The following is a 60,948-nucleotide window of genomic DNA, read 5'->3' as shown; positions in this document are numbered from 1 at the left end:
AAATCTACAGAATAAAAAAAAAGTACAGTAATATTTAGTGGATAACTGCATATGCAAAATGAGTGGTTTAAACTTTAAACTTTTATCATACTATTTCCATTCCAATCGATTGAAGACCTTAACAAATAATTAACATCTTCTTCCGATATCTCGATTAATAATATTCTTGCTCATTTCGACGATCCTCAATATAGAACAAAAAAATAAAAAATTCCTAAATATAAGACTATTGAAACCCCCTATTTTAAAAAAAGATTTAATTAAATATAAAAGAATCAAAGAATGTAAACTAAAATACCAAATCAAAGTAGATACTATCTTCCCCATCTTTAATCCCACGTCAACCTCGAATCGTTAAGAGGCCCACACAAGTTGATACATATTAATCAGGCTACTCCCCGAACATGCCTATGGAAGGTAGGGGAAAGTAAGGACCAGATGAGCAGCTTCTAATGAATTGGGTAATAATAAGTGGGCTTTTTGTAAAAAGATGATGCGAAATATACGAGATCACAAACTTAGATTGATAATGGTGACCTTTGTAACACGATCAAATTCACAAAAGTCAAAATACAAGCACCTACAATATATTACACAAACCCAATTAAACATGAAAAAACAACACTAGCAAAAGAATCGGTGTCTCGTCGTAAGGGCACCAAGTTAGCACAACTATCCAATTCAATTGCCGCCTAGCCTCTACACATTACATATGTACAGTTTAATTATTATTATACATTGTCTTTGGTATGATGAGTTTCATGCAAATGAGCATGAAACTGTGCCGGTGAAACGTTGTGATTGTGGAACAGGGCTGGAATCATACTGTGAAACTGCATGGGGATGGCAGTATGTGGAGGAGTCAAATCAGTTGGATCCTGTCGCAAGAATATGCAGACGTTAAAAATTTGAAACCTTAACACACTCATGCTTTCACTAATATATCATGAAAATTCATATAACAAAATCATCAAGAGTACCAATTTAAAACGTTTTCCGGAGCACAAGAATTGGCACATATAAAAGGCAAGGGCAGATAGTCAGATACATGATTGCATACATCAACCGGGTCCATTTATATAATATGCAAAATATGCAGATTTTATAACCCAGGAATAATCCAATATCTAATGGAACAAAAAAAAAAAGAAAGAAAAAACTAACTAAACTAAACCTGAGAAAAGAATCAGCCTCCTCTTCTAATTTTCCCTTCTCAAAACAAAGTCAAAATGGGTATTTCAGGTCTGCCAGTGACTTATCTTATGGTGAGGAGTGAGGAAGAAAGTTAGGTATTATGATTCGCCAATGAAAAATAACATACAAGCATTAAACAAGTACTCAATGGCTCAATGCCTCAATCCAACCATATTTTACTACTAAACAAATTTTCACCAACAAATGATGCAATGTGTAGTCAAGACCTCTAAAAGCCAGTGCAACAAATTTAGGCCTGCCACTACTATGTCCCCTAGGGAGCTCTTGTGTAAATCTAGCTTAAATACAGAACACTTTGGCTGGAATACACCTGCATGCATGATGCATCTTTAAGGAGTTACACATGCCCCTTAATTTGCTTTTGAATAACCAGGAGTATTTTGTTCTGTTGCTCAGCTCATGGACACTTCAAGGTGGCATTCTCTTGCCTTATGGGATTTGCTACCCTATCACATTAGTTGAATTCTCATTCACCTATTTTTATTTTGTGTGACTTTCATTTTTTTTTTTTTAAGTTATTGAGGATATCTAATCCTGGACAGTGCATTTAATTACATAGAAAAGTATACCTAGTGATTCAATCATAGAAAACAAGTTCTTTTATAGGAAATTTGATGAATTAGCAGTATTTATTCACAATAGTCAAATCTAGACTCTGATGGCAAAAGCAAAAGTTAGAACATAGCATACCACTTGTTGAAAACCATCTTTCACACATGCTGCTTCAAGCTGGGAAACCTACAACACAGAGAAAGAAAACTCAAAACCAATTACTTTAAAAAAAAAAAAATACAACAAGGTCAATCATCAATCAGCAAATTTGCTGACCTTCTCTTTATTTTGTTCACCATTTTCTGTGCTTCCAAGATTCCTACAAGCTACAAGAGTCCTCGCAACCTTATTACTTGTATTAATTTTTGGAACAGGGGTTATATTATTAGATGAAATAATAGATTGATACTCTTCATCATTACAAACAACATGGGTAGCTGAGGCATCAGCTCTTGTATCATTCTCAACAGGGTTGCTCAAATTTGCACATTGCTTTAAAGCTTCGCTTATTGCACCTAAAGCGAGATAGTAGCTTTCCTGTGATAAAGAACCTTCTTCACCCAATATTATGGCCCGTCGACATAAATCATTGAATCGCCGGACCTTGAATTGAACCTCTTCCAGCTTTTCACCAATAGGATGCCTGCTCAAAGCAGCATTGGTCCATCTCTGCAATATATACTTTGATGGGATGCTGAAAACCCCAGACATTTGTAGAACAACAATAGCATGTCTACAAAGATAGCCTTTATATTCAAATGAGCGACATGAACAACATATATCTGAGTTAGACGTGTTCCATTCTACCATATAGTTTTCATTGTTTTCAAAGTCTTTCACAGAATAAGTTTCAGTCACTCCAGTGTTCTCTCTCTTGAGATGGCAAGCAGCTGCACCCAAAACCTCAACCTGAAACCTTTTGTAAATTTCATGTGTGTAAACTAATAACATTTGTTTTTCAAAAGGGGAAGGAGACCTCAATTCAGGTGTTTCATGCCATGCATCAAAATTTGCCTTTGCTTCCTCTTCATGCCTGTCTCCAAGAATAACTCTGTACTGTTCTACAAATTCTCTCAATGAAGTATCAACTTGGACATAATTGTCAAAAAAAGCATTTAAACTCTCTGAGCGAGAACTAGTAGAAAAGCCACCAAAAGAAATATCTCTCATGAAAGTAGGCACCCAATATGCACGATCATCATACAGGGATTGGACCCACGTAACGTCTCTAAGGTTAAACCTGTCGACTAACTTCCACCATCTCGTTTCAAATTGATCTTCTGTCCATGATTTATATATACATTTGTTGAACTTCTCCATAAAGCTATCATGCCACGTGCCTAAACAATCAAGCTGCTTTGGTATCTTTTCCAAAATCTGCCACAAACAATAATAGTGCCGTGTTCCTGGAAGAACAGCAGCAACAGCTGCTTTAATAGCATCATTTTGGTCGGTAAGAATAACTTGTGGTGCTCGTTCCTCCATTGCTATAAACCATGTTTGCAGCAACCAAGCAAAAGTATATACAGTCTCATCGGCAATCAATGCACAGCCAAGCAATGTTGGCTGAATATGATGGTTTACTCCAATGAAAAGTACCAATGGTATTTTATACTTGCTTGTAAAATACGTTGTGTCAAAGGAAACAACATCAGAAAAGTAAGCATAATCTTCTAAGCCTTTAGCATCAACCCAGAACACATTTCTCAGTCGATGCTCTTCATTCAAATCAACTGCATAGAAGAACTTTGGATTCTCTTCCTGCATTTGCATGAAGAGTTCAAGAAGCAACTGTGCATGCCCTGGTTCTAAAATCAGACTCCGTCCACGATCATGTTGATTTTTCATGAAATTCTCTAAACAATCAACATTTTGATACGCGCTAAACAATTTAGAAACTGTAGTTGAGTTCTTCCTCCGTCGCATCCGAACATCATTACTCAGTGGATCAGAACTCCTATGACTCCGAAAAAAATGAGCTTGGGCAGGCAAAAGCTCATGATTATGATCCTTCTCAAATCTATAGACATACCACTTACCATCCTGTCTTCTCTTCACATGCATGCTTGCTTTACAACCAATTTTCGGAGAAGGCCGCGGATTAATGGCATCATCGGATTGCTGCTTATTACCATACCTTATACACGAAAATTTAGCATCAATGAATTCCTTGGATGCCCTAGACCTACGACTGCTCAACTTGGCAGTACCAAACCCAGCAGACTTAGCATATTCTTTGTAAAATGCATATGCAGCCTCATGAGATTCAAACTCCATATCATTCCGAGGCTCCAAAATTGCGGTACCCATGAAAACTGAAGTATCCGTCATTATTCGTGGTTAGCAATTTAGCATTCAGATCCACTTCAATTCACAATCAATTGTTTCACACTTTCCCCAAAACGCAACTCACATTGCATTCATGATTCATGAAAAAGTGGCCTTCTGCGTTCCAAATTAGTATGCTGAATTAACACGGATTCAGTTAAAAAGTACAATCGAGAGCTCTGAAACCTACCAATCAAGAAAAAAAGGAATAAAAAGTAAAAGTTAGAGGAAGCAGGGGTGAGCTTACTGGTGATTGAAACTGTGTTATTGGGCATGGCCGAACGCTCGCTCGCGATCAAAACTCGAATCAGCTACCACCACTTTATTCACCAACAAACAAGGCATACTTTTAATTTCGATTAGCAAAATCTATTAAGCTAACCATGGATGAGTTTTTTTCTTTCTTTTTTTTTTTTTGGTTCGGGAACGATGGATGAGTGTTTTTTTTTTTTTGGTCGTGAGAACGATGGATGAGTTTAAAAGAAGAAAAATCTGTACAATTATAATGGGCTTGGGCCTTGAGAGGATGAAGTCCATTTTTATTGAAATAAAAATCCTTTTGGTCCTGTTGCCCCATCATATACAAAACGAAAAGCCCTTTTCATTTAGGCGTTATCTTTCGTTTTGGGCCTTCAGGCCCCCTACTAGCACCAAACAAGTTGAAAAAAAAAAAACAAAAGAACTTCAAGACTTAGCTGAATAGTAAATACTAAATACATAAATCAAGCAACTTGGACTGGTTGAATAACTAACTCACTCGTTCACTTAAATAAGTATCGAAAATTTGAATCGTGTCTTGTGTATACAGCAACCCACTAGCTAGCGACAAACCCCTTAAATAGAGCTCAGATATGTGACAAATTAGTCTTTAGCCTGTTGTATTGGGAGATACCGTAGACAACCAAAAAAATATATAAATAAAAAAAAAGAAAATTTAATAACTATTAAATTTATAATTTTCATACTACTTTAATTTAAAAGTAATTACACTCATATTTTTTCAGTTTAAAAATGTGATCCCTGTGAAGCAGTCATACATGTACGTATATATGTATAGCTACCTTACATTCCCAGTTTAGAATAATGATTTAATAATTAAGAGAGAAAAGAAAAAAAGAGTTTTCTGTTTAAAGAGAAAATAATATTAAAATTATGGTGGGGGTGTGGTGGCTGAAGCATCTCGACTCTAGTACTCTACCACTGAGTTGAGTTTTGTCCATAAAGAAATTATTGAATTTAATTGAATATGAAAAGGTAACCCACCATTTGTCAATTGATATATATATCCGCGTCATCTCTCCAACAAAGTAGGAACCTTTTCTATATACATGTAACATGTGTTATGTGTAATGCATGCTTTCAAAGATTCCCATTCCAAGTACACACTAATATAAATACATGAGAAATGCTATTTGTACGTTAAAATTAGTCACTAAAATTAGTTACTAATGTATTTGTGTATAAATACATGTGTGGTTTAATTTATTTTCAATATATATTTATATTTTAATATGTATTTTATACTGATGGTTGACTTTAATGGCTGATTTTGATATACACGTAACATAACTCTAAATACATCCACACTTACACCACAATTTCTTTCTTTTTAGCTTTAATTCACTACTTTTTCTTTTTAATTCGCGGTAATAACACTTGTCCAGCTTAATTACTATTATGAAGCTAAGGTTGACTTTGATTAATATTGCCACAAAATGTACAGAGAAAGGGATGTGTATACTCTCTATCGCATTCACATTTCACACCAAGAAATATAAAATTATATAGTAAGCTTTGATTTGCGGGTAAGTGACATATAATATATGATATATAACAAAAGTGGATAAGATGTATTGAAATCAACTACTATATATACTGATGGAACCACCAAAATTGAAGCTAAATCAATTATCAAAGCAATCGTGCCGTAATTGGCAACACAGAAAGCACAACAAAACTACCTCTCATTCTCCTAATACGCCTCACAAAAGCTTCGAAACAAAGGTAAAACTTGGAATAAGAAAAGCTTTTTTTTTTTTGTTTAAATGAGTATTTATAAATACAATAAACAAATAAATAAATAAACCCTCTATATATGATCCAACATTAACTACTGATAACACCTCTAGTGATAACTAGGTTTGGGTTCGTAAATGCAAACGTTGACAGCATTTGCCATGGGGTCAAGAAATTAATGTCACAAGAGTTATATACTTATATTAGGGGAGAAAGTATTAAAAATAATAATAATGAAAAGAAACGGCCAAAAGCAAGTTAATTTAAGCCAAATAATTCAACTGCCCAGAAATTAGGTATTCTCTTTGCCGACCATATGACTTTTCTGCCCTCAAATTTTCATTTCTTACATTTTTAAATTAATATTACAATATATTTTTTTTTTAATTTAGTAAATATAAGTATCCAAAAACAAAAAAGAATGCTTATAGAAACATAAACAGAAAGTTCAAATAAAAAAAATCAAAACTATTATATATATACTAAAAATTAATTATTAAATTAATTATTATATATTTTTATATGTATGAATATATATTATTTTTGTGTGGATGAACTTCTGAAATATAGTTCGTCTCTTCTTGTGCTGTTGTAATACGTATTTTTTTTAATGGAACGAGAATAACTCGAACATCAAAAAACACAGTGGGTAGGTACCTGCAAAATACACTTTAACGCGTCAGTAAATATTTAAGAGATATAAGAATTTTATGATTATAAAAGGTTAAACATGAAATAGAACTTATCATGGTCTCCTTTAAGATATAGAAATATGTGCTTTTATAGGCATATAGTTGATTAATAGAGCTGATGCTATGACCGTTAGTCATCATTAAGTTAGAATAATGGTTATTAAGATAGTCTGTTACAAACTTAGAATGAAGGTAAATAAAGTTGAGTTATGACTCATAATGCACAATAAAGATCGAGCTATAAGGTGACAAATCGAAGCCCCCAAGTTTTGTCTGGCGATGATATGCTCCAAACTAGGCTTAAAAATAAAATGAGTTATAACTTGATTAAAAGATAAGTGAATAATGATATAGTGAGCCCCCAAGTTTAGTCGAGTTATTATATCGGCACTTATTCAAAAAATAATTGAGTGGTAAGAGTCATTCAAGCAAGATAGTTATGTGGGGGATATTTTTCTACTTGAGAACAATTTTTCATGACATGCATATACCATTTGATTATATGTGAATTAGAAAGTTCAGAAATATATATCAGTTGATGAAATCGATTGTATGATACGAAGATATAATGATTAATTGTTTAAAAAAAAAATTTGACCCCCAATAATTCATTGATAAATTTTTTGCTCAAAGCAATTAATGGTTGAATATGTGCTTTATAATAAGATTTGTATGTCATGAATAATATAAATTTATATACTAAATGTGTATGAAGTTGCAGCACATATATTGAATAATATATAATGTAAAACTAAAAGAATTTAAAATAGAAAAATATATTTTAAAATTGATAATTTAGAAAAGGAGTAATTGTAGAAAAATATATCTTAAAGTGAATAAATATATAATTTGGTGATAAGAGTTATTCGATTAAGATAAATACGTTAGTGATACTTTTTCGTTTGTGAACAATTTTTTATGGCATGCATATAGCATTTGATTGTATCTGCTGACGGAATCGATTGTATAATTTGAGAATATAATGATCAAATGTCTTGGAAATTTTTTCGATCCATAACAACTTATTGATGAATTTCTTGCACAAAATAATTAGTTATTGAATATTTACAATTTATAACGAAGGTCATATGGTATGAATAAGATAAATTGAGAAAATGAATATGTATAAAGTCACAACATATATTGAATAATATATATTATAAAAGTAAAAGAGTTTAAATTAAAAAATATATCTTAAAAGTTGATAATTGTAGAAAAAAAGTTGACATATGAATATCATACATGCCAAATATAAATTACTTAATTTTATTTGTTAATATTTGAACTTTGTTTCATAGAATTTGTATTAACTTGTTAATAAAGTAATAAAATAATTAGTCATTTAATGATATAATAAATTTTATTTAATTATGAGATATATTCTTTGTGTAAAAGTAACAAATTTATATGTTTGTAACTATGTTTTGCTTAATTTTTTGCATTAATCATATAGCTAGTAACATAAAATTTAATAGCATAAAGTGAATAATATAACAATTATATACAATTGATTTTTTATAAAATCCATTTTTAAGGTTTGAAATCATCATTATATTCATTTAATTGTATAAATAAAATTATTAAGCAATAAAAATATAATACATGATAAAATAAAAATTCAATTGACATGATTATTATATGTCATTATTGTAAATGGATGGCTTTGTATCTTAATATAAGAGATCTCTTTTTCATTTTTTTTAAATAAAAAAACACAAAAATTAATGATCTTTAGTAATAAAAATAGGAACCGATGAGTATTGTCACAAGAAAAAATAGAGAGAGAAAAAAATTATTTGTAAAAAATATTCAAAATATAAAATATATATTGAGATTTAAATATAACTACTAAATTAGTAAATATTAGTTACATAAAATATAAATACAAAAATATGTGTGAGTAAAATACATAATTTTACTAGTGAGTAAAAAATTTTGAAAAAGTAAGCAAAATTGATGATAGGCGAGGTTATGCTTGGATTGATTGAAAATCGAATTTTTTTCTCAAATTGATTGAATATCAAATTTATTTTTGGATTGGTTAAAAGCCGAGTTTGTTCTCAGATTGGTTAAAAGTAGAGTTTTTTCTCATATCGATTGAAAGCTGAATTTGTTTTCGGATTAGTTAAAAACTGAATTTGTTATCGGATTGGTTAAAAATCGAGTTTCTTCTCGAGTCGATTGAAAGTCGAATTTCTTCTAAGATCGATTATGACATGTGAAATGTTATGATACGTAAAGTGAAACAATTCAAATGTATAAAGTACATATTTTATAAAAAATTACGATAGATTAAAATTTGATAAAAGGTATTAAATAAAATTTTAAATATAATTGTTGAAGTTGGTTAAAAAATTTGGACGTAAATTAAGTTTTATGAACTTAAGGGGAGTATGAATTATTTTACTGGTCCTACAGACGGCGTCAATTATTCTTGTGTGGATGAACTTCTGAAGTATAATTCGTTTCTTGCACTGTTGTAATACGTTTTTTTTTTTTAATGGAGTGAGAATAACTCAAATGTCAAAAAACACGATGGGTAGATATTTGCAAAAGACATTATGACGCTCAAGTCGATAAATGTTTAATAGGTATAAAAATTTTATAATTATAGAATGTTAAATATGAAATAGAACTTATCATATAGTCTCTTTTAGATATAAAAATAGGTGTTTTATAGGCATAGAGTTGATGTTATGACTATTGGTCGTTAAATTAAAATAATAATTATTAAGATCGTTCGTTAAAAACTTAAAATAAAGACAAACAAAATTAAATTATGGCTCATAATATAAAATAAAAAGTTTAAATAATGGATTATATATATTATTTAATATATATTTTAATATTTTAATATATATTCTATTAAATAGTTATTATTTTTGTTGTGTATATCATAAGCTCACAACTCTTCTTATCTACACCCTACAACCGAATATCATAATTCAATACTTTTACTACATGTGTGAAGCAACAGTGACAACTAATACGTGTATCTTTTTGACTGTGTATGCACTAATGCATTGATAAAAGTAATTAGTTGTTCTTCTATTTATAAAATTAATTAATTAATTGTTTATTTAAAAGTAAAAACAATATATATGTGTTATTTGAGAATAAATCTACTAATGTTCTACTTTTCACTAGGGCTGAAAGTGAACCGAATTGAGTCGAGCTAGATCAAGCTCAAGCTCGGCTCACCAAAATTGAGCTTGGCTTACGGCTCGATTCATTAACAATCAAGCCTATTTCTTAAACTCAAGCTTGGCTAACGAGCTGGCTTAAATAATAGAAACATAAATACATAATCTATAATTTTATATCAATAAATTATAACTTATATATTTTAAAAAATATTTGAAAAGAATAATTATTATTTATCTATCAATAAATATAAATTTTTTATTTATGTCTTACATTAAAATTATATGTAATAAATAAATATAAAATTTTAAATAATTAAGATCATTAATATATATAATTATATATTACTATTTCATATGTATATATATAATATTAAGAGTATAGATTAGATGCATATAAGATATGTGTATTAATAATTATATATATAATCGAGTCAGCTCACGAGCTAATGAGTTAAACTTATCCAAGCTCAAGCTTGACTCATTTAATTTATGAGTTTAATTTCAAGCTCAAACTTAGTTCACCAGCTCACGAGCTTAACTTATCAAGTTATTCACGAGTCGAGTTCGAACTGGCTTATGAACTAACTTGACTCACTTCCAGCCCTACTCCTCACAGTCGCCAAATACCTTCTAGTCTTCTACTTAGGATTAGTTCGTTATTACTAGTTATAGTTTTGTTAGAAATAATAATAATAATAATAATAGTCGTAGTAGTAGTAGTAAAAACCATTTAAATAACATGATGACACAATAAAAGTAAAATAAAATAAAAACCATTTATCTCTCTTATCTTCATTATTATTCCAACTTATATCAGCAGAAAATTAACAATAACACATGATCTGAAGCTGATGACAATGGTACATTCGCTTAAGTAAACAACATTATCTCAACACTTCCAAACGGGCTTATGTCTCACTCTAAATCAAAGCAAATCTGGTATAACATATATAATCTAGTAATTAATGGTGTAAATCACAATCTTAGACTATAATAATAGAGTGCAAACAATATTATAATCCTTGCTTAGTTGGCCACAACTCGTGCGTGCGCTCAATTGCCTCCTTTTAATGAAGACTTATGAGTCAATTTTTTAACACTCACAGTAAATCTCAAAAATCCACTTTATCATTAAAAACAATTTGCGATGATACTTCGCAATCTTTGAATAATCATATATCATAACGTAGTGTTCGTTGATTAATTTATGTAACTCCAATTCAATTGAGTTGGAAGCACTTCGTAATTATTATTAGCGAAAGTCCAATTAATTATAAGCAGGTAAAAAATTTGTTGATGTTTATTGAAATTTATTGAGTCCAATCGAACTTGTGATGCACACAGTCTTATTATTAGTATAATATATAGTTTATTTATGCTCACGGTCTTATTTAATTTCTGCTACTAATTAACTAATAATACTTTGATGCTCGCAATCTTTCTGCTGGCTGGTAACTTATTTTGTATAGAAGACTAGAAAATTTTTTAACATATATAATTAGAAACGGTTTAATTATTAAATTAAGGTTTAAATAAGTAGCTGAATAGTAATCTTTATTCGTTATTAATATGCCAACTCATCACACCTGATTTAATATAAATAAAAAAACATGATGAGTTGCAATATGATTTTGTGCTGATGTTGGGATTAAATTTCAACTTTATATATACCTGCTATGTTAGAGACACACGAGCAACATAACATTAATTCGAGACACTTTCTCTACTTTAGAGATCATTTATTAATTGATATATATTTTATTATCAGACCAACAGAAACCGAAATATTCATTATTAAGTAAAAATATATGTTTTGTTTTCGGTGAAAACTCAGGTGAAGTCGACTTCACGTGAAGTTGATACCAGAACCGTTAGATGAAAATTTAGTCAAATCAGTCAAATCATCTAACGACTCTCAGATATCAACTTCACGTAAAGTCGATTACACCTGAGTTTCTACCTTTGTTTTCACATGTGCATGAGATGCGTTGTATTTTTCTTTTTTTATATAGGTAGCACAAATAATAAAAAACATGAAAGGTTATATTATTCATGGATAAAGAAAAGCTGAATAAAATATATTAAAAAAAAAAAAGAAAAATCAAGTCAAATAACATATCAGCCTTTTGCACTTTCTCATATAACTTTTCTCTTCTACATTACCAGAAATTATGACAATAAAGTGTGTGCCTATTTTATATGCCAAAACTACAAAATTAATGTATTTTAATATATATATACTCTTTATTGTTTCTTCTTCTATTTATTAAGTTTTATATTGTCTAAAATTAAAGGTCTGATAATTTTTATAAGTGTAAAATAAAGAATAGAGAAAAGGACAAATAGTTCCTTGACTTTTTGTTCCGCAGACATTTTTGTCTTTGACCATTGAAAAATACTTTTAAGTCTTTGACCTTCACAAAATTTAGACGGATCAGTCTCTCCGTTCAAATGCCTCTGTCAGAAACTGATCATTCAAATACCTTCGTTAGGGACTGATCTGTCCAAATTTTGTGAAGGTCAAGAACTTAAAAATATTTTTTAATGGTCATTGACGAAAATATCCCCAGAACAAAAAGTCAGAGACCTATTTGTCTTTTTTTCAAAAGAATAAAAATAAAGAATAGGTTAAAGCAGAGTTTATGTAATCAACAGAATAAAGAATAGCAGTTTTGCGTAATTAAGTATGAAAGCGATAACTAATGTAAAATGAATGGGTTGTCACATGCAAGAAAAAGGTTATATGATATGATAATTGAAGAAAATAATAAAGAAAAGGACAGCTGTGCACCCTGTATGCCCCAATATAGCGGGATAGCCTTTGTCTTTGTGTGGTTTTATTTGTATAAAGAAAACATAATGGGGTCTACATTAAACACTTAAAAATTTATGTGCCTTAATCAGTATATGGACAATTTTATTGTTAATTCAATACCGTTTTTCTTTTTCAATATATTATATAATCTCATGTGAATTCTGTCTTTCTAGTTACCGGTTAAAAAGTTACATATAATTAATTACTTCAAATCAAATTTTACATTAAAAGAAGGGACGTATAAAGTAATACAATGATAAGAAATTGAGCATGTATCGTCCAATATTATTGAATAAGAAGATAAACAGGTATGATAATGATAGTTTTAATTTTTAAGGGGAAAAAGTCACGTTTTAAGTCTTATTTGTTGAACCACCCAAGATTCTGATTCCTCAAATTATGGATAATTTATATCAATAATTTGATTAGAGATTAATTTTAAACAAATATTTTAAATAAAAATTAATTATTTATTTATTTTAAATAAATTTATATAAATAAAATAAAATAAATTTGATTTAATTACTTATACATAAAACCTGATTTAATTTATTGTATAATATTATTATATAATAAATCGAATCAGATTAATTAAATTTATTTGTAATATGTATATGTATAAAAATACTGTAGAATAAATATCGTACATTAAGATTATAATTAGTATAATTATATATATTATACACATTATATAAATATTCTATTAATTCTCTGTAATTTCTTTTTTTTTTTTTAATAAGATCATAATCAGTGTAATTGTACTACTATAGATAGGGTGGACAAATTAAATTTGAGCCCAAAGTGTAAAATTTAATTTCTGACAATATGTCTCTCTAAGTATGATGAAGCAATGTGCAGGCAAGCATTGAAGTCATTTCATTATTTCACCTGGTACCCTTCCCTAATATACCAACCTAACCTTTGCTAACATTCACGTTATGTATGTTCTTTCCTCTTTCCTCCAAGGGCATTCTGGTAAAATTGGCCCACGAAACACACAAAATCTGAGTCGGATTTATGGGTGGCTGTGTTTTACTTCCCATTGGCCACAACACACACACATAAAACAAAAATTATATAAATATTTATTAATTAATTAATTAATTAATGAACATATTTGGTTCCTTTCATTTCAATTGCTGAAATAAAAGCATCTCCACCTCCACCTTTGTTCTGTTCATATGCAGTCATGTGTATTAATCGTTATCATTAATTCATTATACACACTTAATTTAGTTTATTTATTTGTTTTGTTAATTGTTATTCACTTTACCTGCACCACCCTTTCAGTGTTGAAAGGGATATAATATATATCATATTCGTGTTATCTTTTATCACTTTTAGATCTGATAAGAAGAAGAGAAACTTTTTCTCAAGATGCTGAGTTTGATCTGATAAGATTAGATTATTAAGAAGGAGTGGAGTTGAGTTGAGTTGAGTTCACTCTCTGAGACTGAGACAGAGACTGTTTCTCTTTCTTTTTCTTTATTTTATTTATTTATTTATTGTTGTGTTAGTTGTGCTTCTGAAGAAGTGAAGAAATGGAGTCAGATCTTCAGGCACCGAGTTCGAACGGGTTGACACGGTACCGATCGGCACCGAGTTCATACTTCACGGACATAATTGACCGCGAATTCTACGAGCACATTTTCAACCGTCCGTCAAGTCCAGAAACAGAGCGAGTCTTCTCCAGGTTCATGAACAGTCTCCGTGACGATGCTGCACCTGAAGACGATTCACTCCATCTCGATTCTTCTTCTGTCAAAGAAGAACACGATATCACTCCCTCGCAACCTCTTCTCTTTCAACACCACCAGCAGCAGCAGCAGCAGAACAACGTCAATAGCTTCAACTATCAAAGCACGTCGAGACCGCCGTTGCCGAATCAGAATCAGAATCTTGCTTCCTCCGGTGGTGTAGAAGGAGTGTATTCTAATAATAATAATAACAATAATCGGTTGCCGCAGACGAAGAATCAATCTAATCTTGTTAGGCACAGTAGCTCACCTGCTGGACTATTTTCCCAAATTCACATTGAAAATGGTACCTATCTTCACTATTTTTCTTCATCATTACTAGAACATTCTATATGTATATATATATATAAAGTCTAATGAGCTGGTGAGTGGTTAGTTCACTCGTCGGCGCCGGTTCGAATCCCGCCTTATAACCAAAATTAAAGGCTAATAACTAGTAGTAACTCATACTAGTATTTAATTAAGATTTCAGATTTTGATTAAAATTAGGGTTAGTTGGTTGGTTGTTGAAATAAGTTATGCAAGCTTAATTTGGCAGGGTATGTTGTTGATATGCGAGGGATGGGAACTTTAGGAGCAGTAAATAAGAGTGTGGAAGAAGTGAAGTTCTCTTCTTCAAGGACAAGGAGGTTGAAGAATCCACAGAACTACTCCTCCTCCGCCTCCGGGAGAATGTCTTCAATAGCTGAGATTGGCAATAGGGACAGCAGAGAAGACAATCCAGATGCTGAAGCTTTTGGGGAAACCCAGGGCGAGGATTTCATCACGGAGTTGGCGCCCTGGGATGATTCTGTCGCCGTGAATGACATTGTTGCTGGTCTAAAAAGATTCAGAGATGATGATGTGAAGCCATTTTCTTCTGGTTTGAATGCAGCTGAGACTCAGGTTTGTTTGTAGATAGAAATAATTTTGATTCTTTTTCTTGTTAATGTAGGGTTATATACAAGTAACTCAGCAAGGTAGTGAATTAGTTTGTTTTCAAATTTAATGCCATTGACATGATTTTATTGCATTGATCTTGATCAGAACGAAAGTAGAGGACAGCAAGCTGCTCCTTTGGCTCATCAAATGAGTTTGCCAAATACTTCAGCTGAAATGGCAGCCATTGAGAAGTTCTTGCAATTTTCAGATTCTGTTCCGTGCAAAATTCGTGCCAAGAGAGGCTGTGCCACTCACCCAAGAAGCATTGCAGAGAGGGTACAATTATTTCTAGCCAATGTTTTCTTTTCCATCATACTTTTGTGATTCTTGATTCTAAAGTAGACAAAAGACAACCAACCAATTAAATTCCCTTGATCACTTTTTCTTCTTTTGGAAAGCATCAAACCATTTATAATGTTTGGGTATGTTTGTGGAACTTGCATTTAGGTTAGAAGAACTAAAATAAGTGAGCGTATGAGGAAACTACAAGATCTGGTGCCTAACATGGACAAGGTAATTAGATTCTGATTCAAGGCACAAACTATGTATGTGGATTGTGGAGGGTGGTGGAGGCATGCATGAACCTTGTTTAAATCTTTTTTCCCTTTTGCAGCAAACAAACACAGCAGACATGTTGGATTTGGCTGTCGATTACATCAAAGACCTTCAAAAGCAAGTTGAGGTATGCATGATAATCACCTAACAAGTACCAACCTAGCTATCTCAATTCTCAACATAGATTTAATTTGGTTGCACATCTTATTAGAATTAAAATGTATATAACTTCAAAATCTAACACAATTTTAGGACCAAATAGCACATGCTATGTTTTTTCTTTTTGGATCATGGAATGTAAGTATATCTATTTTTGTACATTTGTACAGACGCTTTCAGACTGTCAAGCTAAGTGTACGTGTTCTTCCAAGCCACAGCAATAACAGGAAAGAGGGGGTGACATTTATATCTACTTTTAGTCTTTATGTACAGATTTGTAATAATTTGGTTACGAAGCTAAGATATAGGGTAGGTTTTCTCTGTTTCTGCACTTTCAAAGATGACATTTATGATTATGTGAACCCTTAATGTACACAGAAGAAAAAAGAGATAGAGAGAGAGATAAATTTATGTGGCTGTGGCTGTAGTGTAGGAAGCCACACCAATGTGCCATCTTCTTCAACGGTTGAAGAAAATTCAACCATAAAAAGCGGACTTTTGAAGGCACATGACATTGGATCTGTACAAAATTTTATTTTGTAAGTTATTGCTTTGTAAGCCTTCAAGGGCCCCATTTGTAGAACTCTTGATCTGATCTTGCAGTATATTATGAAAAAACTCAAATTCATTAATAATATTAAGTTATGAATATTGTTAGAGGTATAACTCTAATTTTCTGTACTTTAATTTTTGGAGTGGATACTTCAATGAGGATATTTTACACGAAGATAATATTGTGAATTATTAGATCGTAGAGTCAAACATATTAATCTATCTAACCATTTATAATATAATCTTTGTGTGAAGACATTATCGTTGAAGTATCCACTAATTTTTGAAACAAGTATTTATTTTACACGCATGTTCGGTTCACAATGACTTGGCATGGAAGACACGGGGCTATAGGATTAGGGGGACCAGGCCGACATTTTTTTCTTTTCTGATACTGAGGTTTTACTGTTTGTTTACCTTGCAATTATGCTATTTACAAACTTTCTTTATTTCTTAGATTTGGGTGTGTTCGATAAAGCCATTACGGGGTTGCTTTCATTTCCGCTTTTGGGATTCATTATCTCTATTGCCTGTATGAATGGTACTACTCCTCCCTGCTATCACTATTGATTTTTGGATCTCCTTATATAAATATGGATTTCTCTATTCTTTTTCTGTTATTGTTATTAGCATTCATGTCTAAAATACTATCAATTATAATAACTAACTACATTGATGTGGAGGCCTGTTGCAAAGGATGCTACAAATTTGCTTAACTAATTCTAAAGAATAAATATGTAAAAAATGAAGTGTTACTTTTACTACAAAAGAACAGTGTGTTCATCATTTAGTTGGCATCATGAATTTCATGTCGATGATAGTGAGAATGAATACAAAAGAGTGCAGAAAATGGGTTCAGTGCTGGTGGAAGGGTTTGATATGGCTTTAAAGAGAGAAAGGTTGGTATGGATATGGGTACAGCTGGAGCCAATGGACAAGACGAGTCAGCATAACCACATTGGGCCATGTGGTGGGGTCCAATACCCCAAAATCATATATAAGTGAGGCCCATGTCACACATGACGTCAGCATGCAAGTCTTTAGTCACTTGCCCTAACCCCTAAGTAAATCTCTCAATTGTTTATTGAATTTTCGTGTAAAGAGATTTACGGCATTAAAATTAATTATTAAAATTAGTTACTAATATAATTGTGTATAAATATATATGTGATTTAATTTATTTTTAATATGTATTTATATTTTAATATATATTTTATATTAATTGTTAATTTTAATTGCTGATTTTGGTGTACAAGTAATATAAACAAATTTGAAATTTGTAGGTAGTGAGCCTCGTGGAGACACGCAGCTTCTATTTGCAATGCCTATAAGTGTGGGGGACCTTCTTTAATTTCCTTTACTGCATCAGTGTCATAGTCCTTGGCTGCTACCAATAATATTCACCGAATCAATGTCTTTTTCAATGGTTCCGATTCAGATGGATGGAGAAGGTAATCTAGCGCAACTTGAAATTTTTCTTCTTTTCAATTGGATATAAATATAACATATGGAATAAAAACGGCATAATAATGAAATGCTTCCTTATTATAAGCTCCCTTTCGGGGGATGAACCTAATAATTAAAATGATAAAACGACAACTGATTCAAATTATTTCTTTGAAGTTTTGTAAATCAATAGAACCGTGAAAGATATAATAAAGGATGTCCGAATATTGTCATGAAGTACAAATAAAATGCAAGCATTTTTAATGAATGTCCTTAATTAGAAAATATGTGTAATAAAAACTTGGAGTTAACATTTGATCCACCCGAAACAATGCAAACGTATGTTTAAACATGGCCTATTCAAAAACCGCGAGTTTGTTACCGGTTTTTCAAGAAGGTGATCAAAGGCCCAATGCAAAACCACCACTATAAAAATTGATGCCAAAGTTTTTGTATGTTAAATTTAAGTCATCTGTATTTTTTTAATAATGCCACGTTAGCACGTTTGCTTACTTAGCAAAATTTAAAAATCAACCAATCAAATTTTAAAAAATTAAAAATAAAAAAAATAAAACCATAACTCCCATAATTAATTAATTTATTACATCTTATTATTTAATAGAAATATAAAGTATTAATTAAATACAATAAACATCTATATTAAAAATATCATAAAATGTTATCATAACAAATTTTAAGTTACAAACTATTCAAATTTCATACTATTTGACATACTTATGTATTATACATAAGACTCTTATTGCTATTACTTTATTTTACCATTCATGGTTCGCCTACAAAAAATATTTACACCAACAAATAAAGAACATCCTATTTATTTAAAAATGATTCTATTAGATGATTAGGTACAAACTAAAAATATTTATTGTATTTTTAAAACAAGTTTATGAGTAAAAAATTAGATAATACAACAAAAATTTTATTTATTCAAAGTATTATTAATATTACTCATTTATATTCTTCATTGATTATAGGAACCAACTTTATTAATACTAATATCATCAGACCTAGATGACATACAAATAAAAAAATTAAGAAAAAAAAGTAAACGAATCTAAGATACATTTCCAGACGAATAATATATATACAAAGATAGAAAAAAGATAATAGATTAAAAAATATATACAAGTCAACAGTTTAAAAAAAATATGTCTTCACAAAAATATAATATAGGAAGAAGAAAGAAATAACTCCAACAATAACTAACTGAAAATAAAAAAGGACAAGTACCATATAAAAAGGCGAAGTCCGTTAATTGAAATAAAAAAAATAAAGATACAGCGATATACAACTTCAATATAAAAAAACTTTTGTATTATAAAATATTTTAAATAAAAAACATCAAATTTAATATTAATTTGTTTATACTTTAATTGATTTCTAATTAATATAATACTTTTTAAAATATATTATATACTATTATTAATTTACTGTCCTGCGCATCGCACGAGTCTCACTCTAGTATATATAGTTATATACAGAGATTAGTTAATGTGTGCTTTAAAAATATATGAAAAAACTCCTATTAATAAAAAATTTTAAATATTTTTATTTAATAAATAAAAAATAAATATATTAAAAACTTAACTTTATATTTTTAATAAAAATATTTTTAATTTATAACTTTTAATGTAACACCCTACCATACAGAATCTTATGCTTAAGTTATAAGATAGAGGTGGTGAGGTATTACGACCTCTAAAAGTAAAAATGTATAAATATATAATAATATTAATTGAAAGGAATTTATACCGAGGAGCCTGTGAAGAAAAGTTTAAAACAAAAGTCGTAACGCTCACGTAAACGGAAAACTTGCGTACGAAGAAAACTAGAGATCATAGGTATAATTAAACAGAAAGTGGGAATAGAGGGTCAAAAGTACAAAATAACAAACTCCTAACTCAGCCTGCGAAGTTAAGACTGGCCGGAGAATATTTACATACATATATATACATATCCCAAAACCTAAAATACAAAGATAAACCCTAATTCTCCATAAACCTTTAAGAGGTACATATATAAGCATAAACTATACATAAAAATAAAACCCAGAAAATCGCTCCGCTACAGAAGTCCAGACGCCTACCGAGGAGCCTCTCGACCTGCATCTAAAAAATAACAATATAATATGGGGTGAGAAGTGAGAACTGAAGATTCTCAGCATGGTAAAGGTGCCACGCATATAAAATATAAGGTCCTGAGAATGCCATAGGCAATCCTAGAACGCCGACACTCAGATATAAAGTTTAAGGAATTAAAAACAGAAGTCATAAATAGGTGGTCGTCTAAAGGTTCTCAACCTAACCAAACTTAACATACACACTTATCTTTTTCCACCTTTCCTCCGTTTCTCCATATCCTGAGTTGCACAGACAAACAAGTAAAACAAGGCAAACACAAGTAGTTCACAAGTAATACAGATAACAATTATAACAAATAGCATATTATAATCACGTATGCAATCCCATATAGTTCACAAGCAAGCAAATCAGACAATATGCACATAATGTATGCCTGTCCTATGACTGTTGATATCAACTGTCGGTTATGTAGCCAACCCAACATGTCATGATAGATAACCATGTGAAATTAACCATGGAAAGAATTCCAAGCTGATATGGGGGAGACAACACCCCAAGTTCAATGATAACCATGGGCAGGAACCCATGCTAACATGGGGAGACAATGCCCCAAGCTAACATAGGGACAACACCCCAAGCTCAATAATATTCACAGGAAAAATTTTCAGCTGACATGGGGAAGACAACACCCAAACTCAATATCATCCATGGGATGAATCCAAAGCTGACATGGGGGAGACAACACCCCAAGCTCAATAACAATTTAATCATATCTCAGAAATAACATTTACGTTCTCAATATTAACTCATAGCTCATTTCATCATTCTCCATTAATTAACATCATCAATTGTCTCACATATCATTTTCCAAGTTACTTTACTCGCTTATTTGCCTTATATGCCACTTTGATCATCCTTATCAATCAAGTACCATCTTCCCCAACCACCTATTACCTTTTAAAAGTATTTTTTTTATCTTCAAGTTACCACCATTTCCTAATTTTATCCTATTACTAGACTTACTAACAAGATTTAGAGCTAAAGGAATGAAAATAAAAGTTTAGAGGTTTGAAATTAAACTTTAAAATACAAAATTTATGTTTGCTGAAATTGGGATCATGCGTATGCGTCGGCCACGCGTACGCATGGGCGTGTGTTTTCTTGCTCGCGTATATGTTTGTTGAAATTGGGGTCATGCGTATGCGTCGGCCACGCTACGCGTTGGCGTATGTTTTCTTGCTCGCGTACGCAAGCACCCTACCCGTAGAGGTTGGTCGCGTCACGTGCATTGGTCGCATACGCAATACTTGCAGATTAGCGAAATTGCTGAGTGCTGCAGAACTTCAACCTTGCCCTCCGAACTTCCGACGCGCATAACTTTTTGTTTTAAATCATTTTTCTTCCGTTCTTCGAACGTTATAAACTTCACGGACTCAATTTTCATATGAAACAAATTTGAAATCATTTGAGGGTATGGACTTCGCCGAAGTTCGACCGAAAATCAGTTTTACACAAAAAGTTTCAAACCTCAATTTTCATCAAAAATCAAAACTCAATACCAATATTCTATACTTATACTTCTAAACATCACCTAAATCTATCAACTATTAACTCAGCCTTCTCATTTATTCCATTACACATTATTATACAACTTATCAAATTCACCCTCAAGAACTCATAACCAACATAATCTCATACTCAATCATTTTCAACACAAATCATATATAGCCTTCTCTTATGCAACATCACATTCATAATTCATTATCATCACATAATCTCATCATCATTATTACTCAACATTTACCATCATCAAACATTCAATATACATTTCAACCACCGAAACAATAATCATCAACACTAGTCATTAATCCTTAACCATACATGCCATACAACCTATCTTAAGGTCATCTAACCTAAGTTTTCACAAGACATTATATAATAAATACGAGAAACCTAAATCATACCTTGACCAATTTTTCGATAAAACCCGTAACACTACGATTAGCACCGTTCTGCAAGGACCCAAGCTTTCGAAGTCACACCAAATGGATCTCCAGCTTCCCAAAGTCTAACGTCAAGTCTCCAACATCACCAATGACCACCAACATGTCCCAAAACAACCCACAACTCACTCTAATACAAATATTTATCACTAAATCAATATAAATTTCACTTAATCACAGATTTTACAAGGGTTTGAGTTATCTCACCTTACCCACAGAGAATTAATACAAGACCCATCAAGGTCACGAAGCCAATTCAGTCCTAAACACCGAAATTACACAATTTCTCAACACTAAACCCAATTTATTTTCGAAATTATGGACTGAGCTGCATGGAGTGAAAATAAAGCTTACCTATGAAATTGTTGGATGAGTCTTGTAGAGCTCGTCGCGGTGAACGCGTAGCCACAAACAGTGTGGCGATTGGAGCTCCGAATTAAAAGTTACGTGAAATTGAAAATCAAACCAAAGGTTTTCTAATGGGGTTTCTTCCCCTTCCTCAAGTTTCCGGCGTGAAACATAACGAGGGAAGGAAGAAGGGCTGTTGCCCCTTTTTTTTTTCTTTAGTCAAGTAGATTGGACAATCCCTAATCATAGGCATTATTAGGCCCATGCTTCACACACTCACACAACACACTCACACACACTACATGGGTACTATGGGTTCTTAAACAACATCCAGTCTCAGCGGAGATTTAAACCCTAAAGTGAGGGTAAAATTGAATTGGGTCTTGGGCCTGTTTTAGGCCCGATTCGTCTGGTTCGATCTATTCGGTCTAATTTTAGACCAATTTTTTTAAAAATTAGTGTCAAAATTCTTATTTTATGTAGCTCTATTACATTAAACTATCAAATTTTATTTTCTAATTTCTATAATTAATAATTAATTTATTGATTAATTATTTACTAATTTACTAATTATTTAGATTTACATTTAACATGTGTTATTAGAATACAAGTTATATACTTGTTAATATTACATAGAAAGGCTCTCAATCAACATTAATTTGGAAATAATTGATTTCCTTTGACTTGTTAATTACCTGGATGAATATAATCTTCATTAGCCCTGCGAGCTTTAATAGCACAGGATTTTATACATAAACTTATTCAAACAAGTATTCAATGCCAAATGATATTTTTATTCCTTTTTAAATGGAGTGACCCTTTAAATTAAATATTTACACTAGCATACTCTACTTTTATTAATTTTCTAATGATAAAATAAGTAACTACTATTAATCACTAGTTGAATTTTGTATTAAAAGAAAAATTAAAAATAAAAAAAATGACAATAAATCAAATAAAACATCGGAATCAAATCGAAACGGTGTAGACCTTCAAATGGTAATAACCTAAATAAATTTGTAAATGAACATTTTCTAAAAAAAAGAAAACAATGGAAGAAGAGAGAGAGAGGAAGAGAGGGTGGATTGTGGAAGTGGAAGCATGTAACTAATTTGTACTATAGCGTAGAATTTTGGCAGCGTTTGCCTTAGGGTAATCGTGCAGCGGCTGTTATTTTTTCCCTCTCAAAACGCAAAAATTTGAATACTCAAATCTCAAACGTTCAAATTCAATGGACGATACTTCTGTAAATGAACACGCTCCTCACCACGCGCCTCCTGCGCCTCTCGTATCAGTAGCTCCCTTCTCCACCACCGGTCGCCGCCTCTCTGCCACCTTCCAACGGCGGTCCAGGATCCCTGTCCCTTCGGATAAGCCTCCGGTGGCGTGGATATCCCTGCAGGGACGGCTGGTTAACGCGGAGAATGCCAGCTCAGCTAGAACCGTTGGGCTAACCGGAGAGGAAGCGCTTGCGTGGGAGCTCTTCACACCTGTTCAGAGGTTTCTGTTAGTTGCGGTTATTGCCGTTGCGGTTTCTGAGTCCAAGAAGAATAAGCAGATATGGAACCTTAAGAAGTCCGTTGAGCTTAGGGTAGTAGATTGATTCCTTTTCCTTTCACTTTCACTCTTCTCAATTTGATTAGTTTAATGCATATCATGATCTGAATAAGATATTATTAGAATTTTGTGTTTCCTTTTCATGATTATGTCTCCTTTTTAAGATTCGATTCGAAATTTCACTTTCTATGGTAGTAGGGACGCTTGGTTTGCATTTGATTCGAAACTTAAATAAACTATTCGTATGCTTGTTTTCTTGTTTTGAAATCATGATTTTGTTTTGTTTTTGTGGCTTTTTACTTACCAGGACCAGGTGCTATCAAGCATGCAGCAGAAGCTTGACGATCTTTGTGAGCAGTTAAACGGCACTAAAGAGCTCTCAACTGCTGCCTTCAACAAATTATCAAACAAGGATGGAGAATTGCAATCGAGTGAGGCGTTTGGCGCTGAGAAAATCAAGTTTGTTGATTGTGGTTGTTGGCATTGTGAACAACATTATGACCTTTTCAATGAATTGGTGACTATGAAGCTCTTCTGTTTACTCAACATTTTATGACACTGTTTTAATCATTCACTAATTCACTTTGTTAGCAGGGTGCATCTGTTACAAGAGACTCCATTGGAAATGAGTTTATCCAATGCAAGAATTCTTTTTCTAATGAAGAACAAGAGGAACGAAGAATGTCTGATTTGTCAGATTGGGCTTCAAGTGTCACCTCTTCTGCAGAGATTCAGGTAATAATATTGTCTTCACTGTAATCATATAGATAGAGACTCATATGTCTTCGACTCTTCCTATAAAGTCGATAATTGAGAACTATTAAATGATTTGACATGTTTGATTAAATTGCCATTTAACGTTTTTTCAACTATCTTCACACAAAGATAACCGCACCTGGGTTTCAAACAATCATATAAACTTCATTACTTCATAGTTGTTCTTGTCGAGCAATATATGCAATGACTTTTGAAGAACCTTTATCTGACATTATTCCTGATTAGTGTTCTCGTGTGCTATTTATATATAGTTAAACAACTTGGTTGTAGAACAAGATATTTATAATCTTAAGAGGGATTGTGAAGAGAAAGATGCAACAATTAAGGATCTAACCACCCTGATGAAATCCTCTGAGGCTGCTAATTACAAGGTGATAATACTCATTCACATTGCATTCAAATTCTTCTTTTATCTGGTTTACTAATCACTTGTGATACTGTTTAAAACAGAGGGCTGCTGAACTAGAAGACATCATACGTAGGAAGAATTCGACGATCTCAAAATTAAAGAAGGATTTGGTGGTTCTAGAACAAAAGGTAAGAAGCTTATACAAGATATTGTCATTTTGAGATGATAATGAATAAGGACACACATAATTTTTCTAAGAAGTGGCAACACATAAGAATTAAGACATAACTGGTTTTTTCCACTATTGAGTGTAGGTTATGCAGCTTACCAGAGAACGTCGAGCCTCCTTCACTGCCGGTGAATCCAACGGTAGCAGTGTGCTGCCTCAAATGAGGGACAATCTCATCTATGATATGGATAGCACTAGCAGTCCTTCATCTTCCGATTCAGATAGTATTCCAATCAACAATGCAAGAGATACTCCACATTATTTGCCTTCAGCAAAGAATCAGAAATCTGCCCCTGCAAAAGTATCTAGATCTCGATCCGTGAGTCCTCTTAAAGAAGTTTCAAGTAACAGGAAATTCAATGCAGCTTCCTCTTCGAGCCAAAAGCAACTGTCAGTTCGTGGGGACTTGAAAAAGAGTAGAAGAAGGTCTCTTGGTGGGGCTAAGAATGCATCTGGACATAAGAGATGGATGTAAGATATTTGGTAAGTAATCATGTCCTTTTGTTCATTCCTGATACAACTTGGTGTTGATTCTCAAAGTTGATTTTTAAGGTAATGAGTAATGACCAAAGTGCAGGTGCCTTTTGTTTATTTCTTGTCGGTTGAATAATGTTCTGCAATTATCCAACCCAATGGAATGGTGTCTACAGAATGTAGTAAAGATATATATAGTAGGGTTATACTGATAATACTTGCATGTAAGTGTTGTACTTGCTTGCTGCACATCGGTAAATTACTCCCATAATTATATGGTTCCAAATAGTTTTAGATTCAACAATTCAGTCTCAAACAAATTTTTATTATTCTAAAAACTCTCAAGATGCATCGGCTTTTTGATAAGGAAAATTAATTTGTCTGATGATAATGATATTTTTTTAATTTAATTATCTTATAATAAAATTTGTTAAAAAATTTTATTTATTCAATATACATATTAAATTTTTTATTGAAAATAACAAATGACCAATTTATAATAATTATAAAGGATTTTAAAAATACGTTAAGGATGAATTTGAGTGTTTATTATTTACTGTTACTATATTATATACAACTAGGACAAGTTATACATTTATAAAAAATAAAAAATAAGATCTCTATGATGTGTATAAGTGTAAGATAATTCTCTTCTCTTAAGATAGCTTTTAGAGTTAAATGTTCAATTCTAATAGCATATCTAATTTAATATTTTTGGATTAGCTATGCACAAATATTCACACTCTGGGTCATCATTCCGGGAGTGTATTATAAGTTCAGAATCACGCACCTTTTTTTTTTTTTTCTTCTGGCTGGTTGTTTTGATAAAAATGAAATGATGTAGTGGAGGTCAAAGTTTATATGGTTATGGGGTGTTGGGGTAAGCTGCCATATTGGGCTACTGCCGTTATTCAGCGGGTAGAATTGGTTGGGTCATAACAGCAGTCAATGAGACTATGCTTTTCTCATTTTCTTAAAAGACTGCTGTTGTGGCAAGACTTTAGTCTTGCAATGAGTGTACTCGGATTTAAAATTTGATTGATACTAAGGTCCAGTTGAGTAAATAATTTAAATGATCTTTTTTAAAAAAAAGTTTAAAAGATAAGGACTTTTATTTAGAGTAACTTATAAATAAGTTATTTTATACTTGAATTTTTAGTTATAAAAGTACTTATTTTAAAATTGTAGCGTTTTGATAAATAACTAAAAAAATACAATTTTTTTTACATAATAAAATGGATATTAAAACAATGATGATAACAAATATTTTTTAATATTGAATATTAATTTTACATAACCTAATAAGATCGTTTAGGCAACTGATTTTTTATTTGCTTTCTTATTAGTTCCATTTTGTAGGCAATTGGTTCTTCCTATGTAATATCATTAGAAACTAGTTTTTCTACTTCACCTTCACCATAATGATATTTTTGTATGTAGTGAATAGTAATAAAATTTTAATTCACAAAAATTTTAATTTTAAAATCACACGTGAAATAAAATAAAATTAAAACTGAAGGAATATATATAAGAGGTGGTTCAAATGAAACATTGTTTTAAAATGGTGGTGGAGGGCCAATATTTTCCAACAGATGGAACATTGCTTAAAAATGATGGTGGAAGGCCAGTACTTATATCAGATGGAATCTTGCGTGAAAATGGTGATGGAGGGTCAGTATTAGCAAAAACAAGAAACATTTTTTCACAGAGCAAGAATAAAAGTAGATATTTTTTGTTTTGAAGTCAATTTTATTTTATGGAAGTGATAGAATGACTTGTCAAGAAGAAAAAATTATATATTTCTACTTCTTCAAAAAACTGTGAATTAACTTTTTGGAAAGTTAAAAGCTTTCTTTTAAAATGGTGCCAAACACGCATATAGAGACTTTTCATAATTTAAAAGTAAAAAAAAAAAAATTAGCTTCTGCTACTTCCCAGATGGGTTCTAAGTAGTGAATAAAACTCTTAATGTTATGTGTGTAGGTGTAGTATGGATGAATTTGTAATGATTGCTGAGGATAAGTTTTTCAGCGGCAATTAAACATTTGTAGCCTTTGTGTTGCACTCCATAATCATAATCAGGCTTGGAGTTGAACAATCTTTCATAAGGTGTAATGTTTAGCACTGGAGTTGGTAGAAAATTTATCAACCTGAGGACAGTCATGAAAGCATCCCAGAACCTTTTTGGCATAGACGCAGCTGCTAATAATGTCAACCCAGTCTCTACAATGTGTATGTGTTTGCGCTCAACAGCACTATTTTGTTGGTGTTCATATGGGCAAAAAAATCTCTACATAATACCTGTATCATATACAGACTTAGCCAAACTAACATATTCTTTAACGTTATCACTTTGCACACATTTAATCTTAGTTTCAAGTTGCAATTCAGCCATAGATCGAAAATTTTTAAATGCAGATCTGATCTGACACTTAGAGGACAGCAGATAAATTCAAGTAAAATGTGAGAAAGTATCAAAAAATGAACATAATATTTACAATTATTGATTGAAACAATACAATAAGAATCCAGATAATCAGATTAAGGAAAAGCAATATGACATGACTTAACTTGACTAACTACCGAAACTGATGGATGCCCAAGACGAGCATGCCATAACAAGTAGTTGTTATTTCTTGATACAAGTACTAAAGATAGTAAGGCAGCAGCAACATCATCTCTTGATTTTGGACAGAATTCAGAGAATTTGTACAATCCTTTATCAACTGTTCCTTGGAGTATGACCTCCTTAAAAACCTTGCATTTGACAACACAATGATCATTATGAAATTCAAAAAATACTCTATTATCTTTTGCAAACTGATAGACACTTAACAATTCTTTGAAATTTTTGGAACTAGCAGTAAATTGCTAAGCAAGAATTGTTTTCTATTTAGATCTGAAATGAAAATTGAAATTTCAATATGATTAATTGGCAAACTTGAACCATTGCCGATGGTTACTCTTTCTGAACTAGCGTATTCAGTCTTTTTTCCAAAGTTGTGAGCATCGGCTGTCATGTGGTGCGTGGCTCCTGAATCTGGAAACCAATCTGGATCTTGCAGCGTTGTTGGAGTAGCGAATTCAGCATCATTCTGAACCAAGGCATTTGTGTATGACAAATTTACGCTAGGGTTGTGCGAATGTGACGGAGCTTCAGCTCTTCCATTACCATAGCCATTATACCTGTACCAACAATTGAGAGCCGTGTGCCCAAGTTTGTTGCAAACTTGGCATTGCGATGATCTAGGACCACCTCTTCCGTAATTTTGAAATTGAGACTGCGCCATTCTTGCTCCCCTCATAAATTTTGTACCACCTCTGCCACGAAGGACACCTTTGCTTCCACGGAAACCACCTCTTGAGTGATAGAAGTTTGATTGTGAGCCAGGTGTGCTTGCACAAGATTATCTGATTTCTTGTACTTTTCTAACAACTCCTCATGTGCCATCAGCAAAACTTCTAATTTTTCTATGGACACAGGCTTGGATCTTGCCGTGATTGTTGTGATAAAAGAGGTATACTCCTTGAGCAAACTATTCAACGCAGCTTCAACATGATTAGCATCACTAATTGCAGCTCCAACACATACTAATGAACCAACTATTTTCTTGATTTCAAGCAAATAATCTGAAACAGATCCTTCCTTCTTCGTATTGACTAACTTGTTCTTTAATTGCTTAATTTTTGCTGTAATTTGAGATGCGAAGAATGTTTCTAACTTGCACAAGATTTTATGCGAAAAGACACAACTGATCATTCTCGCCGTTAACCGCTTGCTCATCGACGCTAATAACTAAGTCTTCAATAACGCATCCTGCTTCTTCCACTTCGAATACGCTGGATTGATCACATCGGCAGCTTTATCTCCGAAGAGATACTTCACTGGAATCGATTGTTCTGTGATATGGTCAAGCATCTCATATTCTTCGATCATGGATTTTACTTGATCCTTCCATGGTAGATAGTTATTCTCATCCAATTTCATAGCTATTGGATTAGAGAAGACTCGCGCTACTTGCGCCAAAGACATTGTTGCGGAAGCTATGGGAGAGAGAAAGCTCTGATACCATATAGGTATAAGACTAGAGAGAGAGAATAGAAAAAGAATAAAATTCTAGAAATGTGTTAAGAATGAATGTATTAACAAACTCAATTAGAATAACAAATTCATTAACAAACTATTAGTAATCCTAACAATAAGCTAACTTTCTTTATCTCTTTTAGGGACAGTTCAATTCATATTAAAAAAACTTGTGTTGTGTATGAAGGTGAAGGTGAAGAGCCTCCTCTAGCCTCCAAAGTCCTATCTATCACCATCCCTGTCATGTTTTTCAATGGTCAACAAATTAATTAGTCATCCTCTTCCTTGACCTTCCTATTTCCAATAAAACGGTACAAAAACCATAAAAATGTTTTGTTTTGAGCAGTTTTTACTACGGTAAATATTTATTTCTCCTGTATTTTTCAACCACAATTGAAACCATACCATCCATAACATGATTAGTTTCACACTCTAGTGATTTTACTTTACAAGTCAAAACGTAATGCAATGTATAAATTTAGAAGAAGCACAAATGTGGAATATAGGAAATGAGGGCTGCGCATTAATTGCGATCAGCAGACAGCAAACTATTCTCGTACCTACCTTGATCTAAAATATTAAAATATTCGAGTCAAGTCAGGTATGTACACGTTTTTGTCCTTCTAGCTGGCTGAGAGTCTGAGACCAAGGCTGAAGCTTTGGCCGGAAAACACAAACACTCATGCAATTTTCTAAAGAAAACTGAAATAAAATTTGGAGCCAAAGACAAAGTGACAAACATCCCCCAAAGATAGGTAAACTAAGCTCAACGACCACAAGCAGCTATACAATTATTTTCCTTTCCCATTTAAAAATAAAATGTAGTTAACAACAAGCAGAGGAATGAATTTTCAAAAGCTAATGTTTATAGGGGCCCACCCAATTTTCAGAATTGCTTTTTAAATTTTAAGGTCTTCGTCAAGTTCGTACATTTGGTTCTAGAATTGCAGCTCCAACTTTGAAGTTAATTAATTTTATTGCCTTTAATTTCTTCATTATTGTCCACGCTTTTTCTTTGAAAAGCTATCAGTGGAAGACTAAAAATGCAACATGATCATCATCAAAATATCTTACATTCTTACCATACCCCACCCAAAACATGACAATATAGCATCGCATAATTCTATTTATTCAGTTCATTCTAAAAAACCTATATTTCACAATTTGTCTCATCTAAATTGTTGCATGCCTTTTTCCCGTTTTACTTGACCTGTTATTATCCCAAAGCTATTTGATATATAAAATAAAGGTCTAGGATCACCAATGAACTCACAACCGATTTTTCCAGATAATGGTAGTTAAACTTAAATCTATACAACTTTATTAATATCAATTTAACCACGTGCAAAGTCCTCATTATGATAAATCATCTGTCTATTAGGTTGCATTTGTTTACATAGACAAAACATCGAAACAAAAATATAAAGACACAAAATCGTATTTGACAAAAGAGACATGAACAGAGACAATGTGTTTAGAGATATTGAATTAGTGTATTTTGTGTCCATCATAACAGGAATGACACAAAGACACTAATAAGAGACACAACTTATTTTTTATTTTTTTTTATTATTCTTGTTAATTTTTTATAATTATATTTTTGTCTCAAATTTTTTGAATGAAAATAAATGAAAATAAATTAGATTTTTATAATTTATTCTAGTTTATCACCAAACATAATATAAGAACACAAAATTTTGTATGTCTGTCCTTTATGTCTTATTCTCAATGTCTTATTTGATGCTGTTCTCAGAAACAAACACATCCTTAACAAATTAGTAAATGTTAACGTGTTACATTAACTTTTTCATATAGTAATATCTATTAGAAAAATACTCTGATTTACATTGAGCGATACGAGCAAACCCACCCATAATGGGCCGAATACAGCAATTGCAGAACCGACAACTCATGATGGGCCAAATGTACCAATTGCAGATCCAACAAGAAAAAGAATAAGAAAACCACCTATGTGTTATGAAGGGTGATATGAGGGTGCGTCACAGGGAATTCTTATAGTATGCTGAGGTGGAGAGTTAGTTACAACAATAGAGAGAATGCATGTGTATGAGGAGAGAGGAGTGTAATGGGAGAGGATATGCATATTTCATATGGAAGGTTGTTATAGGAGTCTTCCCTGAGTCAGGGTTGCTACTGTTGTTGATTAACTACAATTACATTCTCACTGTTTCATTGATTACTTGATATTTTTTCTGTATTGTTATATATCTTCACTTGCTGAATTTGTTCTGGTGTATATTGTCTTTTGGTTACCTATTAATTGGTGCTCTCGTTGAGAGAATCGGAGCCATAACGGAAGGAACACGTCTGAACCGATTAGAGGAGCTCACTTTGTCGAACAAGCAAGAGGTCACCACCCTTAGCCGCGGTCTCGTGGAAGCTAACGAGAGGATCGCCGATACGCAAGCTCAGCTCACGAACATGGACTCTTCCTTACGATCCATTGAAAAACTGCTTCGTGAGAATTTGAAATTGAAGCTTAAGGTGAATGATTATGGCTTCAATGGTGACGACACCATGGAAGGTGGTTCAGGGGCAGGGTCTGTGAGTGTGGGGGCTGAGCAACCGTGGCCCCGACTCAGAGTGAAAGTCGCCGATCTACCAATGTTCGACGGTGAGGGGTGGAGGATTGGGTGTTTCGGGTCCGCCAATACTCAGAGACTTTTGAGATACCCATGGAACAACGAATCAGGGTATTGTCATTTCACTTGGTAGGGAATGCTTATGCTTGGTACTGGTGGGGGATCAACAACAACATGGCGTATACATGCGAAGCGTTTCTGGAGGCGATGGTCCTCAGATTTGGAAAGAACCTCTATTATGATCCCCGAACCGCAATTAAAGAGTTGAAGCAGAGTGAATCGGTGGAAGAATATCAATGCCAATTTGAAGAATTGACCAACCGAGTCAATGGATTGAGTGAAGAATGGATAATCTCACTCTTCGTAGCCGGACTCAAAAAGCCATTGAAGTGTGAATTGCTCTTGGCCCAACCTACCTCTTATGTACAAGCTGTCTCCATCGTCAAACTGCATGAACAAAAAAATGCGGTAACTGCGGGCCTAGCTAGAAGCACTAGTAGTAAGCCCATTACTCAACAAGCCCCAACCCGATTTGCACCCAACCGCACTCTCAATCCCATTTACACTAATAAGAAAATTCAAACTAACCCCACCTCTACCAACCCCGCAAACCCTACGATTCTCCATTCCACCAACACTCCCACCAAGGCACCCCAGCCACCATTCAAGAAATTAACAAGTGCTGAGATTCGGGCTAGACGAGAAAAAGGATTGTGTTACTATTGTGATGACAACTATGCACCGGGACATCGTTGCAAGGCCTCATATCAATTGCTCATTGGGGAAGAGGAACTTCGGGAGTTGTTGCAAGGAACGACAGAGGGTAATGGAGAGGTACACGAGTCAGACACCGAAGAAGAGGAGGAAGAGGGTGAACAACAGAATCTGCAGATTAGCCTCAAAAGCTTTTGAGGGCGAATTTCACCCTGAGACCCTGCGTGTGAAGGGTACCTACGCCAACAAGCAGCTGCTGATTTTAATCGATGGAGGTAGCACCCATAATTTTATCAAGGGGTCCATAGCTAAGAAGCTCAATTTCTCTCACTCCTACACCTGCATTAAAGGTAATGGTTGGTAATGGTGAATCCATAAACTGTGCTGCAAAATGTCGAAACCTATCACTATTGGTGCAGGGATATAGATTCTCCGCGAACATATACGTCTTGAACCTTAAAGGAGCAGATGTTGTGTTGGGTGTACATTAGATGATGAGATTAGGCACCATCCGAATTAACCACATGGAGCTGTTTATGAAATTTAAGGAAATGGGGACATGGATCACATTCAGGGGTGAACGATTGCTGCGAGAGATCGAGCTTAATTTCAGGGAGCTACGGAAACTCAGCGGAAGTAGTAACATTGCTTCATTGTTTCAATTGGCAGTGATTCCATCGGTGGAAGAGCCCGTTCCGGAGGTAGAGGAAGTGGCTATCCAAACAGTTATTGAGAAATTCACTGATGTTTTTGAAGAACCAAAACAACTTCTCCCTCATAGAGCTATTGACCACCCCATCTACCTTACACTGGGTGCATCGCCAGTAAGCATTCGACCATATAAATATCCCCATTTTTCAGAAGGAGGAGATGGAGCGGTTAGTGTCAGAAATGTTACAAGCGGGGCTGATTAAGGATAGCCAGAGTGCATTCTCAAGTCCAGTATTGCTAGTAAAAAAAAAGCATGGTGGTTGGCGATTCTGTGTCGATTATAGAGCTCTGAACATGATAACAATTAAAAATAAATTCCCAATCCCTACTATTGATGAGATTCTCGATGAGTTGCATGGAGCTAGGTTTTTCTCCAAATTTGACCTCAAGAGTGGGTACCATCAAATCAGAATGCGTGAAGAAGACATAAGCAAAACAGAATTTCGTACTCATATGGGTCACTATGAGTTTGTAGTGATGCCTTTTGGGCTTACTAATGCACCTTCCACCTTCCAAGCAACAATGAACAGGATTTTCCAACCATACTTGAGGCGATTTATTGTTGTATTTTTTGAGGACATCCTGGTTTACAGCCCGTCCCGAGAGGAGCATCTGGATCATTTAGTTCAAGCTTTACAAATCTTGAAAGAGAACCAATTCTTCGCCAAGCATTCTAAGTGCACCTTTCTGCAACAACAAATTGAGTATTTGGGGGCATGTGATTTCGGGCGAAGGGGTTAAGGTGGATCCAGCCAAAATCGAAGCAATTGTAGTGTGGCCTGTTCCTAAGTCTCTAAAACAATTAAGAGGATTCTTAGTGCTGAAGGGGTATTACAGGAAATTCGTGGCACAGTATGCGTAGCGAGTGTTTCCATTGACAGAACTTCTCAAGAAGAATGCATTCCAATGGAATATCGCTGCTGATCAGGCTTTCCATCAATTGAAGCAGCTGATGGTTCATACCCCAGTGTTGGCTCTCCCTGATTTCACACAGCCCTTTATAGTGGAGACTGATACTTCGAGTACTAGCGTCGGGACAGTTTTATCCCAAGGGGGACACCCCATAGCCTACTTCAGCAAGAAATTGGGAGCTTGGTTATCTCAAGCATCTGCATATGTCCGAGAGCTATATGCAGTAACTCAAGCTGTGGTGAAATGGCAGCATTACTTATTAGGGCGGAAATTCTTAATCAGAACTGATCACCAAGGTTTGCGGGAGCTAATGACGCAGGTGATCCTTACCCCGGAACAACAACACTACCTCTCTAAATTGCTTGGATATGAATTTGAGATTGAGTACCGCCTTGGGAAGTTTAACAAGGTTGCGGATGCGCTATCCAGGCTAGGGGATGATGAGCATCACACACAGCTCCAAGCATTCACAGCAATGCAGTCCAATCTTTTGCCAACCCTGCTCCAGGCTAATAACGAGAGTGAGGAGATGCTTCAGTTGCAAGAGAAGCTACAGAGGGGTACATTACCTTCTGAATATGTATTCAAGGATGGGTTGATGACATACCGAGGTAAAATTTGGGATTCGAATGTTGCTAATATACGTGAGACGTTGTTGCACCAGTTCCATTCAGCCTTGACTGCAGGGCATGGGGGTATTTTGAAAACGTATAAAGGGTTGGGTGAGCTATTTTTTTTGGCCAGAGATGCGCCAAGATGTGGTTCGATTTGTCAATCATTGTGTGGAGTGTCAGTGTACAAAGTATGTCACTGCCAAGCCACAGGGACTCTTGCAACCGCTTCCGGTTCCGGCAAAGCCTTGGGAAGACATTAGTTTAGACTTCATCACCGAACTACCAAATTCCAATGGTTTTACTGCAGTGTTAGTAGTGGTGGATCGGTTCAGTAAAACAGCTCGGGTTGCGCCATTAAAGACGGGGTTCACTGCCAAATTGGTCGCTCAGAAATTCATCAATTTCGTGGTGAGGTATCATGGCTTCCCAGCCACTATTGTCTCAGACAGGGACCCTCTTTTTCTTAGTCGTTTTTGGAAAGAATTGTTTCAGCATTGTGGTACTAAGTTGCTCTATAGCACGGCTTATCATCCTCAGATGGATGGGCAAACCGAGGTTGTTAATAGGACCCTGGAGCAATATCTGCGTGTGTTTACACATGCTCATCCAACCAAGTGGTCTGCCTACCTCAATTGGGCAGAGTTCTGTTATAATAATTTTTTTCACTCCACCATTGAAATGTCACCACATGAGGCCTTGTATGGGTTTGCTCTCAGAACTATACCCGACTATACTAGTCGCTCTTCTTTGGTCCAAGACGTGGATGATCTATTGCGAGTTAGGGAGATTCTTGACATGGAACTCCGATTTCGCCTCCAACAAGCCCAAGAACACATGAAACGCCAAGCTGATTCTTATAGACGTGAAAAATCATTCAATGTTAGTGATTTAGTTCTCTTAAAGCTTCAACCATATCGGCAGGGGTCCGTAGTGACGCGAAGACATTTGAAACTTGGTAAGAAATATTTTGGACCATTTAAGGTGCTCCAAAGAGTGGGAACTGTCGCTTACAAACTGGAGTTACCAGTTGGAAGTGCCATTCATCCCGTTTTTCATGTTTCACTACTGAAGGAGTTTAAGGGTGAGTCCGTTATGGCAGGGGGCATCAACGAGCTTCCTCTTTCTCTGCCTTTTGAACCAGTGCCGGTAGCCATTATTGATAGTAGAACATTGCAGCTTGATTATGGGTCTCAGGATGTTCAAGTGTTGGTGGAATAGCAAGGAGCACTAAGAGAGGAAGCAACATGGGTGAGTTGGGCTGAGTTGGTGAGAATGTATCCTGGGGAAGACCTTGAGGACAAGGTCATTGTAATGGGGAGAGTGATTGATACGAGCAAACTCACTCATAATGGGCCGACTACAGCAATTGCAGAACCGACAACTCATGATGGACAAATGTACCAATTGCAGATCCAACAAGCAAAAGAATAAAAAACCACCTGTGTGGATGAAGGATTATAAAGGGTGATATGAGGGTGCGTCACAGGGGATTCTTATAGTATACTGAGGCGGAAAGTTAGTTACAACAATAGAGAGAATGCATGTGTATAAGGAGAGAGGAGTGTAATGGGGGAGGATAGGCATATTTCATATGAAAGGTTGCTATAGGAGTCTTCTCTGAGTCAGGGTTGCTGCTGTTATTGATTAACTACAATTACATTCTCACTGTTTCATTAATTACTTGATATTTTTTCTGTATTGTTATATATCTTCACTTACTGAATTTGTTCTGGTGTGTATTGTCTTTTGGTTACCTATTATTGAGTTTCTATTAATATCACTATATCAGTATACATGTTAAATTGATAATTTGATATATTATTATCTCGTTTATTATGAAATTAACGGAGAAAATTAGGTTACTATATTTGTTGAATCCCTAGTTCACTCTCAATCTCGACGGTTACTGCTCCATTGTCGTTGATTTTGGCATAAAACACAGAGCAGAAGTAAAATTTTTCTTACGACATAATATGTCTACAAAAGGAACACACAAATTAATGTTAATTTTTGCCAATGAATTATAACTCAAATGACACAGTCTCTCCATACTCAATTAAAAAATTATGGGTTCGAGTCTCCTATCTTTAGTAAAAAATTAATGTTAATTTTTCCAATATTCTAATATCTAGTATCTAATCTGTACAAATTTATTTAAATAATATCACATCAATAATTGTAATTTTAAATAAATTCCTCAACTATCATATGAGATGTTACTTCTAACAAACGTTTCATCTAAAGCGTATAAAAAGATCTGAATGTCAAACTTCTTATAAGTTGAATACAATTTAATTATAAATATACAAATGAGAACTTATTAAATCATTTTATTTTTATGAAGGCACTTTGTAATAGTTAATCTAAAAATATTATTCGTATATTAAAATTAGTCGTTACGTGTGTAGTTTAATTTATTTTTAATGTATATTTATATACTAATGTATATTATACTAATAATTAATTTTAATAGCTAATTTTAATATATACGTAGCATAATAGTAGCTAATCTCATGTCTAGGTGTACAAACGTGTAAAAGAAAGAAGATTTAGCATTTCACATACATTTACTAGTAAAGAATGCCAATAAGACTAACTACTACTTCATTAAAAAAATTCCGTCTTATATATATACACGCTATTATTAACTAAAACTAACACTTTATGCCTACAGTGTAAATAATAAACCAAAATTGGTTTGTTGAATTAGTAAAGCATGGAGCACATTACACACTTTAATTAAGAAGTTAAAAACAAATAACTAAAACTCATTTGACTAAGAAAACAAACGCAGAAAAGATTACAACGCGTTTAGGTAAAAAAAAAACACACTCGTATAGTTTCGTTGCGGTTTTTAAACCTTCAACCTTTCTCAGTGTTCGAGATACTCTCATAATAAGAACCTATATTACTAATAACTAATGTAAAAGACAATTAATTAATTAAAATACAAATAAAGCCTAGGAATTTCTCACTCAGGTGGGGTGATATTAGAATCGAACTGGTCAAATTATTAGGTTACTAATTCATTAGTTTAATGTGATTACAGATTAAATCGATTAATTTGATCATAATTAAATAATTATATAAAATTTAATTTAATTTTTTTATTTTTATAATAAAAAATTTTTAGTTTTATTTTGTATTATATTAATTATTATTTTTAAATTTTAATAACTCATCAATTAGTTTATATTTATTATATTTTTTAAATATTTATAAAAAATAAAATAATAATCATAAAAATAAAAAATATATTATAATTAATAAAATATTTTTTAATTTATAAATATAATTTAATTTTATTTATGCAATATATTTAATAAAAAAATATTATGTATAGAAAATAATATTTTTTAGTTTAACGGAATTTTATCGAACCGAGTTAATTTTAACCGATTTTAGTCGAATTTAATTTATTTTTATCAGATTTGATTAAAATTTAATTGGATTAATTACTTTATCAGTTTAAACAATGATCCAACACGAATTGATAATTAAACAATGATCCAACACGAATTGATAATTAGATGACTGAATTTTTTATCTGACGGACCAGGTTAGGCCAAATTGATAACTATGTACAAAATCGTCGCTAATAACATAGCAATGTTTGCCAATGAGTAATAGCTCAAATGACATAAATTTTCCATACTCATCTAAGAGGTTGCGGGTTCGAGTCTTCATATCTTTGGTAAAAAAAAAAAAAAAACATAGCAATGCTTCACTTAACATAAGTCTGTAATCGTCACAAATGATTGTAGGAATCTTATATTTAAAATGAAGTGTGAAGCAAAAAACAACTACTTTAACAACTTGCATTGATATTAATATTATACATGCACGAAAATACAAGGAATCTTTTCTCTTGCATTATTTCATTATTACACAAAATCTAAAACATATATAAAAATAACAATGCATAGAATATACGAACTTAAGAAGAAGCTGGTCTAAGTCTACATATAAAATTTTCATCATGGTCTCTTAGACTTGGATCTTATACTTTTCCACAAATTAGAAGGTTTATTTATATGTATTGCTTGTGGATAGTGGATACGTGTTGGACTAATTTATTTTTCTTCTTTTTATTTTTTCCAATCATTTTAATTAATATAAAACGAAAATAATCCAGAAACTAGTTTCCCATTTAACTCGATAGATTCTTTGACTTTCGCATTAAATGCTCCTCCTTCATGAATCTCCTTTTATAGTTGAACCGAAGCGGTTCCATACCTAAGCTTCTACTACTTATCTTTCTCCATTCCTCTGATCTTCACCAAAACTTGGTTATTACTTATTAGTGAAGTGATTAACCAACGAAATTAACAGTTTAATTAACACAAACGCAATTCAATTTCTGTTTGAGTGGTTAGTTAAAACTAACATGACCATGGACAAGGCATCAACAGCACAGAGCAGCTCCGATTCACCGACACGAGACCCGAAAGTATTGTCCATAGAGTGCATCAAGGGAAGCTCCAAAGCCGACGAGTGGACCGGCGACATGCTTCAAACCGGCGATATCGTCGAGGAGATCCGAATCGGAGGATCCGTGAATTCCTTGGTCCGGTTCAAGTCACCGTTCAAGAACGGAAAGAGTGGCGTCAATAAGATCCTTCAGGACTCGTACAAGAAGAAGGACACCTCCATAGTGGTTCGGGTCAGGCGAGGACCCGACGAATTCTCCGAGCTTCAGGCTTGCATCGTTCCAAGTGACTCTGCTTCTAAGAAGAACTTCGTCCTTCGCTCCATCGCCGATCCAAATTACGTCGTCGGGTTCGTGGATCGAACCGAAGCTGAATGCTTCGACCTTCAAGGTACCTTCTCTTTTCTTTTGACTTTTAGGTTAAGTTACGTAATTATGTTTTAATTTTGGTTCACTTTATTCAAGCAAGTAAATTACGCACTACCTTCCCCGCCATCGCCAATGTACTTCTACTTCTATATTTAATTAGGTCATTATTTAGTCAAGTTATTTTCATTGGAAAATAATATATTAGATTATAATTTAATCAAATTTTACCTAAAAAGTGATGCACCAAATTTTGTTGAATTCATCATTCATGCATTGCACGTGTTGCGCAGACCCCGTGACTTTGCTTTTGTTAAGTCAAAAGATGATTCAACATGTTTAACTATTTTGTATTGTTTTCAATTTGAACATTTAAAGCTTCAAGATCGACTAGGATGGTAAATGCACTTACGAGAACAAAGCTACAGGATGGGTTTGTTTCATTTCCATGGGAAAGGAGGATGCAAGAAATGCTATCAGTCCCAAATTCCAGCAACTTTCTTTCCATGTTACTCCTTCCAAAAGCTTCAGATAGAGTATCTTCTCGTTACAATGATGTCGATGACACCCTGGCCAGAGCAAATGCCTGGCTTAATGCAGCTCAAGCTTCTGGAGTCCCCATTGTCTTCATGAACATTCAAACTGAGTCCCTTCTTACTAAGGTAGCGGTTAATCGGTTACCATTCCCTCCAAAATTATGTTATACAATAATGTTACTTAGAATTCACTTTTTTTTTTCCTTTCTTGTGTGACAGATATCTGGAGAGACAGCTTCTTCCACTGTGAATGCAGGATCATTATCTGACTTATCTAACTTAGCAAATGCAAGCCTCTATGGCTTTGAGGATTACCACGGAATAGACATCGGCGTCGTTCGTGCCGTTCGCCTCTGGTATGCTCCAATCGGAGGAGAGTTCTCTATTGAGATAAAACTAAAAGAGGATGATTCAAAGCTTGGTTTTGCAATTAGTCGTACAGAAGAGGTTTCTATCTTAGCTTATTCTATAAATAATCTATAAGTATGGTTAAGGATTTAGCTAATAGTTTTTGTTTATAATGTTACAGGGATTTATATTTGTTTCATCGGTTACTAATCAAGAAAACGTGCCTGCAACAAGGTCAGTGCTAAGCAATCTCTATAAACTAGCAACAGATACTTGTAGATTGTTGATTATCTCAAGAGTTTCAAATCAAAAAGTGCTTCCGTGGATGGTCTCTTCAACCGGTGCCATTCGATGTTTCGACACAGTTTCGCTAAGCCAGAAGCTGTCCTTACACCGACACACCAGAGTTCCAATCCTCCTTCATGTCTTCCTTTGGGACCGAGCGTTGGCTTCTTCAAGCGGAGGGAGCAATCGATTCAGGGTCTTGTCTCCTCCAACACACCATCCTCTTCCATTGCCTCCAAATGAATCTGATTCAAGTGATATCACCCCTGTTGGTTCGCCCCGCCTCGCCAGAGACACAGCCGGGGAACTTTCTTTTAGATTTCATGACTTCTCCTTATCCAGTAACTGGGTATGAATATGATTAATGATGTACTACACACACACCCTTGAATTTTTGTTTGCTTTTGTATCCCTTTTAACCTTGCAAGACGAGTTTCTAACAAGGGCTTTAATTGTTGTTTGTTATTGCATAATGTACATACACATAAGATACATTGCTTTAGAATTCAGAGATTCAAGGACGTACTGGTTTCTTTTGTTTCATTTGCTTGTGTTATGTTGTTCACAAAATTTCAAGAAACGGTCAAACAAAATAATAACAACAAAGTCTTGTTCCATTAGGTATTAGGTAGGTGTTTTGTCGGTCTTTTTTTCATATGTCCAAATGACCTGAGACGTAATTCTACTATCTATTTTATAATAGGTACTATTTCAACTTCTTTTCTTATATATTCGTTCCTTATTTTATCCAATCCTGTATGACCACTTATCTATCTTGATATCTTCATCTATGCCACACTAATGATCGTGCTCTCTTTTGGATGACCAACATTCTGCACTATAAAACATAATCGATATGATAACAATGTGATATAATTTAGGGCAATTTACGTTTTTAAATTGTTTGACCTTCAATATTACGTAAATGCATTGTTTTCAATTTCAATACGCAAATGTATTGTTTCACTATTTTATGTAAACCGCTACTGGCAGTAGCGGTTTACAGGTGTGCATAAACCGCTACAACCAGCCGCGGTTTACGTGTATGCGTGTGTGAGTGTAAACCGCTATAGGCAGCAGCGGTTTACGTGTAGTGTGCTGCCTATATAGTCAAATTATACAAAATTAAATAAAAATTAACTAAGTTCTATACAAAAGAACATGTATTAATAGAAATAATTAAAAATTTTATATGAATAATGAGTACTAAAAATTCCGTTACAAAAATATAACAATATGCATTAGAGAATATAAAAAAAATTCTAAAAAAACATATTACTATGAATAAACAAAATAAATGAAAAATTGATTAAAAAATCAAAACTTATAAAAACTGATAATTATTCTTGATTTTTTTATTACAAATAAAATTGAATGGCAAAATTAGCAAAAAAATAATATTTTTTTAAATTATTTTTCAATTTAATAATTGAACAGAACGTAAAAACTACACTTAGTTATTTCCAGTGAACAAGAGTTAAAACATAGAAGTCATGTTTGTCTTTAAAGAAAAAAAAAAACAGACAAACAAAAAATTCTGATATTTAACAAGAAAAGTCTAATTAAAAAGATGTTGCAGCGAGTACATAAAATCGACCATGATACATAAGCCTATATTAAAATCCACGATTATAAAACATAAGTTAAAATATAAATATAAAATATATATTAAAAATAAATTAAATAATATATATTTATATATAAATATATAATAATTAATTTTAGTAATTTATTTTAGTATATAAATAATATTTTTAATCAAACATATACAAAATAAAAAGATACGTGAGTACATAAAAATAGGGAGATATATAGGTGTATTATACACATAATATATTAAAACAATATTTTTTGTTCTTGTTTTTTGTGTAATTTACTCTCTAACTGAACTATATATGACCTCCATTAATTCTTAGAAGATAGTACAATTTACATTATTTTTTAAAAAATATATACATGTGACTTTTGTTTATTTAATTTTCAATGAAATTATTTGGTATAACATTTATATTTTAATTACAATATAAGGAGACGAAACTATATATATGTATTGAAAATTAATTTTAACTTTTTCAGTTAACATTTTTTGTTAAATTTTTTTTGTTTTATTTTGATTTCTTTTTCATCTATTTGGAAGTAGAATCTCAGACTGAGAAAGGGGACAATAATTCCTTTAAATTTTAATTTTTTTCATATAAATTATATATAAATTTTAATTTTATTTTTTAAATTTTTATTTTTATTTTATTTTATTATAAAATTAATTTTTGGTTATTCTTTAATATTTTGCCTAGTTTCGTCATTGTATCTATATATTATTTTATCATTTAATTGTTGACTGAAAAACTTTGGATTTTATCATCTAATTGTCTATTTTTTGTTTGAAATAGACACACTACATGTAAACCGCTATAGCCTATAGCGGTTTACACTCACACACGCACACACGTAAACCGTTGCTACCTGCAGCAGTTTATACTCACACACGCACACACGTAAACCGCTGCTGCCAGCAGTGGTTTACACTCACACACGCATACACGTAAACCACGGTTGGTTGTAGCGGTTTATGCACACTTGTAAACTGCTGCTGCCAGTAGCGGTTTACATAAAATAGTGAAACAATGCATTTGCGTATTGGAATTGGAAACAATGCATTTGCGTAATATTAGGGGTCAAACAATTTAAAAACGTAAATTGTCCTATAATTTATCTTTAAGTTTAAAAAATATTTTTTTGTCACGTACAAAATTTCAAAAAATGGTCACAATAGCTAATTTGCTTTATGCAAAGTATATTATACATACTTATTACATCCAAAGAATAATGACATTTCAGAACTTGATATGGAAAATCCATTCACTATTAAGATGAAACGGGTAAAGTTCTAAAAAGTATATAAGTGTTTTCTATATTTTAATCATATTAAGATGAAACGGGTAAAGTTCTTAAAAGTATATAAGTGTTTTCTATATTTTAATTATTTTATTTGTTTGCTTTAAGTTCTTCATAAATCAATGTTTTAATATTATTTTTTATTTAAAAAAAGGAGTAAATCTCAAAGTGGTTCCTGAACTTGCAATTGAGTTTTGAATTCGTCTCTAAACTTAAAATTATCCAAAATATGTCCCTGAACTTAACACTGATCGTCCCTGAAACACTTTCAGTCGATCGTTTACCACGCTTGCATTGAAACGACGTCATTTTGTATTTGTTAAAAAAAAAAAACTAATGGATCAAGTCAACAATGACACGACCTTAGAAATTCACCCAACCAGATGGGATCTTAGTTGCAATTCGGTATCACATCCCTCCGCTTCAGATGAACTTAGGCGCTGTTCCTTAGTTGATGGTGAGATGTTGTGATGACGTTTAAAGCTTGTCGGCCGCCGTTGCTGTCTCCTCTTTCTCTCTGACCTCACAATTTTACCGTTGTCCTGGGTCTCGTCATGTTTCTTTTGCATTGCCTTCCTCCCCTCTACTACATCAATCTCCGCCTGAAAGTTCTGCTGTGTTCTGTTTCTGTGACCTCCACAGCTCCTACCAAAGAGAGACGATGTTGTTCCGAGGAGCTTTTTTGCTGAATTTCGTCCATGGTGTCACTCGATCTGTTCGCCGTCTACGCTTTTCTCTTGTCTTCTCTGTGTCTCTTTCAGCCTCACTCTCTTTTGTGATTATTGCTGTTTGAGTTGATAATGTTTGCTATTTAGGAGGAAAAAAAAAAGCATAATGGTGAAAACGAGAGATGGTGATGACAGAAAAAAGTTCAAAAGTTGCAAAGACAGAGAAAGAGAGAGAAAGAGAGAAATGTAAGAGAAAAAAGAGGAGAGTCGATAGTAGAGTGAAGTGTGATTTCTTAATGTGGTGGTGATGACGATGTTGGGAGTGTTGCCTGTTGGAAAGAGGTGAAGGTGGTATGTGGTGGTGCTGTTGGTGAATGATGGTGTGAGTGATAAAGAAAGAAAGGAAACGACGACAGCGTAGTCCCCATTTAATCACGTCATCAATCTGTTGTCAGAAGTTATTTTAGGCTGCGTTTGTTTATTGTCTTTCAAATACATGGACACAGACACAAATACACAAAGAGACATATACATAAAGATATACAAATTTTTTATTGTGTTTGGTAATATTGGACAAGACACACCGTATAAACTAAATATCAATTTTACCCCTATATTATCACCAATGGAATAAGGACAAGAGTAAATTACTAAGTATAAAAGAGTAAATATTTGTGTCTCATCAATGTGTCTCTGTGTCTCATCTTTTTTGAAGGATACCAAATATATGTATTTTATGTATGTTTATGTGTCACCGTATCCTTCAAAAATCCGTATCTTAATAAACAATCGATAGACGTGTACCACTGTGTTTATGTATTAGTGTCTGTGTCCATCAAACAAACGCAGCATCAAGGACGACCACGTTAAATTCAGGAACAAAATTAAAGCAATTTTAATGAAGAGTGAAATTGAAACTCGATTAAAAATTCAGGACCATTTTGATATTTAAACTAAAAAAAAGTTAATAACTTTTCCGCCTAAAACATGGATTTAGTTGAGTCGCTCCGCCAAAAAAAAAGCTTGAGTACGAATCCTAATTTGGCTATTTTTTTTGGCTCCACGCCGATTAGAAAAAAAAACCCCTTAAAAGCACAAGGATTGTAATCCGAGGCTTTTGATTTAAAATGCACCGAGACCGTTGATTAAGATTTAATCTACGATCCAAAACGCTCCATTTGCAATCTTCGCTCCCCTTGGGGAAAAGTTCCCGCTAATTCACTGCTATATATTCTTTCAAGTTCTAAGGGATCGCTCGCATCAATTCAAATACCATCTAGTGTTGCTAGTTGCTACCTCTTCTTGTAAATCACTCTTCGCAAATTTCAACTTTCTTTGAGATCTCATTTGGAGGGGAAATGGCTCGTACGAAGCAGACAGCGCGCAAATCCACCGGTGGAAAGGCTCCGAGGAAGCAGCTGGCCACGAAAGCCGCCAGGAAGTCAGCTCCGGCCACTGGCGGAGTGAAGAAACCTCACCGTTTCAGGCCCGGGACGGTGGCTCTGAGGGAGATCAGGAAGTACCAGAAGAGCACGGAGCTCCTCATAAGGAAGCTCCCATTCCAGAGACTTGTACGGGAGATCGCACAGGATTTCAAGACCGACCTTCGTTTCCAGAGCAGCGCCGTCTCTGCTCTCCAAGAAGCGGCTGAGGCATATCTTGTTGGTCTCTTTGAAGACACTAACCTCTGCGCCATTCATGCCAAGAGAGTCACCATTATGCCCAAAGATATTCAACTTGCACGTAGAATCAGAGGCGAGAGGGCATAAACAACTTTACATTCTTAATTAACGTCTAATTAGTAAGTAATTTAGTATTTGCGTTTTATCCTTACCTATGCTGTGCTTGTCATTATGACTCCGGAAAAACTAATGTACTTGATATTTTAAAAAATATGCTCCCACTGTTCTCAGTTAGGATCTAAATTTAATATGATATCATGATTTGTTATTAAAAAAATCTAATTACAGTATTAATTTCTTAAGAAATCAAGTCTTTGAATCTGTCCTTCGGTACTCTTATCAAAATTCGAGGACTGAAATCCAAAATAATAAAAGCAACAACTTATTAAAAAATTCAAGTGAGATTATTGACTTGATGTTTGGGATCTAGCGGAGGTAAAAGTGCAACAGCTCCTCTCTCTGGACTTGAGAATTTTTGGATCACGGTATCCAATTTAGAATCCGCAGCACTTGACTGAAATCTGATTAACATCTTTGAACATTCCCTGTTAAAAGAGATGTCAAGTGTTTAATCATTCTTTCATTTAGATTAAGTTAAAGAGGTGTCTTTGAATTAACAAAACAGAGATTTACATGATCTGTTCTGCAACATAGCCAGTCCTGAGCTTTAGAATTTCAGTCCAGAATGGATTCCGATTGAGTGTGTAACGTGCAGCAAAGACTGTTGCTGCAGCTATCAATGAGGGGCAGTGCAGAACAATTTGATAGTGCATAAGACCAAGTTCAGCCAGGAAGAAAACCATGTTCTTCAGCTGCATTTTGTGTTTAAATATATCAAATTAAAGAAACCATGGAACTAAATTTGCATTGCAATAGTGCAATCTCAACATATGTTACCTCAACATCTGGCTGCTCAGGAACTCTGATGAATCGATCTAAAAACATGTAGGGTGTGGGAACTGTTAGATACCATTCTAACTTTTCAAGGATTGCATTTTCCATGTCCAATATCTGTTGGTTGGTGTAAGCATCATCTGTTAGTTTAGCAAAGACCTTAACCTGCAGCCGAAACAAACAAATTGAAACTTAAAAGTAATAGTAGAAAGGTTCAAAGTGTGTTGCTTGGTGGAAGCAATGTGACCTTAGGAGTTACTATCTCTTCATATTTGCAAGCTAGGAGCAATGAGCAAATGCCCACCAACTGTAATTCTGCTTTTGGTATAACTGTCAACGAGAGGTATCGATCGATTATGTTTATGGTAAGATAGATTGTCTCAGGCATTAGGTTAAATCTCCAGTGCACATCAATGAGCCAGTCCACGGTAATGGACCTCATCTTCTCATTGATTTCATTCTGTGAGTTCATGTAATCTGAAATTCGGCTCTCATCCTACATCATAAATTCTAGTAAGAAAAGGATATAGATACAGCAGTGCAAGGCTTAAGAGTTGAGAATGCTACATACTTCTGTTAGCTTATAGAATATGTATAAATCATCAAGGTACTCAGCCACTGCCAAGTCAATATTACCATTGTCTGCATCGATGTCAACATGCTGTCCATCAGGCTTAGACAAGACTTCTCTAGCAGCCTGGGAAAAATATAATTGAAATCTATGAAAAGCAGTAAGATTAAATGATCCTTGTGTACCGAAGATTTTATACAAATGATTAAATTGGTCTTTATAAGTTATGCAACATGTTAAATTGTTCTTTTATTACATAAATTGAATCTTTCATAGTATAAAATAAACAACAATTTAGTTTCCAAGTGTATATTTTGGACTAGGGGTGTTAATGCATTGGGTTTGGCTTAGCCTTGAGCTGACTTGATAATTTCAACTGGTCTTGTTTTTGGACCCTTACGTGATACTAAATCTGCAAATTCGTAAGATTTTTAGTCCAAGCTAAACTCTGGTCCAAATTGGATTCAGAGCAGGTCTAAAATACATAATAGATCATTAGTCCAGACTTAATAGAAAGGTCAGTATAGGAAAATGAAAAAAAAATGATCAGGCAGAGATGAGAGGCGAGATTTGCTAGTTAAGAGAAGCAGAGGCAAGATCTGCCACGTTGGACCAGTGGTGGTGAGAGAGTACTGCACGGTGTGGTAGCATGGTGAGAGGCGAGCAAGGGGTGGGTAGCCAGCAGTTAAGCAAGCAAGATTGGCAATGGTGGCGTGGGTGAGCAGCAAGATTTTTTTTAGAAAGTTGTTACAAGTCGACCCAAACGGGGAGAGTCTAGATTTGTGGAACATCCTCTTCAACAATGTCATCATGGATGTCTCCAAATCCAAAGAGTACAAACCACAAAACAACCAACTCCCAACTCCTTAGATATCATGCATATCCTTAGAGGACTAGTATTTCCTATTACATGCAGGGTGTAAACAACAGTGAAGTACCTTGCTCTGTGCAGTAATTTCTGCAGTTAGAGTCATGACTTTCCTACAAGATCTTTTCTTAAACTTTCTTTCATTATCATGCTCACCCCTTTCCTCTAAACCATGCTTCTTGTGAACACTTGCTGTACTGTCTAATTCAAGTTGAACAAAGTTCTGAAAATAAACATAATTAGGTTGAAGTTGCATTAATTATTAGGTATCATAAGAATGTGTCTTCAGAATGCTACTGCACCTTATTCCCTTGTGCAGCTCCTCCTTCGTTAGATTGGGCTTTTGGATCCAGCAGCAAGTTCTACAGAACATAATGAAAACCAAATGCATAGGTAGACGTTCAATTCAAGATCATTAACAAAGTTAGCAAAGAGCAATTTGTTCTTACTGCAGTAGATTGTGAATTTGCCAAAAGTTTTGCATAAAGTTTCCTACAAGAAACAAGCAAGTTAGCTTAGGAAATAAATTGTATGTTTTGGTAGATCAATCAAACTGAATTATGAAAAATAAAAATAAAAAAGAGAACCTTGTGATAGGCCGTGAAATGTGGTTGCCATCAGTAGTTTTAAGCACTTCAAGGTTACTAATATCTCCAAGAACTTGACGATTTCCTAGTCCTCTCTCCTCTGTTTTTGCTTTGCCTTTCCCTTTTCCTTAAAGAAATACGAAAAGAAAAAGCTATAAATGTTTCTTGCGAGGTAAAAAATTAAAAAAATATATTAGAAAGAAATTGTTACAGACAATTTCTGCTACGCCGTAATTGTGTATGTGTTACTTTGATGGTAATCACCATTACTAAATCATATAAAAAATGAAAAACGACAGATAAATGCAGGAATGTCAATCATCCAATATCCTAAAAACCATTGAAAAGGAGAACGAGTAACATTAGCAACAAAATCGTGCGATCGGACTTAGGAACTTTGCTTTGTTATAAACACGAGAGGGTTTAGTTAGACCATCAAAAATCTTAAATCCACATGCAAACAAGTAAAACATTTATATCGGAAAAAAACACTGAGAATAACAAGATATCTGATTAACATTTGTTTTGAGTTATCAAAAGCAATCAAAAGAAAACCTGTTGTCCGGTTGTTCTCCATTGTCCACCTGTATTTTATGATTCGAGATTCTAAGCACGAGTGTTCTCATTATTTATATTGGCCTACAATAATAAACATAATCATTTTTTAAAATTTTGAATTAATTCTATTTTATTTTTATTTCTTTCCACATAAAATAAGGTAGTTTGTTTGAGAATATACCAATCCGGTTCGGGGCAAGGCCCATCGTGGCTTTTGGAAATTCAACTAAAATGCGATACTATGAAGCTTCAATTTTCTATACAAACAGAATCGGGAATGGGAGTGCTTAACTATAAACGAAAAGGAAACTCCAGTCTCATCGTAATCATAATTTGCTTTTAAAATGGATGCGAATTTAAGTAGAGAATCCATTTCTTTCTCATATAGGCTGAATCGGAATCATTCCTTAGAATTAAGGAGGCTTCTTAGGTGAGGAAAGAATATTTGGATCTTTAGTGGTCCAAAATTTTTTATAAATCTTATCGGTTGAAAATTTAAATCTATTAAAATATTTTTATTATATAAAAGATAATTCTATAAAATATATTTATATTAAAATATTTAAAAAAAATTACTTGAAAATATCTATTTTATCTTTTTTTTTTGTTATCACCTCATTTTTTTTAACATTTATATGTGACTAATTTTTTTTATAGAAGTAAAAATAGTGATAAAATAGAGGAAGTGGAAGATAATTATTTGTCAATTGTTAGGAGATATTAATAGAAATAAATAAAATAGATGAAGAGTAAGAGATAACTGTTTGCTAATTGTTAGGAGAGATTGATAGAGATAAATAAAACAGATGAAGAGTAGGAGATAACTATTTGCCAATTGTTAGGAGAGGTTGATAAAAATAAATAAAACAGATGAATAATAAGAGATAACTATTTGCCAATTGTTAGGAGAAGTTTGCCAATTATTAGGAGAGAAAGAAAGAGTGGGAGATAACTATTTTAATTCTCTCGTCATTTTTTTTTATTTTTATTTACTGTGCATCAACTTCATGCCATCTTTTAATTTGTATGAGTTAGCATCTTATAAATAATTAAATATAGTTTTTAAAAATTATAAAAAATATTAATAATTTAAATTCGACCAAACTCTTGAAAATGGAACGTTTCAAATAATAGGGAAGATAGACAATTTTAAATAATAAAAAAGATAAATAATCTATTTTAAATAATAAGAAAGATGTACTGTTCATTTAAAATAAATACATTAACATGTTTAAATTATTTAAAATGTTTTAAAATGGACAATCCATCTTAAACACGTGCTTATTTTAAAACATTTTAAATAATTTAAACATGTTAATGTATTTATTTTAAATGGACAATCGATCTTCCTTATCATTTAAAATGGACTGTTTATCTTTTTTATTATTTAAAATAGTCAACCTTTTCTATTATTTGAAATATTCTATTTTTAAGAGTTTTGGTCCAATTTAAATTATTAATATTTTTTTATTATTTTCAAAAATTATATTTAATTATTTATAAATACATGTATCTCGTTTATATTGTAAACGAGATATATACAAAATTATCTCGTTTACAGTGTAAACGAAATAAGAGAATGATATTTATTTTGGTAAATATTTTTAAATTATTTATTTCAATAATTATTATAATTATTTTATTTATCAAAATAAAAAATCCACCAAAAAAGATAAAAATAAATAGAAAAAAGTAAGTATAAAATAATCATTTTACATTATATTTTATATTTTATTTTTAAGACCATCAAAATCCTTATTTTAAGTTCCCCACCTAAGTCAATTCCTAAAATTAAAGTTTGAATCACATATCAATAGAATCAATTGTTAAGATTACATGATGATCAGAATATATATATTCTCAATGAATACAACACTCAAAATCGTAACATAAGAACTATTATTATTTAGAAAGAGAGAAAATTATTTATTACATGACGTGCAATGTCACTACGGAATGGTTTGGAGAAAGATATTTTTCTTCCATATAATAAAATGATAATAATAAGTATGGAAAAAAAATTGACATCAAATTTCACATTGTATTTCTTCTTATTAATTTCCATCACTAAATAACCTTATTCCTTTTCTATTTTGCATTAGGCATAAAATCTGTTACTTTTAACAAAAGCTAAGTCCGTTTATGAAGGAGCAGAAGCTACTTTATTTAATTTTTGAATTATAAAAAATTATAATATACATATTATGATATAATTTTAAAAAAAAATTTTAATTTTTTAAAAAGCTAATTAGCAGTTTTTTAAAAAAATAAAAATATATGACCTTTCCTTTTCGATAAATCATTCTATCATTTTCATAAAAAAAAAATTGACTTCAACAAAAAAAATCTACTTTTATTAAAAAAATATTTTCTATTTATAATGGAATTATTGATCCTCCACCATCATTTTCACATAAGGTTCCATCTATTAGAAGCACCAGCATTCCACTATTATTTTTATGCAATATTCCATTTACGGGAAGTATTGGCCCTCCACCATTATTTTAAAACAATGTTCTATCTGAATCACCTATTACATGTATTCCTTCTAGTTATTGTTTTAATCATTTTACCACTCTATTTTTATTATTAAATTTGTATTTAACATTGTGTGGTATGAAATCTTAGTTTTAATTTTATTTTTATATAGCTTGCTAAATATTTTTATAGTTATAGGATATAGCAAGTTCTTGACTACTAAAAGAAAAGGGGGGGTTCTAATAGGAGTAAAAAAAAAAAAAAAGCAACAAAATATACATTGACACACATTTCACATTTATTTTTTATTTTTACCTACCATATCATACACAATAAAATAACAAACACTAACTATACAATAATTTTTTGGCATTTTCATCAAGATTATTGTGAATTAAAATTTTATTACTATTCACCACATACAAGAACCAATTGCCTATAAAATGGAACTAATTGTATTTTTTAAGTTATTTATCTAAACGCTACAACTTACTTCTATAACTAAAAATTCAAACACAAAACAACTTATTTATAAACTACTCTTAATAATAGTTTTTATCCTTTAAGCTCTTTTTCTAAAAAAAAAAAATATTTAAATTGTTTATCCAAATTGGGCCTTAGTATTGTCTAAACGATATGAAAAGGAGAAAAAAACAAATACATCATTGATATTTTAATTCGCGAACATTTAAGTATTTGAGGATTTAAAAATATATTTAATCTTCTAATTTTTTTAAAAATTTAGACATATCAATATCTTATATCGATACAGATACATACGTGAAAGAATTTTTTAAATGATATAAATTAAACTCAAAAGATCGATCTGTTGGTAGCACCGTTAGCAACTTAGCATGAACAGCACAAGCACCATGAACTGAAGTAAAGTTGAGGCAACCACTCATGATGAGTGAGTGTCTACCTGAGCAAGTGTGGAGTGAAGGGGAAGTGTCACACGCAGCTTGAGCTGCAGAAGGTGTCAGTGCATTGGCTTAAGTTGAGAGTACTAAGTCACTCTTCATCATTCCCACTTCCAAAGCTCTAAAGAAGAAGAAGAATATTTTGTTTGTGTAATAATTTAGTCTTGTACTATTTAGTGAGTGCCTTTGCTGTCTTTTTCTTTGAGATGTTTGACAATACAAAATCAGCTATTGCTAAGTATAAGTTGGCAATAATATTATTGTCCATCTCCTTTTTCTCCATAGTTTCAAGTTCATTGAAAACCAAATGCATAGATAGACGTTCAATTCAAGATCATTAACAAAGTTAGCAAAGAGCAATTTGTTCTTACTGCAGTAGATCGTGAATTTGCCAAAAGTTTTGCATAAAGGTTCCTACAAGAAACAAGCAAGTTAGCTTAGGAAATAAATTATATGTTTTGGTAGAACAATCAAACTGAATTATGAAAAAAAAAAAAAAAAAAAAAAACTTGTGATAGGCCGTGAAATGTGCATGCCATTAGTAGTTTTAAGCACTTTAAGGTTACCAATATCTCCAAGAACTTGAGAATTTCCTAGTCCTCTCTCCTCTGTTTTTGCTTTGCCTTTTCTTTTTCTTTAAAGAAATACGAAAAGAAAAAGCTATAAATGTTTCTTGCAAGGTAAAAGATTAAAAAATTATATTAGAAAAAAATAATGATCCAATTGACATTCAAAACATTGACACAGTAGATTTTTGGATAATGGCAGAGGAGGATGATCTTGAATTTACTAATGGAGATATTGAAGGCATTAAAAGTTTAATATATACTGATAATACTATGCCTTCGTATCCTAATGGTGAGTGACATAGCAAACTTTGTTTCCTTACATAAAGATACATGTCATTAATATTGATTTTTTATTGAGTTTTCTTTCTATTTTATTAGATGGTGGAGACATGGAAGTTGAAGTGGATATGCTGAAGTTGTAATTGAATCCTCAAATACTTCTTTTGATGGTATTTGTGAAGATGATGGCTTTGAATTACCTGTTTATGATAGAGACATCGAAACACTTAATGATGATTATGACTTCTGATGAGTAGTGTCTTTGTTTAGTTGAAGTATTGTTTGTTGAATATTGTTTCTTTTGGTTGCAAAACATTGTGTTTGTCATTTATCTGCGTTTTGATTTCTTTAGTTATAAACTTTGATATTTGAAGTTGTTTATAACCTTTTAATGATAAATTATATATTGTTCATTTTGTGAAATTGTTAAATTTTGAATCTTATTAGTTTAAAAATTATTGAATTTAACTTTTTAAAATTATGTATTGAATTTTTTATAATTTTACTCTATATTTAATTAAATCGGTTCAACCACAGTTCAATCCAGATTGAACCATTGAACTATTAAATCAGTCACTTGACTGGTTCGATAATCGATTCGGTTCTCATAACCTTGGTTAATATGTTGGGCTGATGAAGATTGGTTTAATAACTTCTAAGTCAATCTTCATCATTCCCTCCTCCTAAGCTCTAAAAAAGAAGAAGCTCGTCATGTTCATCTTTTCCAATCTGATGTTTCATGGTTGTCACCTGCGAAAATAATATATTCAGATTATTGATATGCTCCATAATTGACGTAAATTCACTTATGCAAAGAGTATAGAGTCTCTTTTTGAGAAATATTCTGTTTGTGTAATGATTTAATCTCGTATAATTTAATGAGCATGTCTCAAATCATTTTTGCTGTCTTTTTCTTTAAAGTGCTTCACAATACAAAATTAGTCATTGCTAAGTATAAGTTGGCAACAATATTATTATCCATCTCTTTTCCTTTTCTATAGTCATTGGCAATACTTTGCATGTCTATCTTTAATTGTATCCAAGTAATTTTTCTTCTTTAAAATTGTCTTGATCTTCAATATTAAAAAAGGAGAAATTTTTCTTGTTGAATTTTTTTATCTTAGATTTTATTGTTATGGTATTGACACTAATATGCTCTTTCAGAGCAAAAACATTACAAACTTAAAATTCTAACCACACTAACAAAAAAAAAAGAATACATAAAAAAAGATTGTTAACTCAATAAGAAGAGTATAGAAAATTTTTTTGATTCAAAAACCTCACAAGGTGGTATTGCAAGTGTAGGATTACCATGTTCATAACACATAACACGTATCGAAAGTAATAAAGTAATTCTAAAGATATATTTTGTGCTTAAACTTTATTTCAATAATAAACAATATATAGATCAGATTTAAATATCTGTGTGTACGCTAGTAAAAATCACTTTCTCCTTCGATGGTACGAATGTCCTATGCGTATCCACACCGAGACAAACATTTGCTGTCAACTCCTTGACTAATGGACATCTGATCTAAATTGAGAAATCTCTTGCAACTCTTTGCATGCTATAAAATTCTTCTCCAAGAATTAAGGCTTACATACGTTTATGTGTGTAGAGGTAAAGGAATAAAATCCTTGTGTTTTATTCTCGTCTTCGTCACATTCCTCTACTCTTGGCATACATATATATAGTATGAGATTTGTTATTAATTTATCATATATTGAAATTCCAAATCTGAATCCTTCAAATTTATGAATCATATCATAACTCAATTTGAAAACAGAATCAGTTAGGATCTCATCCAAATTTAGAAATAGAATAAGTAATTATTCTCAAATCTCATTTAATATTCTCAATTATCATACTATTATTATATTCTTAGTGCTAGCAAAGAATATAATAATATTCCATTTGAATTAATATAATTATTTATTTGATCAAATCAAAATAATAATTAAATAATTCTATAACAAAGATTAGAACACTCGTTAGTGTGTGACCCCATAGGTTCAATACTAAGTGCGGGTAGTAAATTAGTCATACTAAATTTACTAATCAAGGTTGGCGTCTAGCAACACTCCTCAAGAAATATATTTTTACTAAGAACCTTAGAAGAACAAAGTATAATTCCTTCCATCTTTCCAACTATTGGTTAACCCTTAGAGTATGATTTAATTGTCAAGCTCTAACTTGTTACAAACTCATTTCTTCATTCATTCAATCCCCTTGGCCAATATTTTATTCATCTCAGTCATTATAATCATAGAACTCAAACTCTTTACCGAGAGTTGACGGATTCCTTATTGACTAATCATTAATTCTACAAGTATTTAAATTATACCCAATATCCATTCAACTAGCACCCTAGGGTATTAGGTGCCCGAAATCAAAGTATAATAAATACATTATTAATTACTATGACAGTCGCAGGTCAAAAGAAACTCTATTACTATGTTCATCTTGAGAATATCCTATTGACAAATATGCGGTAATTATAACCATTAGGAATTCTCAAAGTGAGTCAGTTCAATGGTCATATCTCTATACACATCATCTATATATATAATTTAATAAATGAGATCTATTAATCTTCATCCAATAAAGACCATTATATATATATTGATCTTTTCGGATTATTAATGTCCTTTTTAATAATCGATCAAGAACAATTTAGATTAAATTATAAAAGACTTATCTCTCAATATTATGATCACTATTACAATGATAAATCTCTAAATTTAATCAAGAACCTTATTATATTAACATTTTAATATAATAATAATAATAAATTATTTAACACGTGATTGATTGAATTGTGATCATATTACTTATTCCCAACAGCAAGTAACTTCTAACAATGGAGATATCTTATGCCTTGGAGCAGCAATAGATTATGAAGGTGGTGGACGACTAGTTGATATTTGGTTGATGGATTGTGCTGCAATTTATAGCATGACTTCGCATCGAAATTAGTTTAATACCTATGAATTGGTTTCATCAGGATCTGTGTTCATGGAAGATGATTATGCTTTGAAAATTGTGGATATTGATTTATCAAATCAAAACGTTTGATAATTCTATACGCACAATTCAAAGTATGAGACATGTAAAGACTAAGAAAGAATTTATTGTCTGTTAGATTCTTGAATACTCAAAGATACAAGATTAATATTAAAGGTGGAATCTTAAAAATATGAAGTGGTGCTCATGTCATCATAAAAGCCCAAAAGACTAATAATCAATATTTAATTTACTTACTCTTTTTGCCAATCTAAGAATATAATTAACATAATTGGAATCTCAATAATTAGTTTAATGTAAATAGCCAAATTTAGAAATCACTTTAAATTTAATTTAAAAAACATATTTGTCAAAATTATTCAAAATTTGATCAAATGGATAAAGAGTTTGTACATGTATGGTGACTTTGGTTGTAAATGTAAAAAAATTAAAATTTGTGTTAATTGTTAACATACATGTATGGTTAGTAGTTTAGTTGCATTATTCAAACTATAAGTTTATTGTGAATACAACTTCTGTATTTATATACATGTATGTTTGGTGACTTAATTGTATTCAAACTAAAAAATTTGCTGTGAATGCAAAACTTATTTTTCTAAAGGTTATTTCCTTTAATTTCCAATCCCAAGATTTTGAGTATATAAAAGTAAAACCAAGCAATTCAATGTTAAAGCACTATTTAAGCTAAGGAAATCAAGTCAAATTACATTCCATCTAAATCTTATTAAAAAAAAAAAGATAAAAATTCATGAAACTTTACATAAAGGTGAAGATTACATTATTTGCAATAAATGATCCAATATTGCAATGTTTAAAGACATGATGTAAAGGAAGCAGCACAATGATATCTGATTTTAGGCAGGGTATTGTAATAATGTTAAATTAAACAATTAAAAACAAATAGTATAATACTCGAGTACAGTGGAATGAGTGGTAAAGCAGCATGGGGAATCTGGTTTTGATGGAATGTAACAACCAAAACAAGACAAAATACCAAAACATTATACGAGGAGGGCCACACCACTAAGCCATAAAATAGCTTCTATTAAACCTAACTTGGTAATACCAGCTTCATCTTGCATCATTTTATGTCATGGTAATTATAGGGATATACGATATATAAAGGGATATGTGCACGTTATTAATGTTGTCATTTTAGAGAAACTTTTGGAGACAGTAAATTTTAGTTTTTTTTGCTATTTATCTAAGTATGGATATTTCATTGAGTTGTCGTGTTTGCATGTCGGATACATTTTGGATATGACACTTATCGACACTTGTATAATATACGTGTCTGTTGAGTCCAACCGTATCTTAATAAAAAATAAAAAATTCTTTTTCGAACATGCCTGGACACACCTAAATACCATCATATGTCAGTGTGTCCAATTTATTCTTAACATATATTTTTAAAATAATTTTAGATATAGTATATATTATTATTTATTAAAACAAAAAATATTTTAAATACTTGATATAATTAAAATAAGATATTAAAAATAATTAAAAAATTTAATTTATACTTTAATATCCATAAAATATCAAAATATCATTACGATTTATCTAAAAAATACTTTGTTTTATATGTATGCGTGTCTTCGTGTCATGTAAGATTTTAAAATTCGCGTGTCGGCGTGTCCCGTGTCGTGTCGTGTCCGTGCATGTGCATCATAGGCTATTATTTGATCAGTATAAATATTAAATTATTTTTATTGAATAATTTTTTTTAATTTATATATACAAATTCTAAAAAATATAAATATAAATTATATATTATTTGTGTACAATATGTCTGTAAATATAACTATATATGTGCAAATTATTACTGACTAAATGTTAACAAAAAAATAATATTTATTAGTCACGTAGTAGTTTTATGCTGGACAAAAAGAACTGCGCTTCTATTTTTAAATTCTAAACACTATATATATATTACTTGATTGTACTTTGATTTTGGTTATTTTGATATTTTGTTCTTCACAATTGCCTCGTTTTTTTTTTTTTTTACACTATGCTTCGTACGTAGCCAGAAAGAGTCAAGAAATTTGCATCAATAGTTTCTTTCAAGCTAGGCTGTGAGTGTGAAAATATGAATGAAAACGAAAGAGAAGTATTCTCCACGCACCCCCATAGCTGGAATCGAGGTACATTCATTCCATTCCCATGTTCCTCTTTCCAAGTAAATGCTAAGAAACAAAAACTAGTTCTATATAGTTTTACAATGTGGCTCTTTTTTTATTCATAGCGTGGGATGCTGAATTACTGGAACAATTATTTAGTTAATTATGCACATTTTCATGCAATTGTAATTTGTAAGTAACCGTTTTGAGTGCAATAATATAATATAATGCGACAAAAGGTGTTATTGGTCTGTGACTTTGTGACAAAAACAATACGACCCTTCATGCGGCCCCATTTCATTTGTTCATGCATATATGTTTTTATTTTATTTATGGATTATGGGGGCTTTCCTTTTGCATAATTAACTCACAAGCTTCTAAGAGCTATGTTGAAATTTGCAAACGTAATGTTAAATGCATAGATTAAATTATGGAAAAGTATATGAACTAATTCCAAATCAATCAAAAATGGAACAACTTAATTAATTATAAATATAGTAATTAATTTTATTTATTTATGATTTAAAATATTGGTTATTAAATATTTCACCACATTCAAATTAGGAGGAGATACGTTCAGTATCATTACAACGTGAATCACGGAAACTAATTCAATTAGCTTTCGTCTCTTCACCTTCCTTCCCTCTCCAAATGTTTAAAAACATGATAAATCAGAAAACAAATTCAAAACCGTCCAATTTACAAAGAAAAGAAACATTTAATACATAGTATAAGCACCATCTACATAGAGGTTTTGGATTTACCCAAAGATATTTGGCTAGTTTTTGTCTGGAACCATCTTGGTTCTCTAGCATTATTGTTAAATTATTAAGAGAAGGAAGCTAGCTAGGGAGTGAAGTAGTTTGGATTTTTGTTGAATTACTAAGGACTAATAACTGTTAAAAAAATGCTATTAGTACACTAAAACTAGCCACTAAAATCAGTCATCAATGTATTTATGTATAAATATATGTGTGGTTTAATTTATTTTCAATGTGTATTTATATTCCAACATGTATTTTATACTAGTGGCTGACTTTGATGATGAATTTTAGTGTACACATAGTATAATCCTAAGTGTTAATATTGCAAATATGGAGGAGTGTATGTAATTAGTCTTATATTAAAAAAATAAAAAATTTATAAGATAAGAAATTCTAATTTAAAATTTTAAGATTTTGAGTTGAATATAATATTTTTTTATTTTGTGTTCTTTTATTTAGTCCTTTTTCAAAATCT

The 60,948-nt window shown here is 32.3% G+C and overlaps 6 protein-coding genes across 10 annotated transcripts; 4 read left to right on the top strand and 2 right to left on the bottom strand.

Moving 5' to 3' along the window:
* Positions 1 to 506: 506 nt before the first annotated feature.
* LOC112771289 (protein FAR1-RELATED SEQUENCE 4) lies at positions 507 to 4,480 on the bottom strand. 2 transcript variants are annotated; one of them, XM_025815982.3, is made up of 4 exons: positions 4,343 to 4,480; positions 2,044 to 4,232; positions 1,906 to 1,953; positions 507 to 878 (listed from the first exon to the last, which is right to left on the bottom strand). In XM_025815982.3, exons 2-4 carry the CDS (start codon positions 4,096 to 4,098, stop codon positions 732 to 734), a joined length of 2,250 nt encoding a protein of 749 aa, XP_025671767.1. In that variant the 5' UTR covers positions 4,099 to 4,232; positions 4,343 to 4,480; the 3' UTR covers positions 507 to 731. The 2 variants fall into 2 exon arrangements, with proteins under 2 accessions (XP_025671767.1, XP_025671768.1); XM_025815983.3 differs by having other exon boundaries at positions 2,044 to 4,212; positions 4,343 to 4,473.
* Positions 4,481 to 13,537: 9,057 nt separating this feature from the next.
* LOC112771762 (transcription factor bHLH122) lies at positions 13,538 to 16,805 on the top strand. 2 transcript variants are annotated; one of them, XM_025816578.3, is made up of 7 exons: positions 13,538 to 13,655; positions 14,282 to 14,807; positions 15,060 to 15,406; positions 15,548 to 15,718; positions 15,890 to 15,955; positions 16,056 to 16,124; positions 16,327 to 16,805. In XM_025816578.3, exons 2-7 carry the CDS (start codon positions 14,306 to 14,308, stop codon positions 16,378 to 16,380), a joined length of 1,209 nt encoding a protein of 402 aa, XP_025672363.1. In that variant the 5' UTR covers positions 13,538 to 13,655; positions 14,282 to 14,305; the 3' UTR covers positions 16,381 to 16,805. The 2 variants fall into 2 exon arrangements, with proteins under 2 accessions (XP_025672363.1, XP_072081834.1); XM_072225733.1 differs by lacking the exon at positions 13,538 to 13,655 and having other exon boundaries at positions 13,794 to 14,807.
* A 5,996-nt stretch (positions 16,806 to 22,801) lies between these two features.
* Positions 22,802 to 26,297, top strand: LOC112772874 (uncharacterized). Of its 2 annotated transcripts, none has more exons than XM_025817885.3 (6): positions 22,802 to 24,198; positions 24,472 to 24,681; positions 24,759 to 24,899; positions 25,193 to 25,312; positions 25,392 to 25,478; positions 25,605 to 26,297. In XM_025817885.3, exons 1-6 carry the CDS (start codon positions 23,839 to 23,841, stop codon positions 25,992 to 25,994), a joined length of 1,308 nt encoding a protein of 435 aa, XP_025673670.1. In that variant the 5' UTR covers positions 22,802 to 23,838; the 3' UTR covers positions 25,995 to 26,297. The 2 variants fall into 2 exon arrangements, with proteins under 2 accessions (XP_025673670.1, XP_025673667.1); XM_025817882.3 differs by having other exon boundaries at positions 24,756 to 24,899.
* A 13,329-nt stretch (positions 26,298 to 39,626) lies between these two features.
* LOC112772213 (uncharacterized) lies at positions 39,627 to 42,138 on the top strand. The gene is made up of 4 exons (XM_025817113.3): positions 39,627 to 40,451; positions 40,805 to 41,088; positions 41,182 to 41,409; positions 41,492 to 42,138. Exons 1-4 carry the CDS (start codon positions 40,019 to 40,021, stop codon positions 41,948 to 41,950), a joined length of 1,404 nt encoding a protein of 467 aa, XP_025672898.1. The 5' UTR covers positions 39,627 to 40,018; the 3' UTR covers positions 41,951 to 42,138.
* Positions 42,139 to 46,399: 4,261 nt separating this feature from the next.
* Positions 46,400 to 47,107, top strand: LOC112771354 (histone H3.2). The gene has a single exon (XM_025816072.3). The coding sequence runs from the start codon at positions 46,517 to 46,519 to the stop codon at positions 46,925 to 46,927; it is 411 nt and encodes a 136-aa protein (XP_025671857.1). The 5' UTR covers positions 46,400 to 46,516; the 3' UTR covers positions 46,928 to 47,107.
* Positions 47,063 to 50,634, bottom strand: LOC112771353 (G2/mitotic-specific cyclin S13-7). Of its 2 annotated transcripts, XM_025816070.3 has the most exons (11): positions 50,500 to 50,634; positions 50,316 to 50,399; positions 49,761 to 49,887; positions 49,623 to 49,665; positions 49,476 to 49,535; positions 49,244 to 49,396; positions 48,306 to 48,431; positions 47,982 to 48,230; positions 47,738 to 47,899; positions 47,474 to 47,652; positions 47,063 to 47,385 (listed from the first exon to the last, which is right to left on the bottom strand). In XM_025816070.3, the coding sequence occupies exons 2-11, from the start codon at positions 50,335 to 50,337 to the stop codon at positions 47,235 to 47,237; spliced, it is 1,272 nt and encodes a 423-aa protein (XP_025671855.1). In that variant the 5' UTR covers positions 50,338 to 50,399; positions 50,500 to 50,634; the 3' UTR covers positions 47,063 to 47,234. The 2 variants fall into 2 exon arrangements, with proteins under 2 accessions (XP_025671855.1, XP_025671856.1); XM_025816071.3 differs by lacking the exon at positions 49,244 to 49,396.
* Positions 50,635 to 60,948: the final 10,314 nt, after the last annotated feature.

The sequence above is a fragment of the Arachis hypogaea genome, chromosome 18 (assembly GCF_003086295.3).
Source record: "Arachis hypogaea cultivar Tifrunner chromosome 18, arahy.Tifrunner.gnm2.J5K5, whole genome shotgun sequence".
NCBI lineage: Eukaryota > Viridiplantae > Streptophyta > Magnoliopsida > Fabales > Fabaceae > Arachis > Arachis hypogaea.
Note: the sequence above shows the minus strand (reverse complement) of the source record. Positions and strands in the feature narration are given on the sequence as shown.

Excerpts from the sequence above, each read along its gene's own strand:
- LOC112771289 (XM_025815982.3), bottom strand. The coding sequence starts at position 4,098 with ATGACGGATACTTCAGTTTTCATGGGTACCGCAATTTTGGAGCCTCGG. Across the intron at positions 1,954-2,043 it reads GTGAACAAAATAAAGAGAAG|GTTTCCCAGCTTGAAGCAGC; the intron begins GTCAGCAAATTT and ends TCTGTGTTGTAG. Across the intron at positions 879-1,905 it reads AAGATGGTTTTCAACAAGTG|GATCCAACTGATTTGACTCC; the intron begins GTATGCTATGTT and ends TTCTTGCGACAG.
- LOC112771762 (XM_025816578.3), top strand. The coding sequence starts at position 14,306 with ATGGAGTCAGATCTTCAGGCACCGAGTTCGAACGGGTTGACACGGTAC. Across the intron at positions 15,719-15,889 it reads CAAGAAGCATTGCAGAGAGG|GTTAGAAGAACTAAAATAAG; the intron begins GTACAATTATTT and ends ACTTGCATTTAG. Across the intron at positions 15,956-16,055 it reads TGGTGCCTAACATGGACAAG|CAAACAAACACAGCAGACAT; the intron begins GTAATTAGATTC and ends TCCCTTTTGCAG.
- LOC112772874 (XM_025817882.3), top strand. The coding sequence starts at position 23,839 with ATGGACGATACTTCTGTAAATGAACACGCTCCTCACCACGCGCCTCCT. Across the intron at positions 24,199-24,471 it reads AGAAGTCCGTTGAGCTTAGG|GACCAGGTGCTATCAAGCAT; the intron begins GTAGTAGATTGA and ends TTTACTTACCAG. Across the intron at positions 24,682-24,755 it reads ATGACCTTTTCAATGAATTG|CAGGGTGCATCTGTTACAAG; the intron begins GTGACTATGAAG and ends TCACTTTGTTAG.
- LOC112772213 (XM_025817113.3), top strand. The coding sequence starts at position 40,019 with ATGACCATGGACAAGGCATCAACAGCACAGAGCAGCTCCGATTCACCG. Across the intron at positions 40,452-40,804 it reads TGAATGCTTCGACCTTCAAG|CTTCAAGATCGACTAGGATG; the intron begins GTACCTTCTCTT and ends GAACATTTAAAG. Across the intron at positions 41,089-41,181 it reads CTGAGTCCCTTCTTACTAAG|ATATCTGGAGAGACAGCTTC; the intron begins GTAGCGGTTAAT and ends CTTGTGTGACAG.
- LOC112771354 (XM_025816072.3), top strand. The coding sequence starts at position 46,517 with ATGGCTCGTACGAAGCAGACAGCGCGCAAATCCACCGGTGGAAAGGCT.
- LOC112771353 (XM_025816070.3), bottom strand. The coding sequence starts at position 50,337 with ATGGAGAACAACCGGACAACAG. Across the intron at positions 49,397-49,475 it reads GAGCTGCACAAGGGAATAAG|AACTTTGTTCAACTTGAATT; the intron begins GTGCAGTAGCAT and ends GTTTATTTTCAG. Across the intron at positions 47,386-47,473 it reads TATGTTGCAGAACAGATCAT|GGAATGTTCAAAGATGTTAA; the intron begins GTAAATCTCTGT and ends CTCTTTTAACAG.